The sequence below is a fragment of the Cavia porcellus genome, unplaced genomic scaffold (assembly GCF_034190915.1).
Source record: "Cavia porcellus strain 051 isolate PalLab524CR breed Dunkin Hartley unplaced genomic scaffold, mCavPor4.1 scaffold_21, whole genome shotgun sequence".
In the NCBI taxonomy this organism is placed as follows: domain Eukaryota; kingdom Metazoa; phylum Chordata; class Mammalia; order Rodentia; family Caviidae; genus Cavia; species Cavia porcellus.
Window position 1 is genome coordinate 22,133,250 of NW_026947504.1, and position 72,089 is coordinate 22,205,338.

At 40.9% G+C, this 72,089-nt stretch overlaps 1 protein-coding gene across 1 annotated transcript; it reads right to left on the minus strand.

Moving 5' to 3' along the window:
- Positions 1 to 275: 275 nt before the first annotated feature.
- On the minus strand, positions 276 to 54,493 carry Lmnb1 (lamin B1). Its single transcript, XM_063232427.1, has 11 exons — positions 53,836 to 54,493; positions 33,777 to 33,933; positions 33,069 to 33,194; positions 30,132 to 30,302; positions 28,548 to 28,673; positions 16,242 to 16,462; positions 14,706 to 14,931; positions 13,304 to 13,408; positions 11,864 to 11,983; positions 5,313 to 5,420; positions 276 to 1,069 (listed from the first exon to the last, which is right to left on the minus strand). The coding sequence occupies exons 1-11, from the start codon at positions 54,189 to 54,191 to the stop codon at positions 1,028 to 1,030; spliced, it is 1,758 nt and encodes a 585-aa protein (XP_063088497.1). The 5' UTR covers positions 54,192 to 54,493; the 3' UTR covers positions 276 to 1,027.
- Positions 54,494 to 72,089: the final 17,596 nt, after the last annotated feature.

A 72,089-nucleotide genomic window follows, 5' to 3' on the forward strand; every position in this document is an offset into this window, starting at 1 on the left:
ACTGAACACATCTTATTCAAAATAGCTAATGTTCAAAAACATTAGCTATTATTATGATTCCTGCTGTTATTACTGACCAAAGTACTATGGGAAAGGAGGCCAAAATAGCTTTTCACTATGGTTGTCTTTCTTAGCTATCAAAGCCTTACAGAAAAGTCCAGAGACCCTGTTTCCAAAAAACAACACAGCACATTATTTTTCATCAACAGCAAACTGGAAACAGTTTACCTCCTATCAAAATTTTAGGGTTGTAACGGTTAATAAGGACAGTAGTGTAATATTAAAAGAACATTTTATTTGTTAATGTCACATAAGAAATGTAAGCATGTTACACTATCTTTAAAAACACAACTAATGCACTTCCATAGAAACCCGTCCCTCAGCCTACCACCCCGGCCCAGCCCCACCGCCCTCAGGAATTAAGATTCTAAGAGGAATAACCATAGAACAGTACTGCGGAGTCCTTCATCCAGAGTGCTTACACGAGGATTAGGTTAATATTGCCTTCTTACAAAATGTCTTTTTCCATTTAAAAAACAAAATGAAATTTGTAACCTTGATTGCTTATTACAAAAAAATTCAGTATAAAAATTCAATATATTGAAAAATGCTTCCCCTCCCTCACAGCACCGTTATGTAGAGCAGAGAATAGTCAAGAGCAGATTGCTAACCCGGATGGAGCAATCTTCAATGTATACCCAGACACACAGTGGTTTATTTACCCCTCTTCTAGTAAGAACTTAAAAAACAGAAAATACGTACACACTTACAAAAAAAGCCAAAAAAATTTGAGGAACCCTTTCCAAACAACAGTTAAGTTCAGTGTCAATAATTCACATCTTGCAACAAAGTGTATGGGTATGATTTCTTTACAAAACTTTCAGTGTCAAAAAGGAAATTAAGGCCATCAGATTCGCAGCTTAAAAATTCACAGAAAGGAAATATAAAAATAGTCTGTGCTTCTGAGAAGGCTCTGCACTGTATACAGTAAGGATTACCACACTGAGGAAGACAGCTGCCTTGAAGTTCACATAATCGCACAGCTTCTGTTGGATGCTCTTGGGGTTCCCTGGTGAGAGAAAAGAAACAATGACTGCTAAGAAGATGGACTGCAGTATTCTAAATGAGACGAAATCCTCTAAGGAGGGGCACACTGCAAATCCATACAGCTAACTCACACAGGCCCTTATCACTCCTCCTGTAGCCCTTTTAAACCTTCTCTTAGGGACCTCATCCCTACAGTGCTTCAGCAAATCCCAGAACAGTGATTCTCAACTCTGCACACAAGGGAAGGGGAGCGCAGAGCGGGCTGGAGGGACACAGCTCGATCCAGGTCCTAAATCAACTGAATGAGAATTTCTCATTTAACTAGGGAAGAACCTCTGTATCTACATGATTGTAAGATAATTCCAATATGCAGCTAGATTTGGAAACCACTGTCCAAGGACTTCCTCTTCTTGTCTGAAACCTGAGGACGAGTTGACTCCACATTCAGCAACATCAGAGCCCCTGGCTTGCTGCATCCAGAATGGTCACTTCCCAGCACATGTGCATTAGATTTGTCTTTAAACGAAATCAAAGATTCCACTGTTGGTTTCTGTATGACCCGTTAATTCCTTACAACCTCACAACACGATCTGGGACTCATCACTAAGCAGACTACAATGGTTTCTTGAAACACACTAAAAAGTGCTAATCAATCCCGGAGACCACTGACTCGCCCTCCACTCCAGAGCCACAAGGGCTGTTCTGCCCTTCATCTTCCTGCTTCTAACCTTCGCGATCACACAGGATTTACAAAAACCTCATACACATCTGCTTTCTTTCCTGTGTTGAGCCCTCAGGTTTTATCACTTTCACTAATGAATATTCTTCCTGAATGTAATCTCCCTTCAAGGGTCAGTCCTGGATTCAGCAAGCCCAATGCTATATTCTACAATTTGAGTCTCAACTTGTCCGAACTACACAGAAGCTGTGTGCTAGGCATTCTGGAGACTGAGAGAGCCTCACATAAACCTGACACTCTTCACTGTATGGATACGCTTGATGCCTGCATCTTGACGCGGCCTGTAGTGAATTAAAAATCATCATAAAGCCTTCCCTACTCCCTCCATCAAGAGGTGGAGACTGCCTTTGCTTACTCTTGGCTGGCTCCATAGCTGTGACTGAGAACATGGAGGAGACACTCCACCAGCTTTCACCCTCGCTTTGAATTACCAGTGCTCTCCATTCCCACCCTCTTGGCCAGCTGCTGTGATATGGAACCTCCAACTTGGGCTGACCTACTGAACTAGCAGGCACACACAAACAGGCCTAGAGCACAGCTGAATCCAACAATGGCAGGAACTTTACCTCTGCCAGGAGCAGAAGAGCTTCGCAGCTGAGCCCAATCAAACCCCAGCCCATGGGGGGCTTCACTGTTCTGAAGTCCCTAGGGTTGGGGTAGCCAATCAATAATTTGGAAACAGATACTTCACTCAGATTACTACTGCCTGTCTTCTCTGTAATACTCAACTTCCCAGCCTTCAAAGTACTGGACAAGCACCACTGCTCGGAGTTTGAAGCTGCACAGGTGGACTGCAGAGCCTTCTCCGGAGCCTGACCTTCCAGTGCATGTGGGTCACCTGTCCAACACCTTCACTCTTATCTAAGCCCAAAGACCGGGAGTGACATCTAGCACTTTAGGAATCTCATAATGTGACTTTTACTTCTGGTCATTATGATATTTGTCTTTAAAGGCGGGAGATAGATCATGTGCTTGTTTTTTTTTTCATTCAGCCTTTGTATCCAGTTTATTCGATCACACATTCCTGTGCATTAGAAATACAAAACCACGAGGCACTCATTAGACAGACCAGTAATGACGCTATCTCCCCTACGAAGAACTGTGCTGATGGAGGGCTGTGTGTGATTGTCGGTGTCCACCCCTCCTGCGTGGACGCAGATGGACCCAGAGGGCGTTGCTGGCTGCCCACCTGCCCCACAGGGCCCTGTGGCTCCACTGAGAGGGAGGCTGGCCTGGATCATTTTGCTTAGACTCTTCTCTTCCCTTAACACAACAGGACACACCTGCCCCAAGCAAGATGCCTGACACCCAGAACCAACCAGGTGGACAATTCCTGTGGGCTGCATGCATTCTAGAGCAGCTGTTTGTACCTCCTTCCTTAGTGGTGAAATGAGGCACATACTTTCAAACTTCCTTCCTGTACTTTAGTGTTCTTTCTTTTAAGGACACTGTCTCTGTAATGGATGCTTTTAGTCTTAACTGCTCCATCTTTTTTAGTATTTTTATTAAAAAAAAAAATCAAAACAGAAAATATGGATAGAAATGATAGAAAATTTTAAAAAATGTAAAGAATTAGCACTAGTTAATATATTGCACATTGTTATCTCAGAAGTAGCTGTTCAGATTACAAAATCTATATATAAAGTGATCAATCAAACAATAGCAGCACAATTTGAAATAACTTAATCTTGGAAGCAATCAAAATGCCCATAAACCGCAAAATGGATGAAAAAGATGTGGTATTTTCTACAGTGGAATATTACTCAGCTGTAAAAAAGGATGATCTTGATTGAGGCTGTTATAGGTAAATGGAGGCAACCTGAGACTATAACCAATCATAATTGAAATCAGACTCACATTTACAAATATTGTATTGCCTCTCTAGTGTGAAAAATTAATAATAATTATAAAAACTGAAAGGGGCTTCATCTTTGATCCCCAGCTCCTTTCTTTTCCTCGAAGGAAGCCCCAGATGGAGTGTGCACAGCGCCCTCTAAAGGCCATCTGCGGCATCCAGCTAAGTCCAGGGAGCACCCAATCAGGACCATGCAGTGAAGTGGGCGGCAGAAACGGGTGAAGGACTTTAAGATATAATCTCTTGTAGAGGAAAAAAACCTCAGACGCCTGCTGCAGCCTCTGCAGTGTATTTTCATGTGAAGCTGGACTGACCGTCCCTACATCTGAGATCCGAGAAGAGCTCTGCACTTGAGATTCCATCTTTGTACTGACAAACTCCCTCTACAGGATCGCCAGATGCTGAAGGCTCTTTTGTTCCTAACACTTTGTTTAATTTCTTTCTTTTTATTACGCACAGTTTGCTGCACATGATCTGATGTATGTACACATACCTTAGTTACTGTCATGTCTCCTCCCCCTCCCTCTTGCTTTGTGCTGGTTTCTTTTAAAGCCAAATACTATAAAGTATCTGTTCTTAAACATCCAGGTCAAAAAACCCCAAAACCAAAAAACCACCTCATTCTACTTGATCCAACCCACCTCAAATGATCCTCAAACCTGTAACATGTCCAGGAATATTTATGTAGCACAGGACTGCGTACTCACTAGCCCAAGGCAGGAGGATTCCAAGTTCAAGTCCCCAGCCTAGGAACTAGCTTTTAGAAAGGACTGAAGGTGTAGCTTAACAGCAAAACATGCACAGCACATGAGGCTGTATGTTGTCCCCAGACCACGGGGGGGCGGGGAGGGCATGACACTAGGGCTAGTGAAACAGAGCAAACTTGGATTATAAATCTGCAAACAAGCTGAACTCTTATAAGGTAGGGACAAGAACTTTGATTTAATAATCAGACTGAAGCAGCTTGAGAATACAGAATGAAAGCTCCTAAGTTATTAGTAATTCTCATACTTAAAACCAAATTTGAATCTTCTTTATTTCAAGAGCTCTCAAAAGCCTAGCCATCAGCTAAAATCTGTCTTGCAATTAGGTAATAATTAGGAACTTCATACAGCAGAAATCTGTTTCATCTTGAAGCTGAACAGTACTCTGGTGGGTTTTCCGGGCAGTACTGGAATTGAACCCGAGGTCCTCACACTGAACTGTGTATCCTCAGCCTTTTTTAAATTTTGAGACAAGGCCTTGCTAAATTGCCCAGTGTGGGCTCTAATCTGTAATCCTTCTGTCTCTCCCTCCAAGTGCTGGGATTGCAGGCATGCACCCCCCAGGATTGGCTCTCTTTGGTGTTCAATTTAAAAGCAAACACTCTCTGAGTATCTAAGCTTGTCAATCACAGAATCCAAAAGGACACACGTTCCTGGGCATGCAGTCCAATCCACATACACTAACAGAGGCAGGATACATGTCCTATGACAGTGAAAGTGAAAAGGAAACAACAGAATGAAAAAAAGAAGGAAGTATCCGCACTTTCCACCAGGAACCTACGTGAATGATCAATTTGGAAAAACGCACCAACCTGACAGATCACTGCTCTGATTCATCAGATAACGCAAGTGGGGGCATAGGATATATTCTTGTGTAATTTTTTAAATAAAAATCTACAAGTAATACCTGCTGGTGGAAAAGTTCTTTCTCAACATCCACGCCAGACGGTTCCTCCTCCTCCTCCTCCTCTTCAGGTATAGTTGTTTTAAAGACGGTACTTCTTTGTGCAACTTCCTAAAAATGATAATTGAAGTTAAAAACCACACTTAAAATCACATGACTATAGGGAAGCGGACCTTTGTTAAGAAATAGCATTCTTATATCAAAGATTTTAAAACAAAAAAAGGTATTCCATCAGTAACTTTAGCTACTGAACTGGAATTTTGCATTAATTAGTAGCAGTTCTTAAATCTGTAATTGTCCCTGCAGGGGAGCCACTGGTCCCAATCTGAAACACCTGCTGAGTGAGACGCTTCCAATGCTCTTTATTCCCTTCTGTTATTAAGAGTTCTGTGCAAATGGTTTGGCACACTGAATTCTTTATAAAACTCAACATGAATTCAGCTTAAAGATTTTAGCATCTAGCAAAGAATAGGTACTACATAAATGTTGAATAAAATGAAGCTGGAGGCCAAACACCGGGCTCTCGGGGCCATGGTGGCAACAGGAGCACCCGAGAGTGGGTGAGCTGGGAAGGACAGGCTGTTTCGTTCCATCCACAGGTGGTTGGTTCCTCTTAAAAGAAATGGAACCAAGACAGATGAGCCCTAAGTACTAATAACTACTAGTGAGGGATCAATGTATTCTGGACCCATCCTCCAAAAAATATTTTTCATTCACTAGGCTACAATAGAGACTATTTCCATTTTTCACTAAAAGACTCAAATACAGATAGATTGCCTTCCTGTAGAAAATGCTGATGTGTTAGACAAAAACAAAAAAGTTGGGGCTGGGGATTTAGCTCAGCGGCCTAAGCGCCTGCCTTACAAGCAGGCAGTCGTGAGTTCAATCCCTGGTACCGATAAAAAAGGAAAAAGACAAAAAAAAAAAAAAAAAATGCTGATGTGGCCAAGTGCAGCAGTGTTTTTGTTGAGACAAAGGCCAACCTGATGACCTGGCAGCTAGTAAATCAGTGTGTCCCAGAGCACTGCAGGCAGCTAATTTTATTCTGCGTCCTGACCTAACATCACTCAAGAAAGATGACTGCACAGTAGAAGACAAAAACATTACTTCAGCAAAGCCTATCTGAAACTTAACACAGAACAGCCAGACACAGAGCAAGGACGCTTCTTCAATCTGCCAGTGTCCCAGGATATGTTTTGCAAATAAAAGTAGGAAGGCAGGGCTTTGTGGGGATTCTGACTACTGCTGCAGGACTGGGAGGATGAGCTGTCTTGATTCTCTTAGCTAGAAACTTTAATTCTGTGAAATTGATCGGCAGCCATTTCACAAGATTCCATCTATTTTACCTTAGATAACAGTAATTAAAAAAGCATGTGCCTCCTTAGATCCATTAAAACCCACTGAATTACGGTATCAGCTGGGGGGCAGCGGCTTGTAAGTAAGAAAAGAAAGATGCGCAAGCTCTGAGAATATGCAGCCAACTTCCCTCCACTCGGCTTACGCCATGGCAGACTCAAGACACCTGGTAAGACTTGCCTGCCTGCGTGCAGCCACCCTGAAGGTTCAGGGCCACTTAGAAAACAGCAGCCTGGGCTGGGGGTGTAGCTCCGTGGTAAAGTGCTCGTTTAGAATGCACAAGGCCCCAAGTTCAATCTCCAGTAACACACACGCGCACACACACAGCAACCTGTGTGACTTCATTAAATATGACCTGCTTCAACGTTGCTTTCAGATGTAAGCCTCCTATTAAGCACGTTTCATTTGTAAACATTTAAAAACAATCTAATGCAGAAAGTCTGCATGGAAAATGAGTGAGCTAAATAGTGTCTAAAATCTGGAGAGAAATAAACAGTCATTTAGAACCAAAACATTGAGGAGTTTAGATCCAGAAAATTACTAGTCAAGATGCTAACAGGACTCCCAATCCCCGACACATACACAAAGCACCAAACTTAACCAAGTACCCAGAAATGTACACTTGGAACAGTCTCGCCTCACAGGTTTCCCCCCCATTCAATGTATTACTGGCCCTGGCCACTAACAGCACAGTAGTTTGTTTAGTACTGCACTAAGGCCAGCTGGCACCAGCTGACTGAACTCATCTCTGCAGTTCTGCGTTTTTCCTGTGCTGGAAGCCTACAACTAGCCTCAGCTGGCTATTTACACCACAGAAATCGCAATGCTATAAATCAAGGCCATTTTTTACAGATGGAAAGTTAAGTGCTATACATCTCCATATGCGCAAATAATCATTTACATATACAAAAGCTGCAGCTATTTCTCTATTCTGGAAGGCACAGAGGGACTGCTTTCTGCTTTTTTAAAGACCCTAGCACACCACCCTTTGTGCCCACATTATTGGCCCCCAGTTTCATGTGGATGCACTTCCCCCATCGTGGAGCACATGTGTGTTATAAGGAGCGAACACAACCCACACAAAGGGGAAGAAGGCCCAAGCTCTAAGCCAAACCTCCCGTTAAAGGGTACGTGAGCCAAGGTGGTACCGTAAGAGCAAAACTCAGGATGGGAACCCCATGGAGGAAGAAGCTCCTTTCCACAAAAAAGACGGGAATGATGACCCCTGGAGCAGCTGGCAGCCGCCTTACGCCCATGAGGAAGGCAACACTGGAGGGAGACAAAACAAGGCCTCGGGGACACTGTGCAAGCCACTAGATCAATTCTCTAAACTTCTGATTATGTGAACCAAAAAAATTCCTATTATTTTATAAAGCAATTTAATTGGGTTTTTTGACATTTTCAATTCTCCAACAAAAAGAAAAAAATATAAAAAACTAAACTGATTTAAGCCAATTGCCTATAACCTTACAAAAAATATAATCATTGGCGATAGCTGTAGACTAACACTAACATGGTGTGATAACTTACTAATAAACAAATGACAGGCAGAAGGCAGTAGTCATTTGTTAAAAGAATGGATAAAACAACCAAATCGTATGCAATGTTCAAATTACGAAGGGAAGTGTAAGTTTTAGGTGTGTTATGGCTTACATCTACATGGGCCCCTAGAGCCTCGTGGTCATGCTGGAGCTTTGGGAAGGTGCACTACTGTGGATTGGGGTGTGATACTGTGATGAAGGGCGATGGTACTGGATCAGTCCTTATTTGGCTTATCATAGTTTTGTGTTTGAGTAACAGGAGGCCCCACCCTGAGCGTGAGTGCACCACCCAAAAGGCTTGTAGCTTGGATGAAATGTAAGGGACAGGGAGGTTCTTGCTGCTGTTTGCGGCCTTCTGCCTGCCCTGCCGTGGACTGCTTCTCCTCAGGGATGCCCTCTGCCAGCTCCCTGCCTTAGTCAGATGACTGTGGACTGAAACTTCTACAAACTATGAGCAAAAACAACATTTCCTCATTTAACTCTTTGGTGAGTGCTTTGTCTCAGCAAACAAAGTAATGAAGACAAGATAGCTTTATTGAAAGACCTACGGTAATACTGCCTTAAAGACATATTCTGTGTCACATCTGATACTACATTTCAAGTATCCTCCTATACAACCGTTCTAATTTGGAATAACTATTTCAGAGGGAAAAAAATGGTATGGTGACTAGATTCCTAGAGCTTATTTCATCTTCGTGTATTTCTATTCAAAAGTGCTTTTGGATTTGAGCAATATTTTGAGACATATTCTGGTAATTTCATTCATTGGGGAGAGTTAATAACATAATAGCTGCAGTTAATCCCAGCATTTGGGTGGCGGCACCCACCACAGCTGAGCAGGATTCCCACCTGCTTCCTTGAGGCAAGAAGTCTGCAAGGGCTTCAGCAGAAAACAGGATGAAGGGCCCTACCTGAAGTTCATGACTTACTGAAGGCATCTATCTACCCTATCCTGACAATCAACAATGTATCTGGAGATGAATTCCTAGATCGATCCCAAAATTAAAACTGCTTGAGGGGCTGGGGATTTAGCTCAGCGGCATAAGCACCTGCCTTGCAAGTGTGTGGTCGTGAGTTTGATCCCCGGTACCGATAAAAAAAAAAAAAAAAAAAAAAAACTGCTTGGAGGTCTGCTTGGAGTGGGAAAAAAAAAATCAGTTGCTATTTCATTTTCATTCTGAGATCATGGACACTCCTCATAGCAGACACTACATTCACACAGAGCATTCTGATCATCAGTGCTTACAGTGAGAAGGGGACTTCCCATGCAAACCCCTCCGAATCCTACAATGGATGCTGTCATTTACCCTCTTCTCTGAGAACCTCAGTGAAGGTCCAGTGCACCTGAACACTTGTTATGTGCCAGCCACAAGGTCAAAATGAGTCAGGATAGGTCCCCACCAATGTGCTCCCTCCAGCAAGGAAGGCAGCCTGGCACACAGAGCCCTGACCAAGTTGGGAGAGGTCTCAGCTGGCCCAGGGGACATTGTTAGATCTGGCGGCTGTGGCCTCCTTCCGACTCCTCTGCTGGCCCTTCCCAGATCGTGTTCCTTGTTTGTCCTGCTACTCTGCCAGGTGCACTGTTCCTTCCCTGCACTAACTTATTCCTACAAATGTAAGGAATTACATTCCAGACCTTCTGCTCTACTGGCAAACTCTTTCTAGCCAGTATGTGATACGAACCCCAAAATACTTCTAGCTGGGGCTTCCAACTACAACTCCAACAGCCCGGGAGAAATCTTCATTTGGACATTTTACTGGCAGCTCAAACTTAACGTGGCCAGAGGTTCCCGGTTTCCCTCCTCTTCAGCTCTTCCCCCTACGCTGAGCCTGCAGATGCTCCTGCAGCTCTCTCAGCACCGAGACCACATATTACCCACGCGAACAAACTAAGAGTCACACTAACTGGGGCCCATCAGGGCCCCTCCTCACTCGCCTTCTCGAGCCTCTGAGGTATCTCTTCAACCAGTTTACCTCTCTTCTGCCCAGAGAACCATCTCACAGTCTACACGGGTCTGCCTGCTTTTGTCCCCCTAACAACCTGCACAGCAGTGACAGTTCTTTCTTCATCCTCTGCATCTTATCACTCTCCCTAAAAACCATCCAACACCTCACCCCCATCCCACCTCTGCTAGTCAGGGCTGCCGTTCCTACAACAATGGGCACCTTTCCCCCAGCTGTCCCCTCTACCCCTCCACCTAGGAGTACTGTTTCCATTCTCTCAACTACTGGCTCTTAGCTTTGAGATTTAGCCTCAGGCATCCTGACTTCCTGACCACTCCTCAGAACACAGATCTCATCCGCCATAACTTATCTTCTGATTGCACTTTTCAGGAATTCTCTTATTCTTTTATCGTATTTTCTGGTTTCCCTACTCCTCCAGAATAGAAGGCCCTAGACCCACAATGACAGAAACCACGGGTGGCTTCTTTCCTTCTGTATTTCCAACACAAAGCAGCTGACACACACAGATTATCTGGACTTTCCCTGGGTGGCCCTGACTTACAGATCGGCAGCCTCCCTGCAAGCCTGCTCCCTCACATTTCCCGCACACTGCAGCACCCTCGGGCACACCTGGTGCACACCTGGTGCCAGCCAGGAGGCTGGGGAAGCAGATCCACAGGAAGGAGTCCAGGCACAGAGCACGCACTAGGGCTTCCCGGTACACAGCTTGACAAGAGGGAAGGCAAACCTACGCCATAATTAAGAGGAAATATAGAGGACCAAACCACATGGTACAAGTTCCTTGAACATGCTCATGACAAAAGCAACAGAGGAGAAGGGCCTGTTAAATTATTGGGTTTTTGTTTGTTTGTCTCATTCCACAGTTGAGGCTGGCCTCAACTCATGGTGATCCTTCTGTCTCACTCTCCCTGGTGCTGGGATTACAGGTGTGGGCCACCACACCCCGCTGGGACTGTTGAATTCTAAACAGAGGGCCAGGGGTTTAGCTCAGTGGCACAAGTGCCTGCCTGGCAGGTGCAAAGTCATGAGTTCGATCCCTAGTATGTTAAAAAAAAATTCTAAACAGAGGCTCAATAATATCTTGTATAGCACTTGGGTAACATTAACTAGGGAAGAGACAGAGATATGCCAAGCATCACCAGCTCCCAAGCAGATGAGTGGGAATGGTATTTCTAGACGATTTCTGCATACGCACACAAGAGGAGGAAAGGTTCTCTACCAACAATTCAAAGCATGACATGTTAAAAATGTATATACCAGCAAAGATGCACACTCCACATTATCAAGCTCACAACTAAAAGAGCATCTGAGAGCTCATAAGGAGGTCAATCATAGAAGCATTTAATAGACAGACACACAGTGCTGGTACTAAGCATTTCCCTAAGGACCATCTCATTTATGCTGTCTATACTGACAGTTACTTTTCAGTGAGAAAGCTCAGAGAAGTGAAGTCACAAAGCCAATGTGCAGTGGAGACAAATTATCTGCACACAAATAATTTGGAACCTATGTACTCTACGATGCACTAACATTTATTCCTAAAACTTATACTTTTGATTCATTTTGATCCACTTAGTACAGTCTTGATCTCATTTAAGCAGTTACTTTCACTTATCAATTTGAGAAATCATGCTTGTATGACAAACTTTCACGTGACTCAGACACTGCAGTGACACTGATAGAATGACATACCTCTCCCTGAGAATTTCTCAATATGACCTTCACATCCTCACCAGTGCCCCAAGAGTTCTGGTTCTTCCAGATGAGGTCAGTGGGAGGACTGGCTGTGACACCAGCATTTGCAGCCCAAATCTGGAAAAGAGAAGAATCGTCAGTCTACCCAAAACCCAGCACTCTCACACCAACATGAGAACACCAACATGACAAAACTTGAACTCTATTTCTAAACATCTAAGGACCCGGCCCCGTCTTCATAATTGCTGAAGTAGCTCCCAGAGCTCTGGAGGCCTCATCTTCCCCATTTGATAAATTAACTTGCTTACACACAGGGCCTTGATACGAAGCTGCCTGCACATACATCCTAATTACTCTACTATCAATTGACCTTCATGTTCCCTTATTTTTACCATCCAAAAACGGGACAGAAATGGTACAAATACACGGGACTGTTATGAAGCACAAGGATTATCACTGTACCAAGGGGCTGGGCCAACTCAGTGAAACAAAAAAAAGATTTAGCATTCTACTGTTTTAGAGGTTTCATGGGCCATCCTTCCAGTGAAAGCCATCTGATTCCCTTCTGCAGGATCCCCCAGCTGCCGACAGTTGGAAGAGACCTTTTGCATCAGTATACCTAAACTGTTCTTAAAAAACTTTTAAATCTTCAGCCAGAAAAAGTGTCATAGTGCCCCAGGGTGTGAGACTGAAAAGAATGTAGGAAATGGGCAAGTAACCCACTGTTCAAAGAAAAACATAATTTCTTCCAAAACGTGCCAAACAAAAAATGTAATTTCCTTTCTCAACACAGAAATTCTGTTTTATTTCTAAGGTACTTATTAGCAGAAAACAATAGGAAGAGAAAACATGGCAGTCAGAAAACCTAGGTTTAACCTTGGTTTACAAGTAAACCCTGTACTGGACAGTACCTCTATGAGCCACAATTCCTAAATTACATGGCTATGTCCACCTCTGATCTTCTACCAAGACAGATTTTAGGGGCCTGTAGCAGAGGAACTGTCCCTACACCAAGCCCAGATATAGACAGCTAAGGGCTAAGGCAGGGCCTGGACATCAAATTATTACTCATAATTTTAAAGCTCACCCAAGGCCACTAGTGATTGCTGTTTAGACTCATGCTGGTGTTAAATTCCTAACAGTTCTTCAAGCCAAGCAGTATCTCCTGAATTAAACCAGGGTACCAGTTTCAGTCAAGAGACAGCTATTTATATCTACCGGAATAGACAAGATAAAAAGAATTCAAAGGTTAATTCTTTCACCACTCTCAGTAAGACAGAATTTTAAAAATCTTTGATAGCACTTGTAATGCCTTAATCATACGAAAGATGTTTTAATGTCCATTTCTAAAATGTTTCTCTGCAGGTCAAAGATTTTTTGAACTACTTTATCGGTTATTTCCAACAATAAAATTAAATAATGACTAAATCTACTTACTGTAACAGTCTGGCCTGCCTTTAGCACATATCTTGAGGTATATTTGTAACTCACGGCTGTGTCTCCAATTTTTCTGATCATCTCCCAGCCTCCCATTGGTTGATCCTATTCACAGGGCAAAATGTAACAAGGTTACTTTAAACGAAGTTAAGGAACAATTTAATACATGGGGCTTTTAAACTAAGATAGGTCTGTAACTATCTTCCTAACTTTAAACTTTTAAGAGACAATTAATTGCTTTGCAACAAAATCTGTCCTTTGTTCCCAGTATTTATGAACATCTGTCCAGATTTAGCTCTTTTACCTCAAAGTATAAAGGGTTCAAAACCAAGCTAATGATGCAGCGAGTCAGACCTAGTCGACAACTATCAACACCAGACAGCTGACAGTGCCCACATCCCAAGAGCTGCTTGACAAATGTGCAGCAGAGTAAAACAATTAGCTGCCTTCATTCATAACCAACTTGAACTCAAAGATGAAAGCAAACTAGGCCAAAGGTCAGCGCCAGCTTATTTCCACATCCAGCCACTGTGCCTCTGAGAAGCAGCAGAATAACAACAGCACAGGAGAAGCACCCTCTCCTTCCACTGGTGACCAAGAGGCCTTAGAGTCAAAACATCTTTTTACTATTGGAAATGCTGGTGCTCTTTTGCTCTTCCAAATTCTTTTTGTCTGTATTTAAGACAGCTGTAATATCTGTAAGAACAGGAGTGATTTTCACAATTCTGAGCAGACCTTAAACATACACTCCAGGAAGTAACTAACATCCCTCCCCCTGCACCACTGACCATGTTTTGTTCCAGTACTGTCTCACACTTTCAGAGCCCCAGCAAGGACCAGTAAGTTCTGGACAGCCCAAGTTCTAAACTTCAGAAATTCCTGCTATGATTATTTTATGTTCACTTTAAGCAAGTACTTCAAATAAGGCTTCATCCTATTTTGATACAAATCAAATGTAACATTCATTTGTTCATTTGGACAAAAATACTCCTATAGCATATGAGATCCCGGGCTCACAGGTCCTTCTCTCATAAAGCATTTACTAATCCCCATAAAAGAATACTCATCACTTTCACAAAATCCTTCTAATCCTTTTCACATTTATAACTGTAGAGCAGAGAGTAATACCTCACCCTTAGGAAGGCCACAGAGACAAAATGACCAAATGTGAAAAAGTCCTGGGCTGCAAAACAAAGTCCTGTGAAGAAAATCACAAGGACGCTGCACCTCTTCCTCATTCTATTTTTAACTTTTACTTTATTTCATAAATTTACATAAGGAGAAAGGGAAACTTTATTCTGCAAAAACATATTAAATCCAAATACAAGTGAGGAACTATTACAATTGCAAAAGAGGTCAGCAAACTTCAAAGCCTCGCTGATAAACAACTGAGTCTAATTACCTGTTCAGAAGTATTCTTTAAGCGAATAAACTTCCCGTCAACATCAATCTCCTCAATGCACACGTTTCCGGTGGCTGAGGCAGAATGGGAGATGCTAACGCTACTGCTGGCTTCTGACTCCTCCACATCCACTCTCTTCCGCTTCCCCCTAGTGGTGCGAACGCTGCGACTAGAGGATGCGCGGGACACAGTCACGCGGGAAGAAGGGCTTGGAGACAGCTTCAACCTACAGGGGAAAATGAAGTATTCCACGCATGACATACAGATGCTTGCCTAAAGTCTTACCTGAAGTCTTTAAAGAGTCAACATCCTGCACAGGCATTTCTAATGTCATTACTATCTCTAGACAATGGGAGAAACAGGTTAACTAAGAAGACATCTGTTAGGAATCCTTGAAGCTGGAAATTGTACACAAGTGAAGGGCTTGGGGTGGCCAGACACTTGACTTGAGAACAAAGAGAATCCTCAAAGGGCAAGATAAGGCCACAGCTGAGGACTCCTGGCTCCAACTCCTGTCTCCAAGACAGAGATTGTAGCTGCAGGCATTTCACTGCTACAGTGAAAATCAACTGGGGAATTTCTCCTAAGATAGGTCTCCTAAATTAACATAGTCTGTTACTTGGAAAAGTCCTAGTACCACTACCAGGCTCCTGTTCAGTTTCCTATGTTTTCCACTCTAACCCTTTCCTTGTTTGAAATAAATACAGGCCATCCACAGACTTTCCTTGTCTCAGTCCCCAGAGTCTTGAACTCTGCAGAGCGTTTTGATCCTCCCGGAGGCCTAAAATCATACCACTTGTCTCCATTTACTTTAAGACTGCACTATACATTTGTTTGGGAGATTAGGGATCTTGGCCAGGTCTCTGATATTTATTGATTCTAGGATGACCTCATGGATTTTGTTCTAAAATAGAGTAGCAATTTGAATGGTTTCTCTACACAGCCACCACTGTAACCATAGGTAAAATTTTAAAAATCATGGGAACTGAAAGAACCCATCTTCTCTACCACTCTTCTCTCCATATAGAGCTCACTGTTGTATTTAGTGTATTTTTCTTCTCTTCATACGTGTATTTGCTCATAGTTATAATGTGCGTAATATTAAAATTGATTAGCTTCCTAGCTTTTGCCTTCATTTTTGCTGTGCTAGAAATTAAACCCAGGGCACCTCACATGCCAGGCAAGTGCTCTACCACTGAGCCATTTCCCCACCTCTTTTCTAGGAATATGTATTAAAAGAATTTATATTTATTTTAAATCTGGTTGGCATGTAAAGTCTCTTTCAGCAAATTTGGTATTCTCCAACATATTAAACTACCAAAACATTTAAAAATCTCAAGAGCTCATCCTAACTAAACTTTAAACTAAAACTCCTTGATCAACATTTTCTGTTGCAGAAATACTACTACCTTTATACCCTGCTGTTTTAAGAAATGAGAGAAAATATTTAGGGTTGTCTTGGTTATTAAAAATTTCTTCTTTAAGGGATGGCGGTAAAAAAAGTCGGTAAGATCAGGTGACTCTTTAAGGTCTTACCTCTCTTCTTCTCCTTCTAAGAGTTTCCTGTAAGCGCTGATTTCCATGTCCAGGGCCAGTTTCACATCAAGAAGTTGTTCATAATCACTCAGCTGTTGCTGCATCTGATCCCTTATTTCAGCCATCTCTCTCTCTTTGTCAGTCAGCATGCGGCGAGAGTTGTCTCTCTCTTTAGCAAGTAAGTCCTCCAACTCTTGAATCCTTTCCAGACATGCTCTAGACTTCAGATTCAAAGAAATACATTTACTTTCTAGGCACATGGAACATTAGCATAAGGCAGCTATCTTAAACCACTTCCTAGACTGAAAAAGAGATCTATAAATCTCTGAACCACTAGAATTCAAAAACATTTTAAGACATTAATAACCAAAATTCCTAAAATATAAAACACAGCTCTTAGGAGACTTTTGCTAATACTAAATGCTAAAAATAGAAATAATCCCCAAATTAAGTTTGTGATTAAACATATAATTTTTTTCTATATTTAGCCAAATTAATTTTAAGCTATGTTTGTGGTAAATGAAAATCTGGCTTCCCTCTGAGGCTGTCCCTTTGCTGCAGGAAGATGAGTTAATTAGAAATATTACAGGCAGTGAGACAGGGCTAGGTCCTCAGAGGAGCCAGTACAGAAGCCAAGATACCTTGCAACTATCGGGGAAACAGACACTTCCTGCTGTGGGCCAGGCCTCTAGACAAAAGATCAAACAAATGCATCCATATCCTAAGGACTGATATTCTAAATAGTTCCCTAGCACTCTGAAGAAGCCAGGAGTCGCCTTCCCAACCCCCTAGGGAAGTCACTGCTACCTAAAAATGCCCACTTTCTATGTGACTCACTTCCCCATTTGTCCCTAATGTGATCAATTTTACCTGAACTATTAATCTTATTGGCTAACCATAGTTCTGTCCCACCTTATGCCTCTGCCTTGAGTTCCAAGTTTTCCCACCTTGAGCCCATCTCACTCCGTGGTTTTACTCTAAAAAAGTCCCTGGAAAAGACAGTCCTTGGCAACCCGCTAGGAACTCCTGTCTCTCTCAGACAGAAGCTTTCTGTCTCTCAACAAATATATTCTACTCTTCACCTCCATTGTTCCTAAAATTCATTCTTCGATTATAGAGAACACGGACTTGTACCGGACATAGTAGGTTGGGAGTTTCATTCCCCTATATCAACCTCAGAAGTATAAATTACTAGAGAACCTTAAACATAGGAATCCTCATTCACAAAATCAGGAGGGTAGATTGGAATTAAATTGGTGGGATTCCAATACTGTCTCAATGGGACTACAAATATAACCTTTTGAGTTGTGAGAAAAGTATTTGGATGACTGTACACAATATTTGAGATTACAATATCTGGTGTTCAACGTGACCAGAACACATGACCTTTACAGCACAAGAACCGACCATCCAGGAGACAACCACTGGACCTTGCGTGACGAATTTTAAGATAAGCAAAGCATTTTCCTAATTTTATTGCTCAGACACAAGTAGTAATTTGTATTCTAATCGCCAAGGATAACTATGGACTAAAAAATTCATTATCTACAGAAGGACTTCAGTTTATTGATTATAAAATTATTGAAAGATGCAAACATTACTGTACCACCTAAAGAGTTTTTACACTGCTCCAACAAATAGCTATGTTCTTCCTTCCTTCCCCAAAGCTGGTACACTTGATATGAGAGTGGGATAACATAGATAAAACCCTTCCTGAAGCCACAAAAAGCAAAAATAAACAACTCTACCCTGAAACTATAAGGACCTTTAATTTAGTAAAGTGGTTCTCAGGTCCTTACAAATTAGCTTAATAAAAGACAAAGACTATCATCAAAGTTACATTACAAAAGACAAACCAAAGGCTAAGGCAACTGAAGTAGCAAAAAAGAGCCCTGAAGTAACAATAGGAAGTAATTCAGATCACCACAGTAATGTGCCTTATTAGGAGTTGATGGAGATGAATGAAGCCTATTTTAAAATTGCAGAGAATCAGGGACTGGGGATTTAGCTCAGTGGCATAAGCGCCTGCCTTGCAAGCAGGCAGTCGTGAGTTTGATCCCTGGTACCCATAAAAAGGGAAAAGGCAAAAAATAAATAAAATAAATAAAATTGCAGAGAATCAAATGAGTCCACTGTTGCAAGATATTCACAAAAATATTCATAAAGAAATACAGAATCTTTCCAATGTATTTACATACTAGGCTTCACTTGCCACACCCAACTCAGAAACTGTTACTGTGATTCCTACAGGTCCACCCCTTCCCATTCCACAGAATCACCATAGCACACCTCCTGCTTCCCCATTCACAAAAAACCTCAAGTACCCTGCCATGGTCCATGCACAGCTTTGTGTTTCCCAGTAATTGAGGATAATGGGGTTCAGGCTCCTTATACCTTGGGTTGTTTAGACAACATAATTCAAGGTTTTCAAATGGTGCCAAGTGATGTGGACCCACCTAGTTCGCACATGTCTTTCACCCGCACAATTTCTATACATTTTGTATTACAATTAAGGACATTCATTTTCAGAACAAGCACAACATAATCAGGACAGTGAAGACGAAAACATTCAAGCCATAACACAGGAAACGCTGTCTGGCGTGGGACAATATGCTGTTAAAATTCAAGCACATGCCCCGCCTCTTCTTTTCAATGTAAAGAACTACTACACTGTGCATGGATTTCTGTTGCAGAAGATGGCACACCTAACCCTTTACCCAAATTTTACAAGCCCCTACAGAAGCTTACACAGTTTGTAGCTAGATTACAGGAAGCAATACATAGGCAGGTCTCTCATGGGGAGGCCACTAAAATTATCCTTCATCAGTCAGCATATGACAATTGCTAAAGACTGCAAAAGAGCTTCAGCGTCAGTCCTTCACACTAGAGATGTATCCACTTCTATTCAAACACGCCACAATATTGGAGTCACCACCCATGCTTCATAGTACAGGCTGTATCCAAACACCTTACTGATAGGTTACATGTAATTAAATGTTTTAATTATGACAAAGAAAAACATACTAGCCAAAATTATGCAGCATCTCTAAAGGCGCCAGTCCCCTTAACTACTCAGGCTGTGTCTAGTCAGTGTCTACGATGTATGAAAGGGTTTCGCTGGAAAAAACATTGTAAATCTAAGTTTCATAAGAATGGCACACTCTTGCAGAAAAATGAATCATGTGCCCAAATAAAATACCTCAATAAGAGTAAAACACCTCTGAGCCTATACTCCAATAATTCAAAACCAATTGAGACAGTTTTATCTAGTCCTAATCAGACTAGCAACAATCTCTGCTCTTAGTTTTCCTGGTCCATCGAACCAATCAGCATGTAAAATTAGATTTATTCAGGGCTCCTTACATTTGTTCTTTAAGAGTAAAAAGGCCAATTTGGTTTCCATGGAAATTGCCACTCCTGCCCTTAACCCTATAAGTAAACCTGTTAGAAATTCTTTAAGGTCTGGGGATTTAGCTCAGCGGAGTGGTTCCTGTCTGGCAAGCCTGAGGTCAGGAGTTTGGTCGCAGGTACCCAGGGGGAAAAAAACAATACAAAAAAACCCAACTTAAACTTGGGGCTGGGATTTAGCTCAGCGGCGTAAGGTTCAATCCCTGCTATCAAAAAACAAGCCTTTAAGCAAATCTTGTTTTTCCCAGGGTATTTCACGTCATATAAGTACTCAAATTAATTGACAAAATTCCTACTGCATTGCTGGTCATGAGAACTGATGTCACTTTAGTAAACAACCTATCATGGATGCATACATGGTTGCTTAGACCCACCTCCAGCCTTGCTACCTTATGCCCGCCATGACAGACAGAGGCATGTTAATGTCGCTTGTTGCACCCTCAGTTAACCAACATAAAGCTAAAATTGGATTTATGATATTTTTTAAAACCTCGGTACTTCTAGGCAAAAAAGTTGGAGATCTTATTAACATCATTAAATAAACAACAACAATGTGGACAACTCAAGCATACTATTAAAAGTAATTTTAAAAGTGCTATATATTCATTAAAACAGTTCCACTGCTTAGTGGTCCTATTACAACCTATTATAATCCCCCAAATTCATTGTCACTTGCCGATTATAATGCAGATGCTCTGGTAAATTTGGCTTCCATTTTTAATAATTCAAGACAAGCCTATAAATTTTTTCATTATATTTCTAAACTCCTATTAAAGACATTTAAAGTTACCATAACACAAGCTGGACAAATTGTGTTATCATATTTTGCCTGTAAACTAATTTCTGAGCCTGTTCCTCAACAGTTATAATCACAGAGGTTTTAAACAAGCTTAGATGTATTCCTGCCTCTATAGACACCTTTCATGCTACTTGCCATTCAGGTAATCAGAGTAAACATACATCACTGTTTAACAGCTTTTGCTAAGTTAAGGGTATCAAACTTTTTCAGTGTTTTCCTGATAACCAGAATATGAAGCATTTCACAAGGATACCCTATAACCCCAAAGGTCAGGCAATAATTGAGTACTCGTTCTAAATTAAAAGATCAATTAAACAAAAACAAGGGGGAACAGAACTCGCTTCATATATCTTGATTTTGCTACATGTTTTAAATTTTTTGAACCCTATCTCTGATTCTGAATTGCTGCTAGCAGCAACACATTGCAGGACAATTCTCTGAAGTCCTTGCACCCTGCATGGGTGTCTGGAATGGTTCCGTACCACTTTTAAATCGGAGCCAAGAATATTCTTATATTTCCATAGACTATTGGCAGACATTACAACCATCAGAGCTGTTGTGTGGCCAGAATTTCACCCACCTGCATGATGTGTCAAGACCTCAAGCAATGAACCTGACAGTGCATTGTCCACTGTCATGGGAAGACCTGCAGCAGACAGTCTGTGAGGCCTGCTATTTAGTGACCAGCCAGGGTTTGGTTCCCATCTCCTGAGAATCTTTTTCTTGCAACACTTGCTCTCCTAGCAGCTACAGTATGGTTTCTATGGTTCGGCGGGAGGAGTACTGGGCTTACATACCTCTGCTCATACATACATCCACCTCCGCTCAGACCCTTAATGTGGATGGACAAACCATCAGAAATTTTGCATTCTTAAAAAAGCCAAAATCCCACATTTACTGTTCTGCCAGGCCCTCAAATTTTCATGCACCTACACGAATGAGCTAAAGTAAATATTACCTCTCATTTTGTATATCCTTCCTTATGTGTAACTCAACTACGCAAGATTCATGTACGTCTGCTGTAAATCAGGTTTGGAAGAACCTTTGCCTTACTTACCTTAACTTCTGAACTTAACAAAGAACTGAACAAAGACTGAACTTAACGAAGAATGCTTTGCCTTACTGACCTTAACTATTCCCTCAGATGGTAACCTTGTTAGAGAATTCAAACTTGACATTCCTATCTGTATTAAAGCTTCCAGTAGCTTGTGCTCCTCATTTCCAAGAAGGTGATGTGGGGCCCTGGCAGTCTTGCAAAGAAATTCAATTATTCCTTTATACACTGCTGTCCCAGAGGTTTACTTATGGAAAAGGTCAAGATCAGCATGAGGTTTCCTTTTCAAGCTCTCTAGACAATAAATACATTAACCTCAGAAGGCTTATCTAATATTACATGGTCAGGTAGAGGAATTATCAATGACGAGGCTGGACACATACAGCACATTTTATGGAAGTTAGCCCTGCCTTTTCATGCAGGACAGCTGCCGACTAGGCATCTGCAGTCAGTTAATGGAGGAAGAGTCAAAATAGTGGTTCCTATGTGTTTATGATCCTCATGTACTGCTGATAGGAAAGATTTAAGAGTGGCAACAAGTACTAATCATTATCTAACCCACTGTATCAAACCTGAGTTTCTAAGAACTCCACGATAATAATCTTGGGCAGGACGCCTGGAGTTTGGCTGCCAGTTTGGAGCCTTGGTATCACTCACCTACTGCCCTCTTGGTGGAAAACTTAATTAAAAGATTTAGCAATCGAACCAAGAGGATGCTTGGGTTAATTATTGCAGGGATTACTTCCCTAGTTCTTTTGATAGATGGTGCGGCTATTGGCTCCACAGCATTAGCACACTCAATACAAACTGCTCACTTTATAGATAACTGGTCAACAACTGCTGATGAGAACTGAAAGATTCAGAGAGAGACTGATGTAAAGTTACAAATCCAAGTGAGCATTCTAGACTTTGGTCCTGGTGGATGGGAGATCAGACTGAAAGCTTACAGTTACAACAAGGCTTAAAGTGTCACTATAATATGACACAATTTTGAATCACCCCATTGCTATATAACAAAAGCCTACATCCTTAGGGAATGATCAAAAGGCACATACAAGCTGTCCATGTCACAACCAACAGCTGCCTTTGATACCCATACTAAGGATTGAGATAAATTTGCCGATGCCATAGAACAATTTAATCCATTTGTGTACCTCCAGGCTCACTTTCGGTTATATATTGGAATTGGTGTGCTCATTCTATTCTTTGTAATTTTTCTCATTACAGCCTGTCATAGAGGATTCACTACTGAAGACGACTGGAGGCCATACAGCCACAACTAGCCCTGCTGGAGCTACAAAACAAGAAAGGAGATTTAGGATGGCCATGCTTTCCCGTACTTGATGAGGCACATAAGAAGGACATGTGCTATAGGGTGATCTGTAAAATATTACTGTAAACACAGAAACTTTATATAGTATTTGGTATAAAATATTAAAAGTCACACATCCTACACACCAGAAAGCTTTTCTTAGAGAACTTGTGGCTTGCTGTATAACGATTCTCTCCGTGACAGGATTCATTCACTTGATCTCAGCAGCCTCAGAAAACAAGGGTAATCAACTCCAGAGAGACTGATGAAGGGGAAGCGCAGGCCCTCAGAATCGCAGGAAGCTCCATCAGAGGGAGAGAAAGAGCATCTACCTACTGTGCAAACATTAAGTCCCGAAGGCTACAGATAAAAGAAACCACACATTGTAATACATACTGAACTCCTACTGGTAAGTTTATTCCTCACAGGGGTATAGGCACAAAATTTTTAAACTGTTTTAAGTAGTTTAATGGAGTTCATGAAATAAGTGAACTGATAGTACAAACCAGGTTTCTCACTCATATAGGAAAGTTACAAACAACTTAGAAAGGTAGCCAAAACGAAACCTGGTGACACCATATTCACAAGTAGAGTCAGAGATACCTGCTTAAGGCCAGGTTAATTATATTAGCTTAAATAAAAATATGTAACCCTCTCTCCTGCCCTTCTCTTTCAAAGACTCTCTTCCCTGCCCTTCTCTTTCAAAGAAACAAACAAAAATAAAAAAAGATGCACAATTAGAGAAAAACAGATGTATGTACACATAGCTTACATTCTATACATGTACTACCTCCACAGCTCGGTTCACTGTGTGAAGAACATAACTAACGAAAAGAACCACAGCTTCATAGAGAAGTCGAAGGTTTTAAGGGCTGGGAATAGAAGTTACATGGCAAGCCTGGAGCACCCTACAGTGCCAGACAGTAAGGAAGTACTCAACAAGCAAGGTACGCAGTAGTAAACTTGGCAATATTCCAAAAAAGGATGACCCGAGTCAATAAAATAATGTAGCACTGGGTTATAACCCAAACTATATGGGTAAATTTTATAGAAAAATTCCACTAAATATGCCAGGGATTTAGCTCAGTGGCATAAACACCTACCGGGTGAGTTCAATCCCTGGTACCAAAAAGTAAAATAAAGATCTCCCCACACCACATGGATTTTAAATCTCGCCATTCACTCTTGAGGATAGGTTGGATTTAGTGACTTGTTTTCCAAGAAAAAGTATGAAACAGGAAAAATGCTAACTCTACTGATAATGGAGAGCTCTGGTGAATACTACTGTAACCACACATTACCAGAAATCATTGTGTAGTCCTTGATATGTTAACTTACGACCCCCAACCCAGAGTAGTCATGTAAAAATCACTAGACAAACCCAGATGTGTGAAGAGTCTATGGGACACCTGGCCAGTCCTCAAGAAGCAAGGTCATGAAAATCAAAGAAACTTGAGAAGCTGTGACAGACCAAGGGACCCTAAGGAAGCACGTGGCACCCTGGAACAAAATAAGGGTGACAGAAAAACTGGTCAAACCCGAAGAGTCTGGAGTCTAGTTTACAGTAACATATTTCTGTAAGTTTCTTAAATATCCCTTGGTAACATCAGATGTTAACAATGAGGGAAATACAATAAAGGATACAGTTATCTGAACTATTATTCCAACTTTTCTGTAAATCTAAACTTCGGCTAAAATAAAGATTTCTTAAAAATACTGACCAACTGAATTCCTGAGGAGCACCTGACATTCTGTATCAGAAACCAGCATTCCTCTTCAGATACTATAAACACTCCTGTGCCTCAGAGAGCTGCGTTTTAGCTGCCCTTGCAAAAACTGCACTACAAATACAGCAATCTAGTCCTCGCCTATGTTTTTTTTTCTGATCAACTAACTTCAAGACGCCTTCTCTTTAATCTTTTCATTGTTTCAGATGTGGAAGACAAAAAGGGCCCCGAGAGAAAGCTGGTAAGGTGAACTATTCCAGACCCATGTAACCTCTAAGCCCAGGCTTCCAGACACAGAACATCTCTGTATTTGACTGCCTTTGAGGCAGCTGAAATCTTTTAACGTTAAAAATCAAAACCAAAGGATAAAAAAATTTTAAAATTACTCTGATCATTCTCTTACACAGAAATACTTTAAATTGTTGGATTTATGTTTGTTGTACAGTGACATACAAGGAACAGATTATGAGAAGTCAGACCTAACCCTCTCCAAATCTGCCATTATTACCTATGAGACTTGGCAAACTGTAATCAACTTCAGAAGCATTTATAAAATGAAGACATCTGCAGGGCTGGGCATGGTGATGCATATCTGTAATCCCAGCACTTGGGAAGCTGAGGTAGGAGGATCCCTGTGAGTTTGAGACAAGCTTGGGCTACAAAGTGAGTTTGAGGCCAGCCTGAAGTATATAGCAAGACTTTGTCTCAAAAAATAACTAAAAGACTGGGCGTGATGGCACATGTTTGTAATCCCAGTATTTGGGAGGCTGAGGCAGGAGGGCTGTTGCAAGTTCGACACCAACCTGGGCTACAAAGTGAGCTCAAGCCTGCCCTGAATTGCATAGCAAGATCCTGTCTCAAAAAGATCAAAACAAAACAAACATTAGACCTAAACTAATCTAAACTAAAATCAAACTACATTATCTCTAAGATGCTGCTTCTATTATTAAGTACTAGTAGTACTGAATTTTTTTTTAATAATTTGTAACATAATTGTTCTAGTTTATTGTAGTCTAGCTGCAATTACAGTTGCCAGAGTCTGGGTACTAGAAAAACAAAAAATCAGATTCATGTTTGAGCAGTAGTACCCAAAGTGAAGACTTTTTATACACTAGGCAGTTACAGCATCAACCTGTTCTTATTTTGAAACAAGGTCTTGCTAAATTGCTCTGGCTCAAGTATGAGGCCTGCTGGCCTCAAGGATGAGGTATCTTCCTGCCTCAGAGGTGCTTCTAAAGTGTAACTGTAAACTCTTCCTCAAGGCAAGCAGCCTCTGACCAACCAATTAATTAATTTGGCCAAAGCGGAGGGGTGGATCCAGGAATGCAGTAAGCAATGTCTGTAATTCCTAACTCTAAAACATAATATTACTATCATTTAAATTTTTTTGGTTTTTTTGGTACTGGGGATTGAACTCATGACCTCGAGCTTGCCAGGCAGGTACTTATGCTGCTGAGCTAAATCCCCTATCATTTAAAATTTTAAACATGTCTTCAAAAGTCAAATGTCAATCTGAAGCAAAATTGAAGAAGTCTTCACTAACATGAGTCTTATATAAAAAGGAAACTCATGGCCAACAGGGAGCATGAGGAAACTTGCATGACTCAACAGGAAGTACTGTCTATGACCCGATAGGGACCAGATACAAAGATCACTTTCCTCTTTCTGATGACCTTCCTAAGGCTAAAACTCACTAATAAAAATATTTATAAAAGTATATTCTTTATCATAAAATCTGCAACCAGTAATGAATTTTTTAAAAAGGAAATTTTTAAAAAGCTATTTTGGCCAAAGGAAATTCTTCTCTCTCCTTTTTGTTAAGAAGCTGACTCCTAAAAACACTCAGGAATAAGCCTAACATTGTTCAAAACCCACTATATGAGGATAAGAAAACCAGTGAGGATGGGACTTTAACTAACAACCAAATAAGGAAAAAGCCCGGAGCCTATGTCAGAGCACCTAACTCTATTTAACCATAGACAAGTCTATAAAATGAAGACCAATCTCAATCAAGTGTGATTAAATCAATTAAGACACAGCGAAACAAATAAAAGAGATAGGTGCAACTACAAGTAAAGCAGAGGTAGTAATTATATTATGATTTATCAAATGGAGAAAAGCAATTAGTGTCAACTCAGCAGAAAAGCCTGTTTCTAGAAAGCACCTATCAAAATAGTGCTACTAAATAAACATGACACTCCAAAATTCACATGTTGAACCCTAATTTCCAACTTCCATCATGATGGTAATAAGAGATGTGGCGTTGGCATTCTGGCTTCATCCCAGGAGGACAAAGCCCCGGGACTGGGATTAGCACGCTCATTCAGAAGGCCTTAAGGGGCTTACGAGTTGTAGAAACACCTGCATCAGATTGCCACTCTGGCAGTGCACCGGCTTTGGACTCCACAACCTCCTGAACTATAAGAAACACATTTCTGCTATCATGGTAACAAGTCTGTAGTACTAAAAGCAGCCCCAAATGGACTAAGACAGATGGTCCAATAGAAAACAAAATACCAGTTAAATTCCTAAAAGAAAATTTTGAAGAAAATAAAGTAACACAGCTGGGTGTGGTAGTGCACACCTGTAATCCCAGCACACTCAGGAGACTGAGAAAGGATCATGATGAGTTCGAGACCAGCTTGGGTTATAAAGTGAACTCAAGGCCAGCCTGAACTGAGATCCTCTCTCAAAAAGACCAAAAAAGAAAAGAAAGAAAAAGAAAAAAGATACAAAGGGAAAATCAAGAACAAGAAAAAGAAACTCATTTATTAATCTGTGACCTCTGGGCAAGTGACTAAGCTTCCAGCTTGACTGTTTGCTAAAAACAAAATATTATCAGGATAAAGTAGTTGTAAATTTTTATAATTTTTAAAGTTTCACATTCCAATTTATTATTCGTGATAGGTAATATAAAGCTTTCAGTTAACTGATGTTTTATATCAGCCTATTTTATGATCCATTTTCTGCTGTTTTCTAAATTTGTACAAATGCCATCCATTTTTTAATTACAAAAAAGATACTAAAAGTAAAATGATGAAAAGGAAGTCTAATTAAAACTAAATTAACAAGGTTTATTCTTATGTAGAAAATATAAGATTTTCACCTTTAAGGAAAAGAAAAGATGAAGTTCTACTTCGCACTCACTTCCCAAGTAATTAAACTGAGCAGCAAATCATAAAATAATGCTGAATACTTACATGGTTCTATGCACTTTGTACCCATACTGATCTTACCTGTTCCGGGGCTGGTGAGCCTATGGCACACATGTTACATGTTTTTAAGACAAGAGATGTTAATGTGTGAGTTGCTTTCCCTCAACTAAAACCTTAATGTTTAACTGCAGGGTTGACATTTTGTGGTGAGTGATTGGGTTTTGGATGGCAGTTCAGACACTAGTCTTTAAAAGCTTCGCCATCACTGCTCTAGACTGACAGACTGGAAGCTATGTCCACCTGTTTCAGCTGGATCTGGAGGACATCACCATGCACTGGCAGGCTACCAGTCAACACCATCAGCAATGCAATATCCTGCCATTTAGGTGCACCAATGAAGTTCCTAAATTCCCAATGAGCACAGAAATTAATGCTATATCACAAGAATCCAATTATTAAAAGCACAAAGGGAATTTATATAGAAATACAAAGCATTTATCTCCCACCATGGATTTTTGCATATATTCCTTCATGCTGCTTTCTAGACTCAAGAAAAAGATGTATCACAGAAAGCGCACTCTGCAGAGATGAAGCTGACGGATGCCACAGAAAACCTGAGTCCCAGGATAGGACCGGTAAACAAACTACCTCATTCATCCCAGAGCGCCAATCAGCAGAAGTAGCAGCATCTGCTCAGAGGATATTTATGCAATGCAAAATGAAAAAAATCTGGGAAAGCACTGTAAAAACCAGAGTGCAAAATAGTATCACCCATGACAAATGCAGGAGTGACAGACAGCTGGTGACCTTCTGGTTAACCCAATTCTGCTTGTGGCAAGTTGCTTTCTTACCTCTTTCTGTAGATTAGAAAGCTGAGATGAGAGGCTCTCGATTCTCATACGACTTTCCATCAGTTCTTCTCTAGCACTGTTGACAGTAGAAGTATTCATCTCTGAGGACAGTCTGGCATTCTCAAGCTAAAACAAACAGCAAACAGTCTTATCTCATAAATTAGAACCAATGAGGAAGCATGATTCACCTCAAGTCATTTCAAAACCTTAAGTCCTGCTGGTAACTGGCTGATGAAACACAGGAAAAGCATCATGAAGTCTGATGACGTTTGAGTTACCTTGTCACCACATTTTTAGATTTTTTTTTTCTTTCTTTTTTTTTTTTTTTGGTCTTTTTGAGACAAGGTCTCGCTATGCAGTTCAGGCTGGCCTTGAGCTCACTTTGTAGCCCAGGCTGGTCTCGAACTCGCAACGATTCTCCTGTCTCAGCCTCCCAAGTGCTGGGATTACAGGCAGGAGCCACCACGCCCAGCTTTAGATTTATTTTCTAAAATATGAACTTTAACAATGTTAACATAACTTGGATTTTACCCAAAGCTTATCACTTCAATATTTCAACTGCTAAATCTGTAATGCCAAGAATACTCTTCTAAGGAAAATGAGCTATAGCAACTGGACAGTGGTGATACTGTAGATAAACATTACACATATCCCTAAACGGTGTAGTCTAGTACAGAATGGATTCCTTCAAATAAGACAAAAATTCTTTCAGAAGCAAAAATATCACCTCAAATAAAAACAATCCCCTATTCCTCCAAACACCCACACACATTCTGTTGTGTACCCGTGTTGGACACTCATTTTTGTCTCCTCTCTGCCTCCCAAGCCATAGCCTGTGACCAGTCCCAACGTTAGCTCCTTCGCCATCCGGCTCAGAGTGCAGTGTTCAGGGACAGGCAAGTGGAAGTGTTCTTGACAGGCTCTTTTACTCTCACTAGCCAGTAACTAGCTCATGAAACGGCTGAAGCTCAACAGAAACAGCTTGAAGTCATGCAATAGAAATTATATTCACTAACTACATGACCCTAATTTTCTGTCTCCCACTAGTAATTTTCTAATTAAATCATGTAATATTAACAGGAGGTTAACCTCACCAGCAAAGCCTAGACTTTTGTATAGTATTGTAACACAAGTGTCATGTTTCCATACTTTTTAAATGAGTAACAGTGACAGAAGAAGAACTAATTAGGGACTTCCCATTTGGCTCTTACACAAAAATACACAAGTGTAGTGGTCACAATCTACATACCATGATAACATGGAAGTCAGAACTTAAAACAATAAAATACTCCATAAATGTGGCGGACATCATGATCAGTACTTGTTGGAAAAAAACTATTTCAGATGCTTTGGTCTTAACTATATGAGATAAAAAGATAAACCATTACCTCTAATAAGAATGAAAGTGGAATAACCCTATTTTCCTCTTATGATTTCTGGTAATCTTTATAGAAAACTGCATTTTAGAAAATTATCCATTTTCTATATTCAGAGACAGACCAAGAGCATCATTTAACAAAACTAGAACAAAACATCCCTTGGTATTCATCGGAGGGAAGGCAAAGTTCTGAAGACAGCACGCACCTTAGCGTGGTAAGTCTGCTCGAGCTCTTCCTTGTACAGCCTCACTTGGGCATCGTGCTGCTCTCTCATCTCGTGGAGGGCCTGAGCCAGCTTGTACTCGTACTCAATCTGACGCCCAGAATCCACTTCTACCAAACGCGTTTCATGCTTCCTTCTGGTCTCATTAATCTCCTGCGGGGAGAAAAATGACATAAATCCGAACAAGTTACTTTTCCTGGTTGCACTGGTACAAGTCTGAGTAATATCAGGGCTTTGTGAGATTTTACACACTTTTGCCTGTCCCAGACAGTGTGAATACACTTCACTGCCTAAGTTTTCAGGTGAGAGTATTTCTGAAATGGAATTAATGACACAAATGATTCCATCTCAGAACCATTAAAATGTAGTTTTTTTCCCCCAAGAAAATATCTACTTTGTTTCCCTGAAGGCAAGGAATGGCCTCGATGATTTACTAAAGTGCCATGTCATCATAAATAACTAGACAGGGACTACAGTAAACACTCAACAGCTATTGTCTATCCTGTTTGTTGATAAGCCTAAGAATACCTCTAGAAAATATATGCATAGGGAGTCAAACTTTGCAGACAACTTCAAAATTTTCTTTGTTTTGTTTTTGACTTGAGATGGGATATTAATAGTGTAATTCAGCTGAACTCACTATGTTGCCCAAGCTGGCCTTAAATTCATGGCAAATCTCTGGCCTCAACCACCCAAGTGTTGGGATTACAAGTGTGTACCACCACGTTTAGTTTTTTATAAGATTTTCTTAGACACCATAATGGGCAGAGCAAAGGACTTACATGTTTCTCTTACCCCTGCTGTTAAGCTATCAATGTCTATGGTATTACCTGATTAACTCAATTAAATATGATAATCCACTATTAAAAAATAAAATAGAAATCATACTTTATTAATTTAGGAAACTGTCCAAATAAAACTAAAATGTGAAATCTGTGGCTAAGAACACAAGTCCAAGAATAACATTTTCACTTTACCTTTTTGCTGTGGAAAAAAAAAAAAAGCAATAAATAAGCCAGGTGTGGGCGCACACACCTGCAATCCTAGTGCTCAGGAGGTTAAGCCAAGAGGGATCTCTGTGAGTTTGAGACCAGCCTGGGCTACAAAGTGAGTTTAAGGACAGCCTGAACTACATAATGAAACCCTGTCTCAGGAAGACAAAAAGGGGAAAAAAATGGGTATTTTCAATGGCAATAAAGTCATGCGAAGGATATCTAACTCACTGATGTTTTTGGGGATCTCTGTGCATGTGGGTTTTTATACATATCCTCATCTTTCTCTTACTCATTAGAGGAAAACGCACTTGACAGAATCAAATGAATCAGAAGGCCATGGTTCAAAGCCTGGCTCTGCTATTGCTTTCCCAGAGCTCATTCTGTTTAATGAAGCAAATGACTTAAATCAGGAAAACACACAAATGGAAACTTCAATCCAACAACACTGGCTCTTACTGTCACAGCGCACCCTTTCCTACCTCCTTACTCTTCATTCATTCTTAACTGCTCACAATAAGGAACTGTTCACAATAGACAGGTTCACTGAACAGCGTCCTCGTTCAGGGAAAAAATAATTACAAAGAGCATTTTAAAATCATTCTCAAAAAGGCAAGAAGGTCAGAAATGCTATCTACTCTAAAAATACTACCTTCCAAGGCCGGGGATTTAGCTCAGTGGTGTAAGTGCCTGCCTGGCAAGAGTAAGGCCCGCCCCCCCCAATACTTTCCACTGATATTTTTAAAATTATTTTATATAGAAACAATGACTTTACAAAAAAAATACTCCTGGTTGTCTACACACACATTAATAATAACAGACTAAAGACAAACCAAAACAAAAATGTAAATCAACTACATGTAAAATGGATATTTTGCCACTGTAGTGGCTCATCCGTTTAATCCCAGCACTGAAAAAGCTGAGCTAAAATGATTGAGAATTCAACACCTACCTGAGCTACAAAAGATGTTTAAGGCCTGGAGTACATAGCAACCTTTTCTCAAAATAAGCTGGGTATGGTGGTGCGCATCTGTAATCCCAGCAGCGGGAAGACTGAGGTGCAAGGATTGCTGGGAGTTTAAGGCCAGCCAGGGCTACAATGTGATGTTAGGCCAGCCTAGAATATGCATAGCAAGACTCTTGTCTCCAAAAACACAAAGTAAGTCTACTTTCATAAAGTTCGTTAACTATTACGTAACATTGTTCGCTGTGGGTTATCAAACACAGCCTTTACTTTCCTTGGAAGAAAAATAGCTGTAACAGTATTTTGTTTTAAATAAGAAATTTTGAGCAGCTCTCAGCTTCCTGGCCTTCAGAAATAAAATGCTGAGCTGAATGAGCATACATCTGGAATCCCAGCATTCTAAGAGGCTGAGGCAAATCCAAGTCCATCCTGTGCAACTTAGTGACTTAGCAAGACTGTTTTAATAAAAATTTTAAAAAGGCCAAGGGATACAGCTCAATGCAAAGGCCCAGAAAAATCAATCAATCAATCAACCAGGTCTGTGGCTCTAGGTTGGTGACAGTGAATCTATGCTACAGGTGTTTACTTTTCTTTCTTTAAGACAAAAAGATGTTAAAGCATGAACTGTTTTAAAACAAAACCTCAGTATTCAGGTTTAACAGTAGTGTTTGCACTTTGTGATAAATTAAGTAGATTTTGGCGTGCAGTTTGGATACAAAAAAGGTTTGCCACTACAGCTCTAGGTTAACTCATTAGGCAGCAATAGGTAACTAACACAAACTTCCATTTTGCTATATTAGATTTACAGATGTGCCTTGTACAGATGACTTGCAAACACTCTCCTAATCTCAAATCTTACCATCTTTATCTGATACACTAAAGGGAATCATAAATAAAATATATTTGTTGTTTATACTTCTATGTATATCTTTTCCTTTTAAAAGTAAAATTATATATAATTACCTCTTCGTACATGCTTTTACGAAACTCCAAGTCCTCAGTAAGGCTTTGACAACGATTCTCCAGATCTACTTTAAGCAAAGTTTCATCTGCTAACTGTTTTTTGGCAGCAGCTAAGGAGGCTTCCAACTATTAGAAGGAAAAAGAATTGTGATAAAATTTATACAGAATTCATGTGGCAATCAGGCATGTGGCATAGTTCCTATGTATTTATCAATGTATGACTCCTCATGTGAACCTTTATCACTGAACTGCATTCATTTATTGGTCTCATGCACAGGATAGCATTAACAGATCACCTATCAAGTTGATAACTGCCAATGGGGGAAATCGAAGAGACTGATGTTTTGCAAATCAATGGTTTTTAGCTGACCACTTTCATTTCTTCTGTGTTCACTGGAACAGCATTATGAAATCTCTTTTTCCACCTCATGTTTTGGTATGGTAACAAACTAAGACTTTGAGAGTAAGAGACAGAGTAACAGAGTAAGTACTTGCACAAGAGAGAAAGAGAACATAATCTAAATAGCATGACTGAGAAGGTGATCATACTTTGGATGGTAAGATACCTCAAGACTTCTTCAGGCAAGCAAAAACAGGCTTAAGTAAGAATCCCCCTCCTCCCTTCAAAAAATTTAATCAAGTGAACCAAAGCTTAAGACAGATGGCAATTAACCTGTTCAATATAGCAAAGTAGCAGCAGCGCCTTACCTGGGCAATCTGACCCTTCAAATCCTCCAGATCTCCTTCTAAACTTTTCTTGTCACCAAGTGCAGTAGCCAGAGCTGCATCTTTAGAGTTCAGTGCTGCTTCATATTCTCGAAGTTTGATCTGGGCTCCATTAAGATCAGATTCTTTCTTAGCATAACTGTAATACAATTGAAAAAGGGCACAGACATCTAATTATACCTCTGACTTCAGGCCTTCTCCTTCCCTATCCAAGAGAGAAAAGCAGCAGCTTAAATAAAGGTTGTCCAAACCTACTAAAAACACAGCCACAATTTGGAAGCATTAGACCTCGAGTTTTTGGTCAACAACAATATTCTCTTTCACTGTCACATGATTACTAACAATTTGGGAACAAAGAAGTCCAGTATAAGTTATTTCTGCAAAAGAATATTTTGAGTACTGGCATTTGAGGATGGACTAAAAGGAATCTTTAACAGCAACTTTAAAGTAATTCTGTAATATTAAAACACATTGGAGAAATTAATCAAATGTTAAGAAAATATAGTTTAAAAATTTGTTACCATTCATTTTGGCATCATAACAACTATAAATACAGTATCTTAGCAAACATTTCCCCCTAAAGCCTGTCTTTTTAAGGACCACAACATGGCAGGCTTTAACAGAAAACGTGTGTATGTGTGTGTGTGTGTGTGTGTGTGTGTGTGTGTGAAAGAGAGAGAGAGAAAGAGAGAGAGAGAGGAGGGAAACTGTACACACATACAAAAAAGGAATCCCATACAGTCACAATTTACAGCTAAAATGGCTTATTCAAGTGTTCAGTCTCTTCAAAATGAAATCAAGCGTTCTGAGGAACCACTATTTCAACCCACAAGTTAATGGGACATGCCATAACATACAATTTAACATAAAATTACTATTAGGTAGACCATTACACAATACTCACAAAAGCTACTGACCCAAAATTAATTATCTGGGTAGAGGACACAGTTCAGTGATAGAGCACTTGTCTACCTTCAAAGGCCTGGGTGTGATCCCAGCATCAACAAAACAAGCTCTACTGAGCCATGTAGTGTTTAAATCTCAGATCATAATGTGGTGCCACTCAAAGTGGTACTGTGTGGCTATTTGTGGATTTACTTAACTAAATCAAGAAACAAAAAAAGAACAAGTCAGTGTTTCTCAACAATCAGCCATGCTGGAACTTGGGGGACCGACCGAGAAAGCAAGGAGCCTTCCTTCGTGGTAAGCAGCCGCACAAGTGAGAAAATAGCGATCAGAAAATGTACCCAGTTTCAAAAAGCTACAAACACTCAATGGAGCTCTTATGGAAGTACAGTAGAAATGCAGAAAATCATTCAAGACCAATTAAGTATAGATAATAGCTACTTAAAAATTAATCGGTAAGCATATCATAATCATGAGCTCAAAAAAAGACAGGAAGCTAAGAATTGGTACAAAATAAATTGATAGCTGAATTTATAGGGACTAATACATTAAAAGCTGATTATAAAATTATTTCAATTAGTTAGATGTTGGCAAGCTACTACCTTTCCATTAACATTTCCTTAGTTTGTATCACACCTAACATAAATGTTCAGCTAAATGAAATTTCTAGTTTGTTCAGTAGCACAAACCTAAAAAAAAAACACTCTAAACACTCTCTAAAATACTCATTAAAAGTAGCTAGGGCCACTCTTAGCACAGGACCTATATAAACCAATTGGTTTTCTTCTTTTTCAGTTCTGTAGTATTTCTTCAAGTACTTTTGTCTTTATTCTTTGATTTTTCATATACCAAAATTCATGTGCAAACAGTTAAATTAAGTAAAGATCTAAATTATAGAAGGTTTCATAATCGGTAGAATACTTAGAAAAAGTATAATTTCTAGATATTAACTATAAAGTTTGACAAAGATTTTTATTATACTACATACGCACCAGTGTGAACAAGGTCAAGAGTCTGCACTTATTAAGTGCTTAATAAATAAATAAAAAGCTGTCAGAGATGTGTTCTTACAGAAAAATTCATTCAAGATATAATGCTGATAGAGCTAAAATACAGATTTTTAAAAACTATACAGTTAAAAACTAAATAAATAAACTGGTCAAGAAGTATTCACTTTTCTAAAAATAAAAACCAGAACTAGAATCACCTGGGTTTTTTTAATGATTACCTTAGTATGTGAAAGACTTTTAAAACAGCATAAATAAAAAGAAAACAGACCATTCTCAAATCACTCAGTTTCAAATCCATTCATAATATTCTATAACAAAATCTGCTTGGTCTGCTTAACGCCAGTTGTTAGTATTTCTGAGAAGCTATTATAAATCTTCATGAAAAGTAGACATTAGACAATTGGAAAAGAATCTTCAATCTGTATAATTATTGAGGGTCTACTTTTCATACAATTGAGGATTTTTTACTAATACATACATTGTAATTCTTTAGATGGAAATGATTCTACAGAGGCAGATGAAGGAAAAAGAATGCTCATAAAGCATTGCCCTTGCCTGTGCAGGCTTCGTTTTAACTTAGCACCTACTACTAACTTCACTTCAGGGCCATTCCTACTTAGGAAATTTTCAAGGCATGGAAGGGAACCACTACGAAATGTTTCATATGCAGAGAGAACACAACAGAAATCATTCTATACAAAACTGTTATTTCACTCCCTCAAAATGGACTCACTACACAGCCAGGCCAACAGGCCCAGCTGTCTGAGCCCTCTGTTCACATTTTAATATACTACAAGGCTCTTCTAAACAGCTGTCTGGTGGCAGCTGAACACTGTTCAACACTAGTGCTTTTATTCAGTAACTATCGAATAAATCAGTTTCTGGGATACTCCACACTGAACTCACAAACTACATGGCCTTTATTATCTAGCCACAGTCCTGGCTTTTAGAGGGAAAATAATTTGAGTTTAAAGTAAACATTATAAATATGCATACATAAAGACCTTGTTTCAAAACTAAATAATCTTACTGTATAATAAATAGAATTGAGTAGTATATTCAATGTGCATTTGCTCCAACACTCATGGATCATTTTCATTTCCATCCAAAATAGCATCCTACTTCAAAGAGACAACGGATGTGATCTAAAATATTCCACAGGAAAATTAATGAACTCCTGAGCAATTACAATAAATGTAACTCACAAAGACTCCTGAAGGAGCCCAGCTAGATGATGAAAATCTATAACCCCAGCACTTGCAAAGTGAGGCCGGAGGATCACAAGTCAAAGGACAGCCCGGGCTACAGAACAAATGCAAATCCAGCCTAGACTACACAGTAAGACTACCTCAGGGTAGGTTCCCTTCCCTTCAGGGTGACATTCCTGACCAAATGGTCTAAATTCATGATCTCTTTCCACTCATTTCTCCTCAGCTGTGGCCAGTGCTTAGCTCCACTGCCTGCCAAGGCTCTCCACAGGCAACAGTCATCTCCCAGGCACACAGACAATAAATTCTTTTTATACCTTTCAACCATCTCTCACCCCTGAAACATCTCCATGTTCCAGGACAATACTCCTTTCCTATTTCTCTATGGGTTTTGAGATGGGTTTGCCTTCTTCTACTTAGTCTGGTAGTATGCAGATGCTTTCCACGCCTTTTGAGTACTCCAATTTGCCAGATGACATCTCCACTTCAAAGCCCGGGACCCACCACAAACCTCCCCACTAACCTTGAGCAGAGCCCTCCAAAACTGCTTCCCCATCAGTCTGTTAACAGCAACACTGTCCCCGGCAGGGTGCTCAGGCATGGACAGCCAACCTGGACTTCCCACGCTCATGATCTCAAAAAGCCACTCTCTCCTTTCCCACCGCCTAGCTATCTCATTACTCCCCCAAAATGTCCTTATTAATGTTTACCTATACCCTCCCCACCCCATAGTCATACTGATCGTGTGTCATTCTTCAGCCTGAAAGTCCAGGTTTCTCATTACCTAAAACGCAATTCTATCCAATCTAGCACATATATGGCTCTAATTCTATGAATTACTTGACATTCACAATTCCCTGTCCTTGTACCTTCTCTAAGAGGCAAACTCTTACTTACTTCTAATACCTAGCTCAGACTCACTATCTCTTCCCAAGAGCAGCCTCAGAATTCCACAAGGCTCCCAGTCTGCCTGAGAAAGCAGGGCTGGTTCTGCACAGCACCACATGCTACTGCTATCACAGCACTTACCAGGGGACTGAGTGTCCCATCTTTATTGCCAGCATCTGGTTCAAGGTCTGTCATGTAATACCTGTTCTACAAATAGGTGCCAAATAAAGAATGAAAGAACACTTCTGTCATGAGTATTATAGATTTTATACAGAAGCTTTCATTTCTTTTAAATTATTAAGGCATACTTTTTAAGAAAAGGTAAGTCTTTCAGTGGCTCATCTTTACCTGTTCCTCATTAGCAAACTTCAAACACCATTTCAATTATTGTGTCTCCTGACAAAACCCAAATTATCTCCCTAGAGACTATGAATGAACAATGTGAACACATATCTAGCGCCATTTGCAATAGGGACCTGAAAAACAACTGTCTTACTTAGGTAAGACTTCATGTCTCCACAGCTAATAGTGCTCTTTCCTGTCAATAAGTAAGAATGCCTGCTGAACCACACATTGCTATCTATAAGGATTAAATGAATTGATATATATAAAAACCCTATCACAATGTTAGAAGGCAGAGCTAAAATCCATTTTAGTTCCACCATTCATTTCTCTAAATAAACCCAAACAAAACAACCTCTGAGCCTCAGGATTAAAAGGCTTAAAAGACATTATCTGCCAACCCTAAACAGTGGTGTCTGGCACAAAATCAATGACAGCAGTTGAGGGGGAGGAAGGATGCTAAGGACTGGAACCAAAGCTTCACATCTGAGCATTCTATCAGTGAGCAACCTCTCACCCCTTGACATCATCTTGCACAACTTTGTAATCTGTCTAGGTCAGTCTATATTCATGAAATCAAGTAATTGAGGAACCCCGCCGCAATAAAAGTACTGATATTCTACCTTGACCAACAAATCCAAATGAAAGCAAAAAATATAAGATCATCTAAGCAGATTAGCTAAAGAAGGCCTCACTCAGCATCTAGGCCCCAACCAAAGTATTAGCAGAAACTTAAGATTATGATCCAAGTATAGAATCTTTTTACTTTCATGTTAGTAACATGAATATAACAATAAACGTGATCAATCAAAAATTAAAAGTCATGACACATGCCTGTAATCTCAGCTACTCAGCAGGCTGAGACAAAAATCAAGGCCAGCCTGGGCAATTTTGCAAGACCCTGTCTCAAAATAAAATATAAAGAAAAAAGGGCCTAATGTGGTGATGGATGCCTATAATTCTAGTACTCTGGCAGGCTGAGCAGGAGAATTTCATGTTCAAATCCAAACTAGGTAATTTAGCAATTTAGGAAAAACCTGTCTCAAAAATTTTTTAAAAAGGGAGGAGGGGCAAGCAATCTGGGGAAGTAGGTCAATGACAGAGCACCCATGGGTTCAACCCTCAATACTGCAAAAATAATAATAAAGATTATAACAAACCTACAAAATCAGATATTTGGGCCAAGGATATGGCTTAGCAGCACAGCATCTGTCTGTCTGGCAAGCATGAGGTTGAGTTCAATTCCTGGTACCCAGAAAAAAAAAATTCAGATATTAAACTTTTCCAAATAGGAAAAGGGTATTATAGCACTACTGGTGGTATCACAATTGATAAAACTGCATGTCATTATCCAGTGGTTAACAGTGGACCAGCAAAGTAGGTAGCACTTATCCTGTAGTTTAACCAGGGGGAAGAAATTGATATCGATAGCAAAAAGATTCCCAGGTAATCACAGCCCTCACTGGCCTCTGAGAAATTGGTTAGAATCAGTCACTGCAAAGCTTATTTCTTTGGTCATAACAAGCTAAAAGATCAAATAAACTATCTTGTCAAATCTTTAAAATGATGGCAATGTACACTTACCAACATGTAAAAATGTCACAAATTAGTGTTGCATGAACAAAGTTTATCTATCAATATTGTGAATCTGTGTTTTGATAACAGGATATGAATCTTCAGAATCCTCATTTCTGGGAGATATAACCAAAGGTAATTTTTATTTTCTCCTTAATATTCATCTGTGTTGCCTCATTTTCTATTTTGGTGTAATGGAAGTTACCAAAAATTTCTCAAGTATGACAGCCAAAGTACAATCTCCTTAATCACAAAACAATACTGAAGAAAGGAGTCACATTTTTAATTAGCAAACTTCTGTGAGTCCTAAAATAACTGGCATTTTCAGTTAGATAGAGACTTATCGCACAGTTGACACATGGGGATCATTTTACCATGTGTGCCCAACACAGACTTCCACAATTAGGACATAAAGGAGGTAACATCATATGGACAAATGAAAGAAACAATAATAGTTACTGTGCAAAGGAAAGAAAGACATGGCAGTGTCTTTTTATAATGCTTTATCTTTCATTCTTCATTTCCTTGAATCTGAGTATGCCAATAGATTACCTAGTCTTAGCCCCTAAGTTAAATAAACAGTTCCATATACTATCTTGCTCTACCAAACATCCTTTTCAGTATGGGAAGGATATGTTGTGACAGTCTAATTTCTTAGGACCTGTTTCCTACACTTTAATATCACTTCTCAGGGTTTGGTCCTGCCCTGCGGATTGGGTCTTAAGTACCCCAAAGGCCCATGTGTTAAAGGTGTGGTTGTAAAGTGCTGCTACTGAGAGATGGCAAAACCTTTACAAAGGGACACACTGCAGGTGTGTCCTCAAAGGGAGCTGGGGGACCCTGGTCTCTTCCTCTTCCTTGTTTTGTGGATATAAGGTGAGCAGACATTGCTGTCACATACTCCCACCATGACTCACAGGCTCACAACAGGTCCAAAACAATGGGGTCAGCAGATCATGGACTGAAACCTCCAAAACTGTAAACCAAAATATAACCTTTCCCTTTATTAATCATCTCAAGTATTTCCATATAATAACATGACGCGGACAAGCCCTTACAATTCTTTTCTTAAAAATTCACATTATAAAGTTTTACAGTTCTTTTAATTGAGGCTAGAGTATAAATGATCAATTTGCTTCAGCCAAAATCAGTATACTAAAAAATAAAAGAAAAAAAACAGGCTGGGGCAGAACGGTCCCGAGTCCAAGGCTAGCCTAAACTGCACAGTAAGACCCTGTCTCAAAAAACCAAAAAACAAAAACAGGAACAAGTAACACATGGAATGAAGATCCTAAGTAGAAGAAAACATTTACAAGGAGACCAGCAATTTATTACTTTAAGTTCAAAAGCCAAAGGATATGAATGTCAAGACAATACAACAGATACAGTTTAAAGAGTGAGCATTTCCTAAATTTCTTTCTACTCATAATGTTTTTTGTAAAAAAAGTAAAATGCCAATGGGGGAAATATATGGCAAGGCGAAATAAAGAATAAACCTCAACTTTCTTTCTCAAATTAAAGAAAGTTTTAGCATTGTGCATACTACAAAATTTCTTCAAATTGCTAATCTGGGTAAAAATTCCTTTATTATTATGAGACAAATAAATTACAGGCTAGAAAAAAAGTATAAGTTTCTTAATTTTTCCTAAGGTTCTGAAAACTCATTAGTCCTCATTCCAATTACAAAGATGAGAAAATAAAGGCTCAAGTAACTGCTTTAAGTCACAAACATAAAAGTAACACCTTCTCATGACTAACACATCATTCCATCTCATGTTACTACTCTCTACAGTGCTCCAGTCATTTATACTTATTAGTTGTACACTGGCATCTATGTATGCATTTTTAATGAAAAAACAAATCCAAATTCCTCATTTTAAGTTTCCATACTAATATACTAAACAAAACAATCTCCACAAAATAAAGAATGTTATTTTCCCCCAATTACAGATAGGGCTAATCCCGTAATGTAAATACTCCATCAAAGCAGCCCTACTCAGGAACACAGACAGAAAGTCTGCAAATCTTCATTTCCAAAGAAGCCAATTTGCCCTTCCTGTGAATTGGTGGAAGCCATGCAGGATCTGGGAGGAGAAACAAGCCAATTCGTCCTTCTTGTGAGTCAGCAGAAGCCATGCTGAGCTTAGGAGTAACAAGAAGTCAACTCGCCTTTCCAGTGAGCGGCCACAGGCAACCGGGCACAAGCGACGTGGGGCCCAGGAAGAGAAACAAGCCAATTCGCCCTTCCCATGAGTCAGCCAGCACACAAGCTGGGAGACAAGAATAGCCCTCCTTCAAAAAGCAAGCAACTGGCTGATTTGGAGGAACACAGAGATACAAAAACAACTTAATGCTTGTATTGTTCGGTAGTCTGAGCATCTATTAAGAGGATAATATGCAATATGGCAAATATAGGGGATTTCCTTCTTTCTTGTTTTTGAAATCCAATATTGTCCTCACTGTTTTGTTCCATTTTATTGTTTTATTCAATGTTTTCTTTTGATTGGTTTTATTCTGTTCTGTTTTGTTTGATTTTATTGTCTGCTAGAATGGATAACAATTTTGAAGATAAGAGGCATTATGTTAGCCACTGTTGATTTCCTATTATTGTCCTATTTTGAGATCCTGTATCACTTTCACTGTCTTGTTTTGATTAGCTTTATTGTTTTGTTTGGTTTTATGCTCTTTATGCTTTCATTCTTTTGTTTCTATGGTAGCCACTGTCGATTTCCTATTATCTTGTCTTGAAATCTTGTATTGCTCTCATTGTTCTGTTCTGATTAGCTTTATTCTGTTTTGTTTTGATTTTATTACATCTGATGGTATGGACACCTATTTTGAAATAAACAAGACATTCTAATAGTCATTGTTGATTCCCTATTATATTTTGAAGTACTCTATTGTTTTTATTGTTTTGTTCTGATTAGCTTTATTCTGTTTTGTTTGGCTTTCTCTTTAAAAAAAATAAAAAATCTTTAGGTTCATATGTACAATAGTGGCGATGACAAAACATGCTTTAAAATTTTATGCAAACTTACATTTTCCTAATTTAAAAGAATCACAATTTGTTTTTAAAGAAGGAAACAAAATTTGCTAAATAAGATTTATACACAATACCTCAAAGAATTTAAAAACAGCAGTTTTAAGACCTAACATCTAATAGGCATTAATCTGTTGTTTCCTGTAACATCTTTCTTCTTTTTTTTAGTCAGATTTTATGAGGCAGAATTAAAGTTCACACTCAAAGCAATGTGACCCCTCAGAAGAGACACCTTCATTTTTCTTTAAATGGAGACTGTGAATTTGCTTGCTCAGCACTTCAAAAAAAATCCTTTGCATTAATTATACTAGTTGTATTCTAGTGAACCTCTATTTTATTTTCCTAATTAATTCATAATCCTCAAAGACAAACCTGAGAGTTAGTTTGGCAGCTTTTCAAGTTTTTTTTTTTTCTTTTCTTTTTTGTCTTTTTCCTTTTTATTGGTACCAGGGATCGAACTCACGACTGCCTGCTTGCAAGGCAGGTGCTTATGCAGCTGAGCTAAATCCCCAGCCCCTCCACTGTTAATTTCAGGGGATGCAAACTTGGCACCTCTGACATCTAGCAGGTTGGGAGTTGCATTTCTCCTGTATCATTTCAAAGGTCTCACCAAGGTAAATGGAAGGAGGTGAAAGCTGGCTTTTATTTCATGGCACCCCTAACTATTTGGACTGGACTCCGGACTACTTCGAGTGTTGTCATCCATTCTTTGCTGGTTACTTATGCCTTTTGTTGGCTGCTTGAGTCATACTAAAAGTTGAGGGCAGAGAAGAGGATGTCTTGCTACTTAAATTTCTTTTGATGGAACTTTTTTTTTCAGGTAGGGTCTTGTATTCCTATGTCGCATTTAGACTTCTACACTAGTTGCTGAGTATTTGTATTCTTTTCTTGACTTGTTTGGCAGTTACAAGATGGTTTGTTATAGATAGCTGTTTGGAAGGGCTTTTGAATTTCTAAGTGCTTTGCAGGTCACACTCTTGGGTATGTCTGAGGCTAGGGGACAAGTTTTGCCAGTTTACCTCTGTTATGGATGGTTATTATCACTGCCATAAATGGTAACATGCTTCTCTTTACGATCCTGAAAATCTTTTTCCTTTTCAACTGGATACTCCTAAATGCCTACAAAATAAGTGCTTATCCACAGGCATTCCTTTATAGATCATACAATCCCCATCCCTGAATTAGAAGGGAAATGGAATTCATGCTCATCCAGAAAGACACATATGAGGGTTTGGCCAGCACCTGGGATCAGCAAGACTGACAGAAAATACGTACTTGTGCAGGTCTCTTGACCATTGGGCTTTTGGGGGGGGGGGCAATTCTTTCTTTCAGGGGCTGGGGATTTAGCTCAGTGGCATAAGCACCTGCTTTGCAAGCGCACAGTTGTGAGTTCAATCCCTGGTACTGACAAAAAAAAAATTCTTTCTTTCTTAAACATGGCTGTTACAGTGGGAATCAACTGTAGCTTATGCTTCTGAAAAAACTATGGAATTGAAATGAGCTTTCAGAGTAATGAGGTATGTGCCTCAGTAAGAATGGCTAGTCTGGCCAATTTACCTTCTGGTCACTCTCTAGATGGCAGCCATCTGCTCCAGTGCAAGGAAAGCTCAGAGGCAGACACTTTCAAGACATACAAAAACCGTGAAAGATTACAAAAGGATGCCTTCCTTCCCCCTTGTCGTCTTGCAGATGGGAAACTCAATGTCAAATTCTCTCATTCCTTTGGAGTGTAGTCCCTTAAACTCTGGAAATTATTTGACCTTGATACTCTAAAAAGAACTGTTTAATATTTTCTGTACCCACCAAGGGCTAACCTAACCCCTGGAGGCAAAATAGAGTGCGCAGGGAAGTGTTGATAGTGGCACTGATTCATAGCTGGAATTGTACTGTATATACGTAACAGAGAAGGACGCCTTCCCTTCAGACTTCCTTGGCGTTGAGCAACATTCCTGACTTGTCTGAGACGTAGATGGAGCCACCGGAAGGCTAGATGCCTCTGGTCCTTGGTCACACAGTCTGATCCATCTACTATTACTGAGCCCGAGGCTCCCTTCCCTTGTCCTCCATACCTGAAGGAAAAGACTAAGGGTCTACGGCCTAAGCGCTTCAGTTACTCTAACTTGTCAACTATTGATCAGAAATAAAACAAGTATCCCTTGGAAATAAAAATAAAGTTACCTTTAATAGTCTGTCCCTTTAGAGAGAACAACTACATGTGACCATCAAAACAGCTGTTTTGGCTATCAGCTGAGGCTATGGAACCATCTTAACGACAAAAGCAACACTGATAAGACTGACTGTACAGCTAGCTACTCCAATAACATAAACTGTTAGCCTAGGCCCCATCTTAAAAACAGGCTTTTACAAAAACAGATGAAACAGACACCCAGCTTTTTGCTTCCACAGATATAAAAGGGTTTTGTTCCCTTTTAATTCTTATTATACAGAAGTTTACCATTAATTGATGACATACAAGAAAATTCTAACTAGTCTATTTATAGTTATAAACCTGAAACTTATGAAACAGTTATTGTAATTCAACATGGGCAAATATATCTGACAGTGCACTCTGATTTAAATGCAATCACCTTGTGTATCTTTGTCCATCTGTCTAATGGGTGTTAATAACTGGGTAAAGCACCTGCAGCTGCTGTGTGTATGAAAAATGTATTTTTAAGCTCAACAATTTCTTTGTAGTTTTATTTTTTTTAGTTCTTTTTGAGATTTCCATAGAAAACAATTTGTAGAGGCTTTCACGGCAGTCAAACTGGCTTTAAATATTACCAGCCAGAAAGTTGACAGCCTCAAAGCTTACACATAATTTAGGTTAACATGTATATATTTCTGTCTCTTAACTTTCAGGTTCATATTTTACTCTAAAACTTCTATTTCAATAAGTTATACACTCAAGACATTATTTCAAATGCCTTTGTTCATATAGCTTAACAGAAGGTGAATTTAAACCAAGAGTAAAAATTAAGATGTCTTCAAAGTTAATAACATTTTCATCCAAGATGTTAGGTAACCAAAATAATAAAAGATTGGTTTTATAAATGTTGTGTCTACTGTAGGTTGTCCACAATAACTTAAGAGTTTTTCTTTGGTTAAAGGTATTATGTTTATGATTTGGTTCTCAAGAGTCATTTAAAGCAACTGTTAAAATACATTTATGTTAGCTATAACTAAAAGGCTAAGCTTTCTATGTTTAAAGCAATAAGCTTTCATTAACATATTCAATGCTCTAGACTTAAAAGCAAAAGGTTCTATATTTTACTAAAATAAGTTTCCCGGCCAGGGATTTAGCTCAGCAGTGTAAGCAGCTGCCTAGCAAGCACGAAGTCATGAGTTCGATCCCCGGTACCAAAAAATAAGAAATATGTTTCCTGTGTTCATCATTAGGCTTTTGCTTACTTAAAAAATAGTTTTAAAGTTAAAGATTGTCACAGTGTGTGGCTGAATGTTCCCCCAAAGCCTCATGTAGGCACACGTGGGGCTTTTCAGAGGAGGCTGGATCTGGATCTGGGATCAAGGGTGTGTAGTTACTAAATTAATCATCGGATTAGTTTGGCACAGTTCTGGGTAGGATTGAGGGTCCCCCACCCTGGTTGTGAGTGCTGCTGGCCCAGCGGCAGAATCGCTGGGCTAAAACACAAGGGACAGAAAAGGCTGCTCTTGCCACTTGCTGCTGGTTGCTTGCTCGGCGCTTGCTGCTTCCCTGGCTCTGCCACACACTGATTCTCCTCTGTGATGCCCCACTACCATGCCTCTCTGCCTTGAAACCAGGGGATTATGACCTGACACCTGTACAAACTGTCAGCCAAATAAAGGAGATGTTTCTCCTTTGTTCTGTGTTTGGGGGAGTACCAGGAATTGAATTCAGGGCCTCATGTTGGCCAGCAGGCACTGTGCCACTCACTGAGTTACATCCTCGGCCCTTCCTCTTTCTACTTTGGGCATCGGGTATTTTGTCTCAGCAATGAGAAAAGTAACCAAGACAAAGATTATTTAAATGCTTGCCTGTAGAATATTTTCAGTAACAGTTCTTGACCGATTAAATAAATCTTAGTTTATGACATAACATATTTGGACATACATGCATGCACATATCTAAAAGGAAGCTATGCTACATAAGTCTAATATTTAAAGTTTACAGAGTTTAGACTACTTAAGTTTAATACATACAGAGTAACCAATAGGTGCTCTCTACTATCCAGTATGTCTAGACCTTAAATAAATAAATTGACTGAAATTTGCTATCTCTTTAAATTTGGTCCTGATATTTAAATTCGATCTACATCTACTGGCTTTGATTAAATATGCATTTTGTTATTGTATAAATGAGATAGTTGTATGTTAGATAAGTCTACTTGAGTCATTAACACTGTTTCCTAAAATTAGTAGAGCTGTAAAGATGTATTTAATTCTTGTCCATACAGGTAGCTATACCTTAGAAAACCTGCTAAAGGAGTCTAAACTTGTCATAAGAGTAAAAACTAAAGATTTCTATATGGCTATGATACCAATTATTGTTAACCTCATGGACAAATGCACCATAGCATACTAAATGGCACATGTTTCCCAAGTGTACGAGCCTTCAAAGATATGAAGCTGGAAAAGACTTTACCATAATGGAACTTTCAGATAATGTTGTTTATGTTCAAACTTTTTTAGGCTCAAGCATCTGGCTCTCCCTTACTTGTGTTCTTGCCTATTTGTGATGAAATGTGCATGCCAGTCCAGTGTTGGACAGCCAGCCAAATGATGTGGCTACTTTTTCAAGACTTATGCTTAAGTGACTATTAGTTAAACATTGTAAACACTTATAAGATGTCAAATATGCACTTCAGGCAATGTCATTCTAAAGATTAAAGGTTAGACACTAATAACCTGTAAAGTACACCTATAAACAAATACATTCTACTTAAATGTCACTCTGATAACAGGATAATTAAAGATAACAAATCTAGTAAGTTTATGCCATTTAGTATTTTGCAACTACATAAAGGTAGCTGACTAAAAACTTTCTCCATACTTAAATGGAGATTTAAATATGTTTCAGAGATAATTCTGTTACCAAGATTGTTATGCAAAAATGTTATGTTGCCCTTGATTTTGTTTTCTCTGTAAAACTTCATAATCATTATCTGCTAACATTCTGCAGGCATTCAAATTCTAAGTCACCCATGATGAGTAAAGAACTAACAGATCATTGGATATACTATAGAAGTGAAGATACTTGACATCTAGAAAAGATCCTAAAATTAAATCTACTGCTCTCCCTATAATACTGACATTCTCAGTCTTCTCTTTTGGGTGTTCAATGACTGAGGTTTAGAGACCAGTACTACAAAGATAACTGGCTAAAAGGACAGCCAGTATTTTGGCTCTGGCATTGCAAGGTCAACATGGACCCAGAACACGAGGCGATCTTTCCACAAAATCCTATAACTCTGGTGAGTTACCCAATCCACCAAGCAAGATTGCTGTACCCCAGAAAACAGAAGTCAGCTAATGCACAGTATGCCAAAAAGGATCATCGGAGAGAAAAAAGTGCCTCATGTTTTCACAGACAACTACATGGTCAAGCAAGATCGGGACCTATGCTAGGAGCTGACACTGACAGAGGAGCTGAGACACTGTACATGGTACCAAAAGGAAGGCCTACAGAGCCTTACCCATCTTGACAGCAACAGGTTAATTCTGATTAACACTGGTCTCACTTTAACTTGGTCATAAATACCTAGCAAGTAGTATAACCGAAAGATGTATAAGAATAATACCATAATAATAAAGGGTAGACATAGAAAGGGGCTCCTCCAATCACTGAACCCTGCTGAGTTTCCACGTATACCTACAGTGGACCACTATCATGGTTCAATGAAGCTGGAAAACTACAGTGGAAGCTGTGAATACTCAGCAAGGAATTTTAAATTCCTTCGGTAAAACTGTCCTTTAAAATCACCAACCTTTCCATCTTACTACATATATAAGATTGGAAAAACTTGGGCACTAAGGCTGGGGGTTTAGCTCAGCGGCATAAGCACCTGCCTGGTAAGCAGGCAGTCATGAGTTCGATCCCTGGTACCGATAAAAAGGAAAAAGACAAAAAAAACCTTGGGCACTAATAAATAAAATTTGTTATGTTTAGATAAACAGTTCAGTCCTGGTGAAGAAAAAAAATCTTAAAACATCAGACTTATAGAAAACCTCCATGCACAGAGCAGTTTAGTGAACCAACTCATTATAATCATTATTCTAGCATCTTAGGAGCAGTGTTTAGACATGGCTTTCTTCCCCAGGTTGTCTTTTCATTCTAGTGCTTGTGTTGAATCTTTTGGAAAACTTATTTTTTTCTCTCCGAGGGGCTGCCAAACTCCAAATATCATGCAGATGGAACCAACAAAACATGTGCCAGAATCCTTTGACTGGGACCCAGTAGATCAGACTTACAAGGAGAGTTGATAACTGTTAAATCCCAAAATGACTTCTATCTAAGGCTCCTTGGAAAAGGACCCAACTTCAGTCTCCTCTACATCAACCTTTCTCAGCTCGATGCAGCTAGACTGAAATTTCACCCATTGTCCCCTAGTCACAGTTAGGGATACCACTTCAGAAGGGGATATTACGGACCGTTAAATTCGATAGTAACTAACATCTAGCCAGAGAGGGACTGGACTCTAGGAAGTGAGTGAAAAATACAGAATTGTGGCTGGAGGCACACCAGAAGAAGGCAAGGCCTCGGGATTACAGTCATAATGGCCAGACTTGCAAACTTCCCTAAGGAATGAATGGAAATTTAAGATTATAGTGTAACTAGTACCATTCACTCCCTTAAGTCCAGATTTGCATCAGACACCTGGAATCCTTTCCCCAAAATGTGCCTGTTGTGGAAATCATATATAAACCAAGGTTAACGATGTCAGCCCTTGTTAAGAACCCTGATTCTCTACTGGACCAATATTAGCTAAGCAGCTACACTTGCAATGTGACTTGGTTGACTGTAGTTCGATCCACTTTGTAACTACCTTGTAATTGTGTACACACCTCTGATTTTGCTCTATATGCTATTCTTGGAGAAAAGACATCAGTGGCAATGTGCAAAGGGACCCCTTTTCTCACAGGAACTATTCCCCAATAAAACTTTCCTACTCTTAAAAAAAAAAAAAAAGATTTCTGCCTTTCAAATCTAACTATCGAGCTGAGGAGTTATTTCCCTGCATGAATCAGGCATAGTGGCACATGCTGGAATCCCAGCACATGCTAGAAGGCAAACAAGAGGGGTCACAAGATCAAGCCCATTCTTGGCAACTCAGTAACTTAAGATATGTCCCAAAATAAAAAGTAAAATAAAAACAGGCATATGAATTCAGTGTGAAGAGTCTCACTAGATTTAATTCAGTAGATTTAATCCCCAGTACAAATGAAAATAGAGCACAGAAAAGGTATGGAATAAAATAAGCCCCCAAGAGCTAAATTAGAAAAAAAAGTCTTCAAATTGAAGAAACTCATTTTTCACATACATAATAAATAACAAGGTGTTGACACCAAGACCTGTAAGCATGACATTTTGGAAAGCTGGGTAAAAAAATTCCCAAAGGCTTTTTCTGGGGGGAAGTAGTTGACATACCTACTAACAGAAAACAACAAATTAACATTAAACTTATCAGTTTAACACTGAGAAACACTGGAACAAAACTGGCATTTTCCAAGTAGTAACACAAAATGTTAAATACTATTCTATATACAGCACAACTATCAATCAAGTATGAGACAAAATAATTATTTTTAGAAACACAGGATCAGAAAATTTATTTCCTGTCATTTTTTTCTGAATCTCCTCCTCCTTTTTATTGAGAGGGTCTCAGTATGTGATCCGGAGTGGCCTTGAATTCCATGTTCCTCTTTCCTCAGCATCCTGAGAGCTGGAATTATAGTCACACACCACCATGCCAGGCTCTGAGTAACTCAAGAATATTCCTCAACAACCTGGAGTAGTGGTGCATCCCTGTAATCTAAGCCCTCAGGAGGGTCAGGCAGAAGAATCCAAGGTAGGCTGGGCTACATAATGAAGTCAAGACCAGTCTAAACTACCAAGTAAGACTGTCTCAAAAAAGGAAAAAAAAAAAAAAAAAATGCTCATAAAAAAAAAGGAAAAAAAAATATGCTCATAAAAAAAAAATGAAAAAAAAAAAAAAACTAAAGAAAGGCAACATGTAAAACATATTTTAAAAGCAAAGAGCTCAAAGAAAGTAAGTAGATTCCTATTGATACTATAATTTCATACTTTCAAAAACTTTACAAATATCTTGAAGGATAATTTTAATCAACGAAGAAAATGCAAAGTTCTTTGGGAACAAAATTGTACAAAAAAACGTATTAGTCTAAATAAAGTGTGACTTGCTGAATGAGGTGGCACCCACCTATAATCCCAGCACTCTGGAGGATGAGACAGGAGGTCTGCCTTGCCTTTGAAGCCAGTGGAGGCAACAAAGTGAGTTCAAGGCCAGCCTGAAATGTATAGGGAAACTGTCTCAAAAAGACAATAAAAAAAGTGTGGCCTGTTTTGAGCAATTGATGCTATGTTAAAAAGAGAATAAATCTGACCCTTACACTAGGCATACACAGATATTAAGAGATCTAAGAAAAATATAATCCTAAAACAACTTGCTATTTTAGAGAACATTATTTTCAATTGTCAACCCTTTAGACAAGCTTTCCTTGACTAAATATTCTTTAATTCTGCTCTATTTTGATTCCCACAACATCACATATTACATTCTTGATTCTAACATCTGTATTCTCACTTTTTAATCATGCTGAAACCAACATGTATGGTATCTTACAACCTAAAACATTTACAACTACTGTCAGCCAGGTGGCAGCAGTGTTGTGTAGAAAAACCTTCAGTGAAAACAAAAACAAAAAAACCTTCAGTGGATAGCTTATAGCACCAATATCAAAATGCCTCAGGTCAGACAAGACAACTTTTATTTGCTTTCTAGATATCTCTCCCACAGAACCCAACAAAGTTGGACATTAATTCTTTTAATATTTGTATCTTCACACATTTAACACTGTGTACCTATCATACATTTAATTTGTATGACTATTTGACATCTCTAAAGTTGCATAGGCTACGCAGAATGGATTGTACATAACTACCCCCAATTTTTGTCTTAGTGGTATTAACATCAAGTCTAGAAGCAATGACATTAAGATTTGAAGAAAATCAACAACAATTTGGAGAGCCAGGTATGATGGCACCCACCTGTATAATCCTAGCACTTAGAAGGCTGAGGTAGGAGGATTATGAGTTGCTGGCCACCCTTAACTATATAGATGCTGTCTCAAAAAACAAAACAAAACAAAACAAAATAATGGCTGCAAGATGGAGACAACAACAAAAAAGGATGGAGACCACAGTGACTGAATTAGCCTTTCATTTCAATATGATGCTAAGTGATGACAGGTTCAAGAAACATAAAGAAAGCGCCAGCACTGAGGCTGAGGCAGCTTGCGTAACACAGGAAGACATTGTTTCAACAAAAACAAACCCCACATGTACGTGCTTTGAGATATGAAACTACCTGAGAACAAAAAGACAAATGTGATCACCTCCTCAAAATGTGCAGTGACACACTTCAGTTTCTAACTATTGTGCAGGCTAAGGGGCACTGTTTGAGCCCAGGAATTCAACACAAGCCCAAGAAAAAGGAGGGCACATTAAATTCCACTTACACTGTTTTTCTGGAGACAGAGTCTTGTTAAGCAGTTTAAGCTGGCCTTGAACTCACCATATTATAGCCTAACTCTCTAGGATGCTCTGGCTTCACCCTCCCCAGCGCTGGGATGCCAGGTGTGTGTCACCACGCCCAGCACTCAACGCATTTTATTAACCACTTAAACATCTGAGGAAAGGAAGTAAAAACACAAATAGTTACACAGAGACAAAGACAGGAAAATTCATATGAATACACACAGAAAGACATCTAAGAGTAAAGTCAGAATCCAGCACCTCCAGAAATTCTAACGGCGGCAAGGGAGAGCATGAATTGTGGACTCAAATATTTACAACTTTACCGTGTGTCATCAGCACTTCTTTGCCAACTGCTAATTTCGCCATTTTGATCATTAGAAAATCAAGGAAAAGTCAAAAAGGTCTGCAGATTGACCCTTCTGCAACGTACTGAGAACTTGGCCCCCTTAAGGTGGAGTAACAAACCCTCCCTCGCTGAGGCTCCATAATCCCTGGGCTCTCCCCTCCCCAGCTTGGGCCTCCATATATATATCGATGACACCTCGGCGGCGGGGTGGGGGCGCTAGTGGCCTCTCGAGGACCCACCGACTGCACTATCTCGAGCAAAAGCGAGTGGGGTAAGCCAAGAGGCCAAGGCCGAGGGTAGGCAACTCCAGCTCGGGGAACAGCAGCTTTTACAGACACGAACCATCTTTGGGAACCCGGTGGGCAAAAGCGCTCCTGGACACGTCCCCTGAGGACAGCTACCAACCCAGGGAAACCCCGCCCAGCACAGCCGCCGGGCGGCTCAGGCCCCGCCCTTCTTGGTGGATCCAGAGTAGGCGCCAGCGATCGCAGCAAGTCACAGGGCCGGGGCGAGCGCGCCAAACCAGGGCCCACCCCCGGGAGACGCGGGCGCGCGGGCTGGTCCCTCCCCTTCCTCCGAACGCGGCTCATTCATTCTCCAAGGCGGGCAGCGCGTCCTACTCCGCCGCCGCCACCGCTCCCTAAGCCCCCCAGATGCTTTGTCTGCGGCGCCGGAAACGGGGGCGCGCGCCCGTGCACGCGCGAGCGCGGCCCCACGTACCTGGGCCTTCAAGGCGCCGGGGCCGAGGGGCCGCCTGGATTCTGGTGTCCGGAGTCCCCACCTGCGCTCCTCGGTTGCTGCCCAGGCGCGCACTCCGCGCAGCCCTCTCGGGCCAGGAGATATGTGCGGTGACCTCGCCAAACGTACACCGTGCGCCAGCAGGAAACGCGATCCCGCCCTCCCAGAGCCCGACCCGACCCCGCTCCTGGCCCGCAGGCTCCGGGCGCCCCGCTCCCCGCCCGCACTCACTTGAGCAGCAGCTGGTCGTGCTCGGCCTTGCACTTGCCCAGCTCGATCTGCAGCTTGGCACGCTCGCGAGCCGTGTCGTCGAGCGCGCGGCGCGCGTCGGCCAGCTCTGTCTCGTACAACGCCTTGAGCCCCGTGAGCTCGCGGCCGCGCACCTCCTCACGCTCCGTCACCTGCAGCTGCAGCGCGCTGTTCTCCGTCTCCAGGCTGCGCACCTTGTCGATGTACACGGCCAGCCGGTCGTTGAGCTCGCGCAGCTCCTCCTTCTCCTGAAGCCGCGTCAGCCGCGTGGGGCTCAGCGGCGTGGTGGGGCCCGCGCGGCCGCCAGACCGCGGCGGCACGGGGGTCGCGGTCGCCATGGCGGCGGCGAAAGAAACACCTGGCGGGCGGACACCGGGGGAGGACTGCGGGCCGTGCGATCGGCCCTACGGTGCCCGCCGGGAAGAAGCACGCGCACTCACCGACACGCGAGCGCGCGGGAAAGACGAAGCGAGGGTGGCGGGAAAGCGAATAGATCCGCGCAGCCGCTGCCGACTCCCGCCCGCAGCACTTTGTTTCCTCTTAGGCTGAACCGAGCGGAACTGAGCGGTGCAGCGGGCGGGGACCCGGAGGGGCTGGAGGCCAGCCGCGAGGAGGAGGGGGGCGCGGGCCGGGCGCCGAGCTCGCCAACATGGCGGCACCACGTGACTACATCTGACCAATGAGGTGCGGGCAGCGCTCTCCGGCGACTCGGGGGCCGGGCCAGTAAATTCAAACTCAGGCCATCAGGCAACCGTCGGCCCGCGCGCTGGACGGGGCGGGGCCCGACCGGACGAGGCGGGGTTGAGGCGGGGCCCGCTAGTCCCGAGTCCAGGGAGCCGCGCCCGCCGAGTCTCCAGCACCCCAGGGGCTCTGGGGGCGGGGCCCGCTAGTGGCGGGAAACGCGCGAGGCTTCCGGGCCGGGTCCGCGCCGCCCTTCTGGCTCGCGGCTGGAAGAATTCAAATGTAAACGTCCGGAACTGCGCGCAGTGGAGGTGCGGGCGGCCGGGCTGTCCCGGGGCTCGCCCGTGTAGAGGTCGCCAGGCCTCCGCGCCCCGGCTCAGCGCCCACCTGGGTTTCCGTCGGGCCCGAAGCCGCGCGTCCAGACAGGTCCCGGGAGACGGCTGCGGCGCCGGAACCGGCGGGTCCATCACCACGGAAAAGCCCGGAGCCCGCGTTTACGTCGCTTCCCGCCGGGCGTTTGTTTCTTAACGGTGTAAGGTTTTGCGAAATCAGAAACGGCTCGCGAGCGATCTGATTACCGTGACGTGTAGCGCAAGCTGTTGACATGATCCGTTAAAATCAGATTCAGAACATTGAGCTTACTTAAATAACGCTTTACCTTGAAGGATTTAGTAGAAAATTTACTAATCTCTGTGAAAAAAGTTTTACTTGTAGGTTAAAGGTTATTGGGATTACGCAGCCTGTAACTTGGCTTGTCGTCGCAACCGTTCAGAGGTGTGGGAACTGGATTATTTCTATTTCAAAATTCATCCCATTTGGCCTAGTGTGATGGCGCACGCCTGTAGTCCCAACAATCGGGAGGCTGAGGCAAGAGACTGGCCATGAGTTTGAGGCCAGCCTGCATGGAGAGATCCTATCGGAAAAGAATAGCCCATTTATAGATGAATTTTCATTAAAGCTGCCCAGGTACAGGACTTCATTTGAATTCAGAGATTTTTAACTCCAGAATCCAGTTATAACTTTAGACCACATTATAAACTGCTAGGAACGCATCTGTGAAGTAAGTGCAGGTTAGTTATTTTAACGGCAAGAATGGAGATCAGAATATTTTTAAAACGTTTATCAAGTCATGTACATGGAATTAGTGAAAGGTACTAGGCTGCATATTCACCCTCAGTGCTGCATTTTTCTCTTTATTGGTCCTAAAAATGCATTTCTTTATGTCCTGGAAAATTACACAAATTGAAAAGCTTCGATTTTAACATTGGTATTTGGCATTTATGAGCATTTAAATAATTTTTAACATAATTTTAACAAAGAGATCTTTAAAATCTCTAACACTTTTGCAGAAATAAAAGGCAAGTGCTAGATCCAGTGCTGAAATTCCACTCCGAAGGTGTTGGTAACCTTTTGGTCAAGTCATTCCTTACTCCTCTTTACTTAACACTTTAAAATATATTTGGAAAATTTCTTGTAACATTTTTCTGTTCCCTTTTGAAATTTTAAGACTGTGTGCTTGGGTCATGACCTGTACTGCTCTCAAAGTAACATAGTTTTCTTTAGATAGAGTCCCTCAATCAGATTCTTGTAGGAGATACATTGTATCCGGTTATCCTGTTACTGGGAAACCACACACTACAGTCCAGTGGTGGAGGATTTGCTATTGATTGGTAAATAGTATCTCTTCAATATATGTATTGATGAATGAAGAAATAATTGAATCCATAGCCTTTTTACTAAGTCAGATTTTATATCTTTTCAGTTATAAAAGCATAAGAATAAATCATGTTTCATTAGGTTATCTGGAATCTCTTATAATTCTCATTTTGATTTTTTTTAAAAGCTTACACGTTTTAAAATATAGTATACCTATTACCTTTAATAGGATAACAACTGCAAGCTTATATACTGCTCAGAATTATTTTACAAATCTGCTTAAGATCTAGACCTTTGGCCATAGTAGGGTTGGTGGAGCTATTTCCCTGTGATTCAGTAGTTTCATCTTACGGATAACACATAGCTTAATCAAAAAAAAGAAAAACAAAAATATATTTAGTCTTGCATTTTAGCCTTTGTCTTATTTTATGCCAGAAATATAGCAGTAACACATTCCTTTAAATTATTTTAAAAAGTATTGAAAGCATTTCTAAAACTAACTTTTATGGATCTCATCTTTAACTTTTTTCTTAATCTTACAAAGACATTCCCCTTCAACCTTTGGTCTGTATTTCTGCCTTTAGAATAATAAAAATAACAATAAAGATTGGTTTCCACAGTTTAAAGGTTATAGATAATATAGCTGTTTCTAATAAGGTTAGAATGACTCAAGCTCATAAGTTAGGAGTGTTTCTTTTTATGACTATTCTTCACTAGGTTACTTTGTTATCTTGATGTGTGGTTCACTCCTGGTGAACAATAATTTATTAGCTTAATTCTTCAGCTGTAAAAATGTAAATCTTTCTAAAATGTCTTCCCAACTAGCCTTTATCTCTTATATTGTCTAATATGCCCCCATGAAACAGTCTTTTAGGTCAGTCTGAAAAGGTTAAGGACACTGTTTCTGGATCTTGCACCTGACTTCAAGAAAGCAAAGAGGAGGCTGTCGAGGTGGCACAGGCCCATAATCCCAGCACTCAGGAGGCTGAGGCAGAAGGATCGCTAGGAGTTCAAGGCCAGCCTGGGCTATATGCATAGACCCTGCCTAAAAACAAACAAACAAAGTGAAGAGGAAGATACAATAGTTGTATATTCTTCCCATGTACCACAACTTTGGGGTGCCATTACTTCTGGGACGCCTCCTCACACCAGGACTAAAGACATTAATCTCAGCTCTTAAAATTAATTATAGTGTGCGACAGATTTGAAAATAAAGACAATCTGGCTAAACCAGCCCCTTCCATCTCATTATCTTTCCATCCCTATCACCTGGCCCCTCATAAAAACCCGCTGGCTGAGAAAGGAGGAGTTTGTAGTCTGATGTGGGGTGAGACCTGCTCCTTTGTCGCACTTCTCAGCCAAAGTGAAGTCAGAGGTTCAGATGCATTTAACATTTCAGTCAGCAGTCATGGCCTAAAGCACATTGTTTCCATAATGTGAATGGACCTTACCAATAATTTAGAGACCTGAATAGAATAAAAGAGCTCCCTACGAACCAGAGAGATATCCCATCAGCCTTCAGACTTGAGCTGCAACATCATTTTTTGGCTCTCTAATCTGCCAGTTTACCCTGCAGATTTTGGAAAGCTAATACACCTTCCCTGGGCCCATAGGAAGTGTGTAGAGGGCTAAGCCCAGCAAGTGGGAATGGCTGACAGCAGCAGGGAAAATCCAGACTGACCTGGGAAGAGTGGTCAGCTGAGACACGGCACAGCGGGACAAGTCAGCAGGAGCATGGAGGACATATAACAGAGACCAACATACCTGAGCATGGTGGTGACAAGTCGTGTCCAGAGAAAGCCAACTCAGAATGGAGACAAAGCAAGACAGAAACACACAGCTGTCCTAATACGAAGAATATCGATTGACTTGGAATCAGCCTAAGCAGGCAAGGCAGGAAGAGTGAGAAATATGAGTGGTACTGAACCTGAGCATGACTGTCCTACTTTTCATTTTTGAGACAGTGCCCAACACAATGCAAAAGATTTATTTTGGCTCAGAGTTGGCAGAGATTTCAGTTGATAGTTGGCTGGCTCCAAGATAAGGCGGCATGGCAGAGGGGCATGGCAAGCAGAGGGCAGCCAGCCATCAAAAAAGAGGCATACAGACCTATGTATCCTTCCACCCACAGTGCCCCGCTTCCCATCAGGCTTCACCTCCCAACTCGACACCCAGCTGTAAACTAATACTGTGGGCTGACCCAGGGTCTCACCTATGGTCCAGTCACCTCCCAAACACCCTGTCTGTGAGCGAGCATGTGAGGCTTTGGGTAAAATACATCTGGATGTAAGGCACAATACTGACCAGACTAGTCCCTGTCACTGGGAAACTACAAAATGGTTTTGGATGCAAGACTTTTGCATCTGCCTACAGACTCAACCTTATCACTGGAGTAGTCTCTCTCCATCCTTTTTTTCCTTTTTTCATCCCCCCCCCATTGCCCATTTTGTAGTTGGCTAGTAGACACATCACATAAATTCTCCAAGCAGCTCATAGTATAACAAATCTCAGGAAACTAATTTGCCCCTTTGAGCCATGAGTCCTGTCCTGAGTCAATTACTGTGCCCAGAGTTAGGGCTGAACTCTTAATTGGCCAAACAGGCTAAATGCCACCCTACTGACAACAAAGGACAAGGGTGAGCCAATAAACTACATGAAATTTCCCTAAAACAAGTTTTCATCCTTCAGCAGTATAAAAGTATGCTGGACAAATGAGTTTCATACAAGTTGTTATAGCCTGGTTGCAATAAGAACATGATCAGTTAACTGGTGGTGCACAACTATGATCCCAGCGTTCTAGGAAGCTGATAGATGGAAAGATCAAGCTTTGTCCTGGCACTGTCTCAATTTATTGAGATCTGTTTTTAAAAAAGGGCAGGGGCTGGGGATTTAGCTCAGCGGCATAAGCACCTGCCTTGTAAGCAGGCAGTCGTGAGTTCGATTCCCGGTACCGATAAAAACGAAAAAGACAAACGAAAAAGACAAAAAAAAAAGGGGAGAGGGTGCCAGGGATGTAGCTCAGTACAAAGGCCCAGTGCCAAAAAAGAACATGACCAAACTATGATTTCACGAATCACAGAGTTTATCTCTACAAAGAAAAATTTTCTTAGGTTCACAATGCTTAATGAAGAGGAGAATAACATGAACAAACCTCACGTTTGATAGAAAAAGTACAGTATAGGGCAAAACATATATCACTCACATAGCCAGCTATTAAGTGCTTGGAATCACTTCAAAGCTACATTAAACACATCCAACATCTTGGAAATTAGTTGAGAGAATTAAAGTAAATTTAAAAATTTCCAGGACTGAGGATTTAGCTCAGCGGCATAAGTGCCTGCCTGGCAAGCACTAGGTCCCGAGTTAGATCCCTGGTACCAAAACAAAAAAATTCCAGCAATGTGTGAATATGGGGGAAATATTCCTTAAAGGTGCTCATCCCTAATCCATGCATATATCCCATAAACATTTGTCAAGCCTTTATTTACCCTGTGCAAAGCAAGGGAAGCTGAGGTCTAGGGTCCCTGCTTTAAGAAGCTTGAGGATTCATTTATGAACAAGCAAGCACATGTATAAATTATGCCCCACAGAGCCAAGTACTGAAAGCAGGAGCAAAGTAGAATGAAATACCAGGAGCTGGGCGGGCTCCTCTGGGGAAAAGGTGCAGGAAAGAGTTTCTAAACTAGGCTTCTGCATGAGAGTGCCCGCCCCCTGGGACTGGCTAATGGATTCAGTAACCTTCTGTAAATGCAACCCCTGGGAGAGCTCCGGTGATCGCCTTATGCTGGGCTTTTGTTTTACACGACCAGACAGGAAGTGCTTCAAACCAGGAATTAGTAATGTGGGTAGGGAAGCCCGTTCTACGCAACTTCCTTAACGTTAGGCCTGGCTTATGCTAGCCAAAAAGAAGGAAAAGAAAAATTTCAAAAATGACTAATTAAAACAAGTAAACTACTTGAACTGCATCATAAAACAACTTAGATGTTGCAACAAAATGAAAAGTAGAAAACATTAAACTGCAAAGCACTGCAAGTGATACTGAAGCAGAGGAAGATTATTTCAGTCATGTGAACTACAAAACTCAGCTTTCTCAGAAAAAGGGTTATTGCATAAAGTGAGGTGACTATTTTGTATAAAATATTTGTATTTGTGTCTGTTGACTATACTGTGTATGCTGAAAAGTGAGAAAAACTATCTAGAATTTGGTACCCTACATGTATGGGCTTTAATGTTACTAAAAAGTTCTATTAGTGCCCCTGAAAAGAGAGATTACTGAAATTTCTGAATTGAGGGAAAAAACTAAATGCTTATATATTGTTGACAAGAGTGTAAAATAGAACAATCACTGCAAAAAATTGACAGTTTCTTAAAAGTTTAAAGGGTATCTATACCATAGTCCAAGAGTTTCATTCCTAAGTCACCAAAATCATACGTCAACCAAAAGACTTGTGCAAAGCCAGACATTATGGTACACACCCATAGTTCCAGCAGTCTGGGAGGCTGAGGCAGGAAGATGACAAGTTCCAGCTTAGCCTAGTGACTTAAGGAAGCCCTCTCTTAAAATAAAAAATAAGAAAGAGCGGGAGACCTAGCTCAGCGGGAAGGCCCTGGGTTTAGTCCCAAGAAGAAGAGGAGGAAAGGATTTAGCTCAGCGGCATAAGCGCCCGCCTTGCAAGTATGTGGTCATGAGTTTGATCCCTGGTACTGATAAAAAAAGAAAAAGATAAAAAAAAAAAAAAGGGGGGAGAAGGAGGGGGAGCAAGGTGAGAAAGGTGGGGAGGAGAGAAGTAGCAGACAAATTTGAAAGCACTCCAAATGTTCATCAGAAGGAGAGAACAAAACTACATTGTGGTATAAGCCCTGCTCAACAATTGAAAAAGAATGCGCTACAGATACATGCAACAGCATGGACAAATCTCACAAGTATGCTGAACAGTATAAGCTGGAAAAGGAAAAGGTTCATGCTGTATCATTCATTTATATAAAGTTCAAGAGAAATAAAATCCATAATCATAATTAATGACCAGAAAAATGGTTGCTTAGCTGGGTGTGGTATTGCGCGCCTGTAATCTCAGCACCAAAGAGGCTAAGGCAAGAGGGCTGCCATTAGTTCAAAGCCAGTTTGGGCTATATCGTGAGTTCAAGACCAACCTGAACTAAATAGCCAGACACTGTCTCCTTGTCTCTTAAACAAGCAAATGATTGCTCATGGAGATGAGAACTGATTGGAATGTGGCATTAAGGAACTCTATGAGGTACCAGGAATGGTGTATATCCTGATTAGAAGGATTGGGGGTATACCTCAGTGTTAGAATGCTTGCCTAGCGTGCATGGAGCTTTGCATTCAATCCCCACTACTACAAAATTAATTGTATATATATATATATATATATATATATATATATATATATAAAATGTATATAATTATATATATATATATATATACACACACACACATACTAGGGTCATAGAATTCATGACTTTATATAGTTATCAAAACATTGCTTGTCTCAGATCTACACTTTTCATTATATGTACACTTTGCCATATGTTTAAATATGGCATTGAGTCTGTAAGAAACTGAATGGGTAAATAAGGAGCAAAACGGATGACAGATATTGGGAAGCAGGAAGAAATGTTCAAATAAGGGGAATAAGGGAGCGAGGAAGGGGAAGGGAAGAAAGGCGAAAAGAGTAGAAGGGAAAAATGGAAACAGCTTTTGTAAGTGGAGAGAAGGGTTGAAGAGAGAGAAGGGGAATGGGAAAAAAGAAAAATCAAGATATATTATGTACAGATTCCCTGTTATGAATGTGACCATTGTGTATGTCAAAATGTACTAAAATACTTGCCACAATAAAAAATGAAGATGATACACCCTATTTTAAACCTTGCACTTCAAAGCTCGTTCTTTTTCCTTCTCTGAATTTTATTTGCGGTACCAATGGTTGAACCTTTTGCCTTTGATCCTGGGGAACGAAACTCCCGGCCTACTGTATGTCCAGTATGAATTTGTGTTCTCTAAAATCAAAGAATGAATTTTAGGAACAATGGAGGTTAACAGCAGAATATATTTATTGAGAGAAAGAAAACTTCTGAGAGACCGAAGGGGTCCCGAATGCATTGCCAGGGACTCTTGTCTTTTTAAAGGAGTCTTACAGAGTAAAATCATGAGGTTAGATGGATGAAAGTGGGAAAAATGGTAACTCGCAAGGTGGGCATAACTCGGGACAGAACTGTGGTCAACCAAGATTACTTGCTCAGGTAAAATTGATTAAATTAGGAGCAAATGGGGGAGTGAGTCAAACAGTAAGTGGGCATGCTTAACAGCAGTGACTCCTCCTGTAGCAGGGTGGGATGCTGACTCCTGATTCCTCAGGGTGACAGAGAACTATTTGGACTGTGGATCCTTAGGATGTGGTTCTACTTGGCTTGCCTTTTGTCTTGAGATTTGGCCCACCACAAGCAGTGATTGTCTCTTCCAAGGCTGCAAGGTATTTGAACTTCTGCTCTGGTTCCTTTAATATTTCTATAATATTTCTAACTGACTCAGCTGCCTGTAACACCCTTCACACTAAGACACATCTCCAGCCCTTATTTTTTGTTTTGAAACAGGGTCTAAATTGCAAAGTTTTATTGATTGATTGATTGTAAGTAGATAATGATTCTACCTTATTTATTGTTTGAATACTTATTTTTCTGGAGTTTTATTTTTTGCACTAATGCTATCAAATCTGTAATTTTATAGGAGACAGAAATTGTCAGAAATCAGATTTTTGTCAATATCCATGATTAGATTGAAAAGACACATTTGAAACCAGGCATGGGGGCTCGCACCTGCAGTTCCAGCACTCTAGGAGGCTGAGGTGAGGGGGCTGCCAGCTGGAGCCCAGAAATATAACACCTTAGTGGGACCTTGTCTCAAAAAATAAATATATAACTTAAAAGGGGCTGGAAAAGTGCCAAGATCTTGTGTCTAATCCACGTACCTCCCCCCTCTCCAACACAGGCGTACATACGTTCGTGCATACAGAAGTGATGTCCTTGAGCAATGAAGTCAGTGATTTAGAGTGAGATGGGAGGGTTGGGGACTTAGCTCAATGGCATAAGCACTTGCTTGGCAAGCATGAGGTCGTGAGTTCGATCCCCAGTACCAAAATAAAATAAAAATAGTTAAATGGGAGGCGAGGTGTAGTGGCAAGAGGCTGAGGCTAGAGGATTGTTGTGAATTGGAAGCCAGACTGGACCATGTAGTCAGTGCAAACCAGCCAGAAATGTATAGTGAGACCCTGTCTCCAAAAAAAAGTGAAATAGGGGTCCTGGCGAGTACTGCTATCATAGTATAAAAGCATTGGAATTTGAATATGAATATTATGAAATGAGAATGTAAAGATGGAATCTAAAATGGTAGTTTTTACCTATGACATTCTTTATTATATTTTTATTTACACAGCTTTTTTTTAAATTTTGAAAGTATACAACAGAACAAGACAGAATAAAGCCAACTAAGATCATGCAGTGAAATTGGTACAGAACTTCACAGCAGGTTATTGGGATAACAGTAATAGGTATCACAGTATATTTTGCTATCTTTATAATAGTTGTTCTTTCCATCACCTATATCAAATAGAGATGAAATATAGAACACTATAGAACTTATCAAAACAGAATATTGAATAGGGCAGTACAATTAATCAGAAAAGAGCAAAACAGTAATAAAAATATTTGCCTTCAAAGAGATGGTAGAAGGAAGTCCCCCTTATTTGCTATGGTCAGTGTCCCAGGAGATGCTCAGATTTCTGGTTCCCATTTGCTAATGGCAGGTGAGGGGGAGAAGGGGGGTTGGGGAAGTGGGATATTTGACTCTAGGCCGTGCATCAGTAGGTTCCCTATTGCTTAGCAGGGAGGCAGGCTGGTTGTTTGGTTTCACAGCGTTCTACGTTCCAACATGGTGTGGATCTCAGGAGCTGCTGCTGGTTCTCCCCCTGGAGGGGCCGCAGTCTGTCACACTGCCACCGCTTACCAGGGAGGGGAGGTGCTTGCTTGCCTTCCCAGCGTCCTAAGTTCCAACATGGCATGGATCTCAGGAGCTGCTGATGGTTCTCCCCTTGGAAGCTACACAGCTTCTTGTTCAGAGAGAAATTATAAAAGCTGTGGTTCGCAATTTGGGATGTGAAAAAGGATATACAGCACCCCATCCCCAAAGAGCTTCCACAGATTTGAGGATTACAGATGAGATTTGGGAGTTTATCAAAAGATTATGGAATGAGGGCTAGAGATGTTGCTCAGTGTAGTGACTTGCCTCATATGAACAAGGTCCTGGTTCAATACCAGAGCCCCACAAAAGAAACATCACAGGATGCTAGTTTATGAGACACTTGTGGAGGACACGCAGGACATGCTCTCAATGGGACTCCTGAACTGCACTGAGAACCATGTAACAGGATCTGCTCCTGCACCAAAGCTAACTATGCAGCTCAGACAACCCACTGTGACAACCAGTACTGCAAAAAAGTTCCACCACTGTGTCATTGATTGGAAAAATTCACCCTGTAGTAATTTAAGTCCTTTATACGGTTTTCAGAAATGTCTTGTCATTTAGAAGAAATAGGTTTCATTTCTCTAATCTTAACTTCTTAGTTTCTTTCATTTACTATACTTCCTTTAAGGGATTTTGCTTGGGTTGATCTTAAAGTGAGAGATGGAGAAATGAGATCTCAACTGTCACAGGGAAAAGGGAAGTCACCAAGTCACGGAGGTTAAGTGCAGCATTTTTATTTTAAAAAGTAAAGTGAATCCAGTAGATCTGCTTTAGCCAGATATCTACGTAGCTATTGCAAAAGGTAGGAGGTCTATTTTTCATAGACACAGTATTTAAATTTTCAGTTGGGAAGAGAAAAATAAACATGTTTTCTGCATGACTACAGAATCAACCTACTCCTGCCCACTGAACATGAAAGAGAAGCATTTAGGCTACAGCCATCTGCCTGCCCCAGGCTGCTGGTGAGACAGGGAAACCACCTCACCCCACCCTGGTCTCAGGGCCTCAGCCATCTGCTCCCCACCCCTCCCCTCCCATGGCAGCAGCTTCTGGCTCCTCTGGCTGGAAGAAAGTGGACACACTTGTCCTAGAAAGACACAAGAACAGACTTCAGCCACACAAGGAGCCAGGAATTTTCAAAATTTGAATGGAAATTACAGGTTACCTCTGCCCTCCAGCAATGCTGTCATTTTCACTGAGCCCTGTTATCTTATCTAAAACACTTTGCTTTCTCTACTCAGAAAAACTGATAGGTCTAGCTGGAGTCTAACTATCTTGTAATTGACAGTTGTCTAATGATAGCCAAGAGCCTAATTCCTATGGCAACTCCCCTTTATTTTAGAGTGTGAGGGGCAGAAGGGAGATATAAAATCATTCAAATAATTACAGTGTATTTCACATGAAGTCACAGGAAGTGGTAAAAGGGTACACTGATTAAAACAGCGGTGATGGTTTGAGTGTCATTACCATCAAAAGGATTCCAAGTCGATTCCTGCATCAGCAATGCAGGCCAAAATTGGACATTAAAAAAAAATAAACATGGAATCTTCTAACAACTAGTTAATAACACAAGAAATGTGATTCTCCCATTTGTCTGAAAAAATATGGGCTCTTCATAAACTGATTTTTGTTTCACTAACAATCTGTTAATCAAGAGACTTTGTTTTTTAAAAATCTTATACTTTTCTTATTTTTTCTACCTTGTAGTAATTCAAGCTATACACTTTTTTAACAGTATAAAAGACAAAAGGCAAATACATATTTTGGAAATTACAGAACTGAAAATATTGGCTCAGAATGTAAATCTAATTAGAACCTTGGAGGTAAACCATAGGCAGTGATCTTACTATGAAAAGCTTTGCTCTTTCCTCATATTCCAAATGCAAATATGTAACCTTGGAAAACAGCTGTGTAGTTTTGATGTTGGAAGTTTTACCTTACTTCGTATAAGGTTTTACCTTACTATAAGAAGTTGCTAAAAGAAAGTTCTCATGTGTACTTTTTCTTATTTTAATAATAAAAGGAGAAGACCAACAAAATTAGTTTGGAGTATTTTTCTATGTTGAATGAAATAAAGCTGTGACCCAGATCTGTACAGAATACCAGATGTTTCCTACCTACAGCAGACCTTGGGGGTTTCTTCGAGCAACTCCTCACCATCTGAGTCTTAGCAGGCAACAGGGTCAGCCCCTCCCCAACAACCCCACTCTAGATGCTAAAGAACCAGCCACTCATTTCTTTGACCGCGCTAGTTTCTGGCCTGCTCCAATTTTGACTCAGAAGCCAGGAACCCAAAGCAATGGAAGAGTGGGGAGTCCATTCTGGTAACAGCACCCAGCTTCAAAAAGGGGTGGAAAGATCAGCGCCTTTCTCTGCCCAGTGCTGATGGAAATGGCAGCTGCGGAGTCCGCTTTGTGTTGGCACAGCAATGATCCATGGAGATGAGCTCTGGAGCCTCAATATGTAATTTCCTTTGACTCTGGACCTTTTACTTTCCCAGGCTTCTGGGAAAGCCTAGCGTGCTTCCCATATTTTCCTTTTCTGCTTAAACCAGAATCACCTTTTGTTGCTTGTGACAAAGCACCCAAAGGGACACACAGCCTCTGAAATCAAGACTTAGCACTAGAGAGAGGAGTCAGACAAGGGAGTGCAGTCTCTCATAAGCTATGCAATGTTCATAAAGACATGGAGTGGAAGTTCAGTAATGAAAAGCTATGTACATGCATTGTTTTCCTTAATGGGAAGGGAAAGTAGCTATCACTTATTGTCGGGAAACTTTTTCCCCCAACTCTGGTGTGAAATGCAGGCTTGATATCTGAAGGTCCCTATTGATCCATTTTCTGTGCCTCTGAGATCTGCACAAGACAGAGACTGCAGCAGGCCACCCTATGGGCTGTGCAAGAGAAGAGTAGAAAGGACCTTGCAGACACTGTTAGATTCATCAAGGAAGTGGCTTCAGTTCAGATTTAACAGGCAGCCAAGCAGTGAGAACACTGGAATGAGAAGTCATGGGCAGATGATGTCGATTGTTTTCTCTAGTTGTTAACAAAAGTTAGGAAATAGTGTTGGTGATGGTTGCACAACATTGAATATAATTAATGCAACTGAATTGTAAACCTATAAATGATAAATCTAATGGCTGATGCATTGTATCAGCTTGCAAAGTTCGGAAGCTTAACTAAGTAACTCAGCAGCTCTACAATCTAGGGTGTAGAGGACATGCTCTAGGGTGGCAGTTTACAGTCAGGATGTTGTAATAGTTGATTCATTGTGTCAACTTGAGAAGTTTAGAAGTTTAACTAAGTGACTTAGCAGAGGGTCAGAGTTCTTACTTTGTAAACATCCTGAGCCCCTGTGCAAGAGGAGGGTACAAACATGGTGTGAGTGCTACACTCACCCCAAGACAGGCATCCTGCTCACAATACAAGGGAGGAAGGTGACTTGTCCCCTCACCCTCTTTGTGCTCTTGCTGCTTTTGCTGTCTTTTGCCCCCTTGCAGTGTTGCCCCATGGGACCCTGCTTTGGAGCCAGCTGATTATAAGACTGAAATCTCTACAAACTGTGAGCTAAATAAACCTCTCCTTCCTTAATTCTGAGCGTCAGATGTTTTGTCTCAGCAATGAGAGAAAAATAACCAACACAATAAGGACGGCAAAATTTTTTTACTCTCCCCCCCCCTATTTGAGACAGGGATTCACTATGTGGTTCAGGCTGGCCTTGATCTTGTGGCTATCCCCCTGCCTCAGCCTTCCAAGTGCTAGGATTACAGGCATGCACCACCCCACCTAGCATGTTACATATATTTTGCCACAACTTTTAAAAATTAATAATGTTGGCTGGGGATTTAGCTCATCGGTGTAAGTGCCTGCTTGGCAAATGTGAGGTCATGAGTTCGATCCCCAGCACACACACACACACACAAAGTTAATAATGTTATATTCTAAGAACCATTTAAGTAAGCACATTAGATAGGTGAATTAAGTGTTGTAAGAATTGTATCTTAACAAAGCTACCAAAAATATTCCGAGTGTTTAAGATTTTCTTTCTGAAACAGCAGTTGGTGTGAAGCAAAGCTACTTTCTGGGAGCTGGGAACCATCCTTGCTGTCTAGTGGACAGCTAGTCACTTCCCTTTCCCTCACATTAGATGTGGATGGATATCAGGACTCGGGAAACAATTGTGCCAGCGGTTGGAACACATTACAGATTCAGCCACCTTGTGTAGGGCAGGAATCTGGGGCAGATGAGCACTGTTACCCGGAGCTTGGCAGCACAGCCAGAGTGAAGCTGAGAATGATCCAGTGAAAGTGAAAACCATGAAACCAGATTTTTTAATCTGTGAATTTCAAATGAAAGCTGCTGGCTCCGGTCCACTCATCCAGTAGCATGCCTGACAGCTCCCGGCTCGGAGCTGGAGCCCTTTCTGTCAGCTCCATAGTGACACGGTGTACTGTTTCTTCATTTCTAGACAGGCACCTGGATTGTCCTGGATATTCCTATTTCTATGTCATTCAATACACTGTTCGTACATCTGGAAAGTCTTTTCTACATATCAGCATCAGAACTTACCAACTTCTTAAGGTTCAGCCTAAATAGAAACTTTGCTTGTTTCCAGCCCTGAGCTGGAAAGCTACCTTTAACACAAATTGATTTCAAAATGACAACTGTACGCGCAGCTCACGGGTGGATTGACCAGGCACAGGCGGAACGCGGAAGAGACAGAGTAGGAAGTTTCCCTGCCTTCCAAGACCACCTTCATTAAAATGTGAGTCAAGGGCTGAGATGGAAGTCAGTTCACTATGTGAGAGGCCATGCGTTTGGTCCAACATAAGTACACACACACACACACACACACACACACACACACACACACACACGATTGTGTGGAACAACATAGAACAGTGTTTAAGCTTCTCAGGTGGCATTTACTGTCCGCTCCATCCCACTGGGATCCCTAGGACTTGACAGTGTCCATGAGAAGCAGAACCTGGGGTCCGTGCCGCTCAGTGTTTCTGGCTGTTGCGTTGCTATTGTGCTTGGTGCTGCAGCCGTAGCCCTCCATCCTGTCACACATCTGGGACCAGACACCCTTCTCTCCAGTTTCAGGGAGAAGCAAGTGAGGACCAAAATCAGTCACAGTCCCTCGGCCCAGACCCGAGAGGAGTGGGAGCCCAGGCCTGCTACAGGTGAGCCACACGTTCTGTTTTCCCGGAACACCTTGCAGTAATAAAGACCGGCAGAAAAGCTGCCTGTCCTCGATAGGGGAGCCTGGCAGCGCTCCTGAAGAGCTGTAGGCCCCTTGCCTGGCTCTTCAGTGAACACTGTGGATTTTAACAAAACCACGGGTCTTTCTCATTTTCTTTGCCACCCCAGGTTTCTAGGATTCCAAACTGGCAGTTGAAATGCAAACTCACAAACCTGATAAGGAAAAATCTGATGATCCAAAAATTATGGATTCTGCTTTGTTAGCTTTTCCTTTTCCTGTTTGATGTTTTGCCTTCCCTTGGAGGTGTTAACTGACTAACGCGTCTGTGGGCTGAGGTTGACAAAGGGAGTAAAATAGGTACCTATTCCATTCTTCAATAATACAAAGAAAGAAAATATGTCTAAGATTTTGTTTTATAGGGAGCTATTTTTAAAATCCCAAGGCTGGGACTGCAGCTCAGTGATAGGTTACTTACCTAACAGATACAAGGCTCTGGATTTAATCTTCAGAACCGGAGAAAAAAATCCAGTTGATCTAATTAGTTCAAAAGGTTACATCTTCACTCACTCAGAGGAAGGGCTACATATGTGTTGCAACCTGGAGTGAAGATTTCCAGGTTCTCATACCAAGTCCTGCAGGGAGGAGAAATACTTACTTCTGCATTCTTTAGAAATGGAGACAATTTATTAACCAGGCAGGAAGCTAATCTGTGCACATCTGGCCTGCATTCCCACTTCAGAAACCTCATAAACTGAGGATGGAGAGGCCTAGATACAGTGATGGCTAACCTTTTAGAGACTGGGTGCCCAAACTGCAACCCCAAACCCACTTATTACCAAGTATCAACAGTGTGATTAAACCTGAATCCTGAGTTTTGTTTTGTTTTTATTTTTGTTTTGAGATAGTATCTCACTTTGTATATAGTGCAGGCTGACCTTGGACTCACTATGTAGACTTATAGCAATCATCCTGCCTTAGTCTCCCAAATGGGATTACAGGCATGCGCCACCACCTCACACTGAATATTGAGATTTTAGTTTAGAAGAAACTATTCATACACTTGGTTTGCGTGTCAGCAGAGAGGGCTCTGCATGCCTGCTGTAGCACACATACCATAGGTTCACCACCACTGAACTAGAATAATTTCCTTGTGGGCCATAAGTGCTAGACTGGGGTCACTGCAGGCATGCTGAGTTGGATTTCTAGGGGAGCATTTCTGAAATCTTTCCACTTTGGTCTTACATTAGATAAGTCATGTCCAACATATCTTATAGTTAATAGAATTAGACTTAAGACATTTGAGTGAGACTTCAAACTTTCTACAGAGTGACTACAACAGCTATATTTACATTTCCTTATATTGTTAATTATGGTTTTCTATCTGTACAATTTAGAAAACAAATTTTGGGGATATGGAGGACAGTGACATCAAATAAATGTCCATGCATGGACATGCATGCAGTCGAGATTGGAAACCAATTAATATTCATGACATAAAGTACTAATGATACATTTGGGACCATTTTAAAAAAAATAAATTCACTTTAAAAAGCTATTTACAGGGCTGGGGATTTAGCTCAGTGGCATAAGCGCCTGCCTTGCAAGCAGGCAGTCATGAGTTTGATCCCTGGTACCGGTAAAATTACAAAAAAAAAAAAAAAAAGAAAGAAAGAAAAACGCTATTCACATCCCCGGTACTGATAAAAAAGAAAAAGACCCCCAAAAAATAAAAAGTAAAAAATAAATAAATAAATAAAAAGCTATTCACAGGGCCTGGGACATAGCTCAGTGGCACAGTGCCTGCCTGGCAAGTGCAAGGTCATGAGTTAGATTCCCAGGACCCCTCTCCCCCAAAATAATAAGCTAATCAGATAAGAAATTTGTCCTTGAGAGCTGAACACAGTAGCACACACCTGTAATCCCAGTACTCAGAGTCTGAGGGTTTGAGGCCAGCCTGGACTACACAGTGAGCCCAAGGCCTGAGCTACATAGCAATAGGGAGGCCCTGTCTCCGAGAGAGAGAGAGAGAGAGAGAGAGAGAGAGAGAGAGAGAGAGAGAGAGAGAGAGAGAGAGAAAGGAGAAAGGAGACCTTTGTCCTTGGTTATGTGTTCCTAGTGAATCCACACTGACCACCTCTCAGGTGTCTTACACTGCTTACCAAGTTGCCAGACTGATCCTGTATACCGGTCCCGCCTCCAATTGACATCAGCGCAAAGGGAACTCATGGACTCTGCTGTAAACGCCTGAAACAGACTGTTAGAGAAGAGCCCACGGTTCACTGTGGCTCTCTGCTGTGGGAAATCAGCAGCGCTTGCCCTGAGCTCTCTGCTTAGGGTCCTCAGCTCGCAGCAGCAGCCTGGCTCTGGGCCCCACCGAGAGCTTCCTGCCGCGCCCGCTGCAGCGCTGCCTCGCCCTCGGGTTTCTGCAGGGTGCTTCCCTCTGTCCGGAGGTGACCCTGAGCGCAGCTTCTCTCTTCCCGGAAGTGGACATTGACCGGGAAGCCTGCGGGGCAGTAGTCAGAAGCAGCATGTCCCTAAGCATGTCCCTAACCAGGGTCCTACTCACCAAGGCCTCTGCAGTGCCCGCTGCCCCTCCTGCCCGGATTCTAGGAGTTGTTCCAATGTTCTCTCTCCCAAAGTGCTTTCACCTCTTTAT

Coding starts and splice junctions, on each gene's coding strand:
- Lmnb1 (XM_063232427.1), bottom strand. CDS start 54,191: ATGGCGACCGCGACCCCCGTGCCGCCGCGGTCTGGCGGCCGCGCGGGC. Junction 30,303..33,068: donor GTAAAAGCATGTACGAAGAG/GTAATTATATAT, acceptor TTCTCCCCGCAG/GAGATTAATGAGACCAGAAG. Junction 28,674..30,131: donor AGCAGACTTACCACGCTAAG/GTGCGTGCTGTC, acceptor TGTTTGTTTTAG/CTTGAGAATGCCAGACTGTC.